Below are 72089 nucleotides of genomic sequence, written 5' to 3' on the forward strand. Positions count from 1 at the left end.
GCTTTGGCTGTATCCTGCAACAATTTCTAATGAGTGGTTAGATATCTTTGGCTGGTTCTTCTAATATCAGGGGCCAGTAGCTGATCCGAGATCAAAAGAGTCACAGCAATCTTCCCTTCTTTTATCTTAAAGTCAGTTTATTTGGCATAGGGTGCTTCCACAGAATATCTGCAGCTTGTCTTTCTGCCTTAGGGGAAAAGGACAATATCTAGGGTGCGTCGGCTTTTTGAAGTTGTCTCTTTAACCAGCATCCATTCATGACAGATTTCCATATCCCTGTGCAGGTCACTGTACTACTGAGTTTTAATGGTTGGGGATATACAGTGCTGTGTCTGTAGAGCCAAACAGACAACAATATCCCAAAGTTTCATAGCTAGCTGCAAAAGGGTAAGAGAGTTAGTGCTCCTATGCTAGTTGAACCACATTACTGTTGTGTTGTCTCCTGTAGTCTGGCTGAGGAATGACCTGAAGGCTTAAAGGACACTAAGGATAGCGGTCCCCTCCTTTATATTTATGTGCTTATTTCAAAATGCTCTAGACACATTCTCTGCAATTTTGGCTGGAGTACATCTGGAAGGGTTAATCTGAGGAGTTGTTCAGAAGCTTCAGATCTTGCTGAGAGAAGGAGATGTCCAGCCTGGTCTGTGTGTGTACTGCACAACAAAAGTTCAACTTTGCAGTGAAAATAAGGCAAAATCTCCTGTTCCATGGACTGTATGAGGTGCTCCCACCACCTTCTCAGGTATTGAAGGATCTTCCTCAAGTATTACCCTACAGAAGAATTCTGCTAGTTAAGACATTAGAAAAAAAATCATCAGCAAGACTTTGCCCAGGCAAGCAGATACTCTGTAAATCTCAGTAACCAAGACAGTGCCCAGACTACCTCTCAACTGTACAGATTTTTGCCTCCTATTTTTGGTCTGTTCCTCATAAAATGTATTATTTTCTGGATTTTTGTGGCAAGTCAGCGAGGATGAATTCACTAAATGACAGTCATTTGAGTTTCAGACGTCATATCCTTCAGAAAATGCATGGTGGTAACACAAGATCGTTGATTCTAGCAACTTTCTAAAGTTAAAAAACTATCTAAAACGTGTGTCTATTTTTGAGGCTTTATCCCTCCATTAGTTTTGGCTATGTCCAGATTTTTTGCGCTAACAGGTTGAGAGCTATGTGCCCAGTACATTTTTTTGTGAGAAGGCTTCTGTCTTTTGAATTTCTCCAATACTTTTGGGTTTCTAAAACTAGGAGAGAAATGGACCCCATTTCTAAGTGAAAGTATGATTAAACTTCAATATTGTTTATATCTTTGATGTTAGCAAAAAAGTGCTCCTAACAGCACCCGCAATGTGCCCATAATTGATGCCTCTTGCAATTCATACGGTGTTACATGTACTGGTATCATATCTAAATACGACTGTAAATTCTTTATGAAACTCATAGCTTCTACTACTATTGGAACTGTGTGGGTATCCTCCTTTCACACTGCCCTTGTTTCTGCCTGCATATCCTGATATTTTATGACTTTGTCCCTCTCTGTATACAAGACACTGTAATCACTGGGTGTAGCAATTTCAAAGTTCTATGCTACATTTGTCTTTTCCTGGACTACTATATCTGGTTTTCTAACATCTATTTTTTGAACGGTTAGTAAGGTAACAAGTGATCCCATATGATGTAGACCACCATTTTCTATAATGCTTTGTGGCTCAGGTTTCCAATACTTCTCAGCTACTTCAATATTATGTTTGCACAGTCCCCAATGCAATGGTCTTGCCACATTCCTATGTCTTTCAGTACACAGGCCTTCTGGCATTAGTGTATCACACCCAGCAACAAGATGTACGACTGTTTCCAATTCTGTTTTACAAAACCAGCATTTGTCAGTTTCTCCAACATATTCAATGGATTTTGTAAATAGTGTGCGCAAGTCCACTATCCTTAATCAGCAATATTAGCCTTTCGTCTTTTGGTTTAAATTCATCTCTCCTTAACCATTCATGCATTAAATCTTGATAGACATGAGGTTGTTCCAGGAGTTTTCTGTACTTATAACTATATTTATGCATTTTCCACATTTCTTTCCTTCTCATCTGATCCGTCACCTTATATTCTTTCTTTTGTTTTTTGGCATATTCGGTTGCTACCTGATTTTTAGCTACTTCTGGTTTGATTTCCATTCCCACTTGACATTGATGTGCTTCTGTTAAACTAAGCAGGGAAGTCATCTTACACTTGTTCTCCTCATGTTTTAAAACTTCCTCTAGGTTTGAATCTTGTGAGGTCAGCAAATATGTATGCAGTCCTACAAATGCAGATCTATACATGCAATCAATTTCGAGGAGGCCCATACCTCCTTCAGAACGGGGAATATATAATCTTGGTATATACCAATTTTTATAAATAATTTGATAAGCATGAAGCATTTTTTTTATTTTCCTGTCTAACTGGTCCAATGTCTTTTGGGGCCAGTCAATCACCACAAAACTGAAAGTTATCACAGGAAGAGCAAACGGGTTTATAGTCTGGACTTTGTTCTTAGGTGTCACAGCTGTTTTCAGTATTAGTCTTCTGAAATAGTCTTTGCCAAGTTTTATTTACATTTGTTCATGTTTTATTGATGATCCTTTATCAATTCCCAAATATTTAAACTCGCCCTCTTGATCAAGTTCTTTTACATCACATTCCTGTCTGAGACTGATTTTCTTGGTACTACAGCTTTCCTGCTTTAAAGGTTGCTTTTGCATATTTCAGCAGCAGCAGCCCCCTTTTTTCCTCATTTTTCTACATAGGGTTGGGGTTATTGTTTTAACCGTCACCATTTCTCTCAATTCAGTGCCAGACTTCTGCCTTACTGACACTCATGCCTGACTGTTACAGATCTTGTCTCTCACAATCCATCCACCTCTTTGGTGGACTTCCTCGTTTCCTCATACCGTCTTCCTGTCTGTCCCAAGTCATCTTAAATAGATTTTCTTCTGCTTTTCAGACATGCCCAAACCACCGTAGTCTGTTCTCTGATTTTTTCTGCAAATGGAGCTACTTTGGTTTCTGCTCCTATGTCTTCATCTCTCCCACATCCTATCACCCTTCTCAGGCACTTCATTTCCATCAGCTCTAGCTTCCTCATCTGCTGTACCTTCACTGACCAGGTTTCTGTACTGTCTTGTATACCTTACTTTTCAGCTTCTTTGGAATTCTTCTGTCATTCACTACACCTGAGACTCTATGCCAGTTGGCTGCAATCCCTCTGATTCTAGCTTTGACCTCTTCATTCAGACTTCCCTTCTCGTCAACCACTCCTCCCAGATACTTGAAGCTATTAACCTGCTCCACTATCTTCCCTTCTATCTCAATTCTCAGCTTCTTCTGAATTCCCCAATTTGCTGCCATTACCACAAACTTATATGTGCTTAGTTTCATCCCATGTGCCTTCAGTTTTGCATTCCATTCCCCTATCCTTTGCTGAAATTCTTGCTCAGAGTCTTCCTGTAATACAACATCATCTGCACACAGCAACTCTGTTGATCTGTTCCCTCCAACCTCTTTGCTAATGTACTCCATCATCAGTATGAAAAGCAGTGGGCTCAGGGCTGAACCTGGTGCACACCCACTCCAACTGGAAGCCCCTCTGTGAGACAGAACACCGTTTGTACTTAAGTCATTGCATCCTTGTACATAGCTTGCACTAACTGTGCTAATGTTTCTGGGACTTTGAACTACCACAGTACTGCCCAAACCAGCTTTTTTGAGACCATGTCATATGTTTTCTTCAAGTCTAGGAATGCCCAGTTGGACTCTTTCTTCATCTCTAGCTTCTTCTCAACTATCTGTCTTACTGCAAACACTGGGTCAGTTGTGCTGCATCCTGATCTGGATCCGAAATACTCATCTCCCATCTTATATTGTTGATGTCCCCTTTGCTCTTGTACACTGGCATGAGTATGATTATTCCCCTGTCATATGGGACAAGCCTCTCTCTACACTGCTATGAGTACCTGCAGGAGCCATTCTTCCACTATCTCACTCAGCATCTTTATATCTGCAGTGACCTCATCAGAGACAAATGCTTTTCCTGACCTCATTTTCCTTAGTACTGGTGTTACTACTACTTCTATGGTGGGATTCTCTTCTCTCAAAATAGGCTGTCTCTGGGACAGTACAAACTTCTGGGGGGTTTTCTCCATTCAGAAACTGCTAGAAATACTCCTTACATCTGCCCTTGATGTCCTGTGGACTGGTGAGTATGTTGTTGCTGGCATCCCTTATGAAGGGTGTCTATCTTCTTTATTTTTCTGTCTTTGTCTTGAAACCTGATATAGTTTCCTTGTGCCAACTACTGATTCACTTTCCAGAAGCTGGTGCAGTGCCTCTGATGCCCTATTCTTTGATACTGGAACTCCTTTCTTACATTTTTTGTAAGCCAGCCAGTATTCCTTCCTAGTCTGGTCAGTCTTTTCCATATCTTACTTTTTTTTTCCTGCACTCTTTTTTTTTTTTTTTTTTTTTTTTTGTTATGACATCTGCATTCCACCACCAGCTTTTGAGGCTCTGACAGTCTTCTTCAACTCTACCTATTTCCTCCTCTTTGGGTGCTAGAGCCTGGAATAATTCCTTGAACTATTGTACTTTCTCTCCAGACAACTTCCATGTCTTCAGCCTGGTTTCTGTTGACTTTACAACCTTCTCTGACCACCATTTGCAGCCGATTGTAATGATCAGTGGTTTATGCGGAGGGCTGACTGTTTCACTGAGGAAGCCCTTTCCTTACTAGGAGGACGCCTTCCACAGATGCAAGTTGGCCACTTTTGTATGTGATCTTGTGAGTGTCTCTCTGAACTATGTGTTTGGTACCATCAACCCATTTGCCACACAGAAGTCTAGAATGGCCTCAATCATTTCACTGGAGTCTGACTGCCAGGAATCTGTCAGTAATTCTGATGATATCCCTGTCTTCTGAAGCCTCTCACACCACAGTTCCCACACCATTTCTAGCTAACAGACTCTGGATTCCAGGCCAAGTGGCTTTGCTGCACTGCCCTTCCATCTTGTTTTTTGGATACACAGGATACCCAGCCTCCTCTGTGTCACCCACTTCCAAAGCTGCATCCTGTCAGTGAACCTACATTATATGTGTAGCAATTCTCAGTTCATGTTTGGCAGGTTGATTGGTTTTACATCCAGCTTTCGTTCAACAGAGCTATCCCAGGTAACCCAGGCTGGGCAACTAGACATTGGCCAGCCAGTAGCTTACTGACTCAGAGCTGCTGGGCTTTATGGCAGGCACACACTGTCCAACAAGGACAGATACATCCCTCCCACTGTTAGCATGAGTCCTTGGCGTAGCTTGGAGTAGGCCAGGTCCTCAACCCACTTAGATGGCAAATACCCATGCCAATTTTGGCAACATTAGTCAACATGACCGAATCACCTAGAGCCATATTTTACACCATCAAATAGTTAGCCCTGCCACAGCATGCACCCTGTGATGATCTGTGTTCTCCTATCTTGAGGATACGGAGTTCCACAGCAGATACCCAAAACAGCTGATCTGTACAACTCTTCCCATATATAAAGCACCATGGAGAGTCTGTGCTGCAGCCCACAGATCCATTCATTGGTGAGTTTTAGATGGAAACACTCAGCAAGTTTTTCAGAGAAGCCCCACATAGATACATGCAGAACACATGAACTCCAAACAGGCATTGGCTAGAGATCAGGATCGAACCTTGTGTACGAGGGGTGAAGACCTTAACAATTATGCCAATTGGTTTCTCTCCATTTATCAAGACCAAATGACATTTATATCACCTGAGAAAGTTTTGACCATTTGCTGTTGTACCCTCAGTTCCTCATTTGATGAGATATACAATTTTAAATCATCCACAAAGAGAAGATGAGAAGCTTTACACTTTTTTGTTTTCTGGGAGCCAAAGTGGAGCCATAACCTAATCTATTAAGTAGACAGCTTAATGGTCAAGGGCAAAACAAAAGAGCAGCGGTGACAGAGTCACCCTGGAATATCCCCCTTTGAATTTTTATACTTAGGATAATAATTTCTCCATTATCATGGCTTAGTTGCAAAGTGGTTTGCCACTGTTTCATGATCACCGTAATGTAGTAGATCACTGTAGGGTGTTTCTTATACAATTGTAAGCACTCTTATCCATGAATGTGGGATGCTATCAAATGCTTTTTTGTAGTCTATCTGTGCCATACTTGGGTTCTTCCCCTTTTTTAACAATTCTCCATTATAACTTTAACAAATGATCCTTTGTTCCATATGACTTTTGCCGCTCTCCTATCTAGAACACAATAGAAGAGTCTTTGTGGGTTCTGTTTAAGCAACTTTATTTTATACAAACACATCACTATAGAGGCTTACTGACTTTAACTTAAGTAACTTATATAAAAACTAATAACTGCGATCATGCATGCTCTCTCTGGCTGCTCCTTCAAAATGGCACTAGGGATTGCATGTGTCTGTAATTTATATGTTCACGTACAGCAGTCACACACTTGCCCTCTGAGCTACATCCTCCCTCTGAGAAATAGATCATACAGTTGTTATGAGACTATTTGGCATGTAGAAATCACAGGTAATCCTTAGTCATGCATTATACAATGCTAAATACACATGTATATACAATCAAGTCCACATTGCTGCATATTTCACACTAGGCTTAGATATTCATCCATATCGTGTGACACAAAACTGGGAATTAGATTTAGCAATTGGAATAGTTTCTGCAAAATGACTGACCTGTTGAATGTTAGAATCATTTTCTGGAATGGAATCAGAATTTTGAACACATTCTGGTCTGGAAACAGTGCCTCATTCACTCAGACTTAGGGCCTGTATCACAGAAACAATGTTGTGACTGCAATGATGATGAGGATGATTCTGGCACAGGAAGATGATGCCTGTGGTTCCTCCTACACACCACACTCTGGGAGTCTACCAAGTAGAATCTCAGCTCAGCACAGACACCTGTAATCTGTCCTAGTCAATCAAATCCTTTTGTTGTCTGAATTTGTATGGTTACTCCTTCCTTCAACAAAGTAATCTGCTTGATCTGTCATAACTAGATTTCTGGATATTACGATTCTTAAACAATTGAGCCTTGATGGTTTTATTGTTCTTAGGTTTAGGCTGCAACCAACTGGAAGAAATTCTAGTTTGCCTGGAAAGTAGTTTTTGAGGAGGTTAGCCCAGGATATGATCACGGGGTATGTTTCTGAGATTATGCAAATTGCAGAACACATTGTATTGTCATGCTTTCACCTTTCAAGTAATTGCTTTGCACTCTACACTGCACATTCAGCTAGACCACTGGACTGGAGGATATTCAGGACTACTACTGACATGTACAAAGTCCCACTCTTTTGTAAATTTCTGAAACAACTGGCTAGTGAATTGAGTGCTATTGTCAGAAAAAAAAGTTTGTGTAGACTACCATGAACCGAGAAATGACATTTCAGCTTAGTAAAAACACTACTGGATGTTAGGTTAGGTAGATCAATCCTAAACCAATTCGAATAAGAGTCTACCAAAACTGAGTAGTGTTGAATGTTGCTACAGTAGACCAAGGTAGTTCAGGAAATGCTGAAGTGGTTCTTTGCAAATGCAGTTTAGTACTACTGCATACTGAACAAGAAGAAAGTATGTAATCAATGTCTTTTGGTAATGAAGGCCAAAATACTAATTCTCTAGCTCTTCTCAGTGGATGTGGACCCTGGGTAACCACAATGCACAATCTGGATATATTCTTGTTGTAAGGAAGCAGGAACAACAATTTTAGGACCTTTGAAAATAATGCCATCTTCCATCAACAATTCATCTCTGTAAGGAAAATATGTTTGCACTTAGACTGCCTTGACGGCCATCCGACATTAATGTAGTGACTGAGCTTTTGTAAAATTGTATCAGTCCGAGTGTGATCTCTTAATTAAGTCTAGTGGTGGAAAAATTACGCACTAACATCACATCAAAGTCAACATTCTCTACATCAAGCTGTTCTGTTTTATTTCTGAGCAATCTGGATATGGTATCGGCCAGACAGCATTTGCCTTTTGTGTAGACCATTTTGAAATTGTACTTTTGCAATTTGAGCATAATTCTTTGTAAACTCGCTGGAGCGGAATGCATAAGCTTATTTAGAATAGTTACTAGAGGTTGGTGGTCAGTTTCAATCTGAATAACTCGACCATAAATATAATCATGAAACTTGGAACATGCAAATACTATTGCCAAAAGCTCCTTCTCAATTTGAGCATACTGCATCTCAGTTTGGGTTAGTGTTCTAGATGCACAGGACTGGTCTGCCCTTTTGAAATACAACTCGGCCTAGACCAAATTTTGAAGCATCACAGATGAGTAACTTGTTTAACCATATCATAGCGTCTTAACGTAGGTGGGGTAGCAATTTTCTGCTCGAGGTTTTAAAGTGCCTTCTGGTTCTGTTCCAACTATGACCATGCAACATTTTTGTGTGAATTCTCTTAAAGGCTCTGTCAACTCACTGAAGTCTGGTATAAATTTGCCTAAATTGTTGACCATGCCCAGGAAACACTGTAAAGCTTGTACATTATCTGGTGCTGACATCTCAAGAATAGCTGCTTGCTTGGTCGGTCTGGTCTCAAGCCTGTACTTGTAAATAAATGTCCTACATACGTAACTTCAAGTCTGAATTAGCATGCCAGAGGATTGAGCTTCAGGTTTACTTCACGTGCTCTGTCTACAACTTTCTTGAGGTCTCTGTCATGTTCTGTTTCATCATTGCTTCCAACCAATAGATTGTCTATTATGGCACAAGGATAACCCAAAAAAATTTGCTCCATTGCACGCTGACAGTCTTCACTTGCAGAATTTATTCCAAATGGCATCCTTAGGAATCTGTACCTGCCAAATTGAGTACCAAAAGTAGTTAGAAATGAGGATTTGCGATCCAGCATCACTTCCCAAAGTGATCGCTTTACATTAGAGCTGCAACTACTTTGACTGTGAGCACTGGATGATACAGTCACTTTAATGCTTTGTTCAAATCTCTTAGGTCAATGCATATTCTGACTTCAGAGCCTTTTTTTATGAGCGGCTACCATGGACGACACGCACTGTTTGTTCTGTGACTAGACAAATCACACCTTGCTGCACCATTTTATCCAAATGAGCCTTAACTTTATCTTGCATAGCTATCGGAACTCTTCTTGCTAGTCTGACTACTGAAGTGAACTTTGGGTCTAATTTCATGGAATACACAGCTGGAAGTTTGCCTAACTTGTCATCGAAAACATCAGCATACTCCGAGAAAATGGTTTCGGAGAAATTAGAACTTGGGAATGCACTTGCATGATGAAATTCCTTAGCAAAATAAAGCAGATTCACTCAAACTATCTCTGAGACCCAATAAAGATTGCACTGGTCTTTGGACTACATAGAACAACAAGTTGCAACAGTTCTTGGCCAAATAACATGAAAGCAGCATCACTGAGCCTTTGCTATGAATTTCTTCACCTCCATAAGCAACAAGTCTCGCACTACTGGTTACACAGAGTTGTTAGTTAGTTCTCACTCTAGCAAATGTGTTTGCTGATATAGCATTACACTTTGAACCAGTGTCTACTTTGAGCTCTGTGGATTTTCCATTAATCCGGACAGTACAAAATATTTCACTTCTTGTTAATAAGTTCATTGCATCAACTCTTTCACCAAGCACTGACAACATCTACACAGAAGGCTGACTGCTTGGGCTCTACTTGATCAACTTGCTTTTTTCTGGGACATTTCTTTACAACTGTGTGAGGCTTACTTGATTTGCAAAACTTTTGGAAATGGTTCCATTTTTTACACTTGTTACATTGCTGACCAAATGATAAACACTTCTCTCTTTTAGACTCATAATTTGCACCACAACTGCGACAGTTAAAGCTAGATTTGGGTTTTGCTGATTCATGCTTGTGCTGCACTGAGCTGGTGGAAGCTCCTTTCTTAGAACTTTCTGGAAACCCTGTAGCTGCCACATGCTTTGGCCTGCTCCTGTTTGCCACGTGTTGCATACTATCCACATATGTTCTGGAGCCAACCAAAACCACACTCGTCACTCGCAAGTGCACTTGAGTATTTATCAGTCACCTCATGGATTTGACAAATCTTTATGGCTTTGCTCACTGTTAAATCACTGTCATGAAGTAAAAGTTTTCTCACAGCAGTACTACTGATACCACACACAAGCCTGTCCTTTATCAGCTCATCCTTTAAATCACCAAACCGAAACATTTTAGCTCTGTTTCTCAAGTCAGTTATATAAGCTGATAAAAAAACACACAAGGCCGGTGGTAATCTCCAAAAAGTTTATGTAAGCGCTTCCATTGAACAAGTAATCCAACTTTTTCAGACACAGGACAACAGTTAAATATTCAATTTAAAATATTCCAAAAGGAAATGACATCAGCAATAATGTCAGCAGGAAATGACATCAGCAATAATGACAAACAATCCCATACTTATAAAAAATATATAAATAAAAATATGTTGTTTGTACAATACTGCTATGAATAAAGCTATGATATTAAACAAGAATAATTTATATACACCAGTTTGTAAAATAATGCCTCCCAAACAAAACTTATTCATCTTTGAAGTGCTTTTAACTTTAAAATACACTTCAAAGAGCAATACTCATTGAGACCTGGATAGGTAGAAGCAGTAAGTTTCAACTGCCAATACACTTCTCTACTTTCTAAAATTAATTGCCATGGGCCACCTCTCTTGTTTTTTGTTACCTGCTCAATAACCATGTATTCAAAGGAGTGACCCTCATGTTCCATATGTCTAGCCAAAGTACTGTTGCCATTACGCCTGCCAATACTGTATTGGTGTTCATAAATTCTCTCCTTAAGATGTCTCTCAGTCTTACCAATATAAAATGCAGCACAGTATTGGAATAAGCGATGTAGACAACCACAACACTTTCACAATTAAATCTGTCTTTCAGATAATGAATGGTGTCAGAAATGCAGAACCTATTTGACACCTTTATAAGATGGCAACTTCAACAGCACCCACATTTGAACATATCACATCTGGCACTGTAATAAACATTATTGGTTTCTAATAAATTCTTCAGATTAAGGCCATGTCTGAATATCATTCTGGGCCACCAGACAACCTCTTTTCTGACTGAAACATCTTCAGTTAGTAAACACCAGTTCTTAGTGAGTATAATCCTTAATCGTCTAGCGTCTAATGAATAAGGTGTGCGAAACTTCAGTGTATAATTTCACACCGTTGTCAACAGGTGTAGTCATCTCATCAGGGTCATGTATACGAATGCTGTCTGGGGTAATTGATGTCTTTAGTTTATTATTTGCAATAGTATATGATAGATCCTGGTCTGTTCTGATATTGTGCATTGCTTTTATCACACCTATATTTCTGAGTATTTTTGTTGATCTGTTCCCTCTTCTGTACTCTTCTAACAGAGACACTTCTTAATTCCTTTGTAGTTTTCTCTATTCAATACTTCCATGGTGGCATTTGATTTCTCCCCTTCCTTTCCATTACTGCCCTGTATTTTTGTGTTAAGACTTTATTAATTTAGCTGCACAGTAACATATCCTATTTACTTCTGTTATATCACATGAATATCTATGAACAGTCTTGATTACTGTGTTCCTTTGTTTTATCAAACTTCTAACATTTTGGATTAATTGACTTCCTGTCATCTATTTCTTTCACTGATCTTAATATGTCTATCCATCTCTATTAAATACAGCAATTCTTTCCCTAGATCATTTTCTTCTAAATTTAAGGGAACATTTTTCTTCTCCATTTCCTGTGGGTGTTCTACAGAAAGTTCCAGAAAATCTTCCTGTAACATATTCTCTTCAACTTCACCCTGTGTTATTCATTGCATATGAGAACTCACTGGCCTATTATTCCACAACACTGATTGCAGAGTTGACGCAGATTCCTGTTCCTTCCCTTGCTGTGCAACTCCAACTGAAATGTTGGTTTCCTAACAAAGGCTCCAAAGTATCTTCACATGGCAACTGATAAGATGCATCCTGCTCCACTGGTGTCTCCTTAATGTGAGGATTCATTATTCTACCATGGTGTGATGTTATCAGAGTTAGATTTTCTAGACTAAATCCTTCACTTTGCAGGTAATCCATAACTTCAGTTTCTATTCCTTTAACTTCTTCACTACTAATCCTCATTTCCACTTTCCCCTTTGTTTTCTTATTTTTGTATTATAAAATTTTCCATATCTAGATGCATTTGCCTATATTTCTCTTCAAATATCTTTGGTACTGCTTTCTTGTACCGATTAATTCTGCTTTCTCCCTTGCATAAATATTACACCATATTAAATCTCTTTCCCATGTCAATATTTCTTCTTCAGATAGCTCCCGTTCCTCATGATTCTCCTTACTTGGGGGGATCATTGCTCCATCATGCTGTGACATAAAAGACCTTTACACTAAATCCTTCCCTCACAGGTATTCACAATTTCATAACCTATTTTTCTAACGTCTACTTTACTGATCTGCTCAACATCCCCCTTTTTGATCTTATTTTTTATATTGTGAAATATCCATATCTGGGTGCCTTTGTCTGGATTTCTCTTTGAATATCTTTGACACTGCTTTTTTGTATTAATTAATTTGGCTTTCACCTTTGCTTAAATAGTGCACTATTTCAGATCTCTCATTCTTTCCTATGTCCATATTTCTTTTTTATACCCTTCAAAAATCTCTACATTTTCTTCTTTATATTTTTGCACTTCCTCAGTTGCTTCTATTTCCAAATAGCTGAAAGTTTCTTGGTCTATATGATGTTTGTCATGAAGCTGTTCTATTAATGAACACACATTTGCATTTGAAGCTTTTGATAGTTTTTCTTTGCAAGCAGTTTTCCTTCTAATTTCTCTCAATATTTTTGTATAACTTCTGTTTGCAAAGTCTTAGTTTCTTACGTGACAGTAACAATACACAACTTTCTTAATTTCAGTAGTCCACGCCATCATTTTATGGCTCTTTTTTTACCTATCACTTTTTGTGATTTTTGTGAACTACTATTTCCTTCTACAGCAGGAGGGCCATCCTCCCCCTGAGCCTGGCCTAACCTCATTGTAGAAATGTTTCCACATCTTGAGGATTCTACACTGTCATTTTTTCCAGTCCTGACACCATTGTGCCTACCAGGATTGGGCACTGTTATCCTGGGACTTGTGCACCCAGTTATTTTTTTTGTTTTTAAACTACTTTTGTCCATGATATATGCTACATAAAATATAGTCTATGTATCAGAGTCGTCTTAGTGAGAGTTTGTAAAAAAGATCCACCTCATTAAGCTACTCACCAAGACTTCAGGGTGAATTCAGTCCCAGCAATGCTACTCTTCTTTGCTGGCTGATTTTATCATCTCTCCAGTCAGACCCCCTTCAGCTGCATGGCATTACTTCTCTAGTTTCTCCAAATGTACTGCCTTTTCTCAAGCCATCTCTTCTGCTTACAATGGATCATCAAGTTGCATCTTATAAAAGGGCTTCAGAATGGACTTTTGGATGTGCAGGAACAGCCCTCATCTTAGGAAACACTGGATGATGTAGCTGGGGGCTCTTTATAACCAAATTTTCTTTGAAGCATACATGGATTTTGCAACAGTTCATATATGGATAAATGAGGATATCTTCTAAAATCAGGTGACCATGCACTTTGTGAATACTGGATGCAACAGAGGATAAAGGGAAAGGAAATGAACTGGAAACGCAAATTCACCACTCTGAATATGAAGTACTGCCTGTTACCCTTTTGAACAAGAAAATACAGGTAGGTGTGTCTCATGTTCATGGTGCTACGAAAGGCATTTTCCAAGATACAAAAGGACCATTTCTTCCTGAAGCCTCATGCAGCTCAATATTTTTGGGAAGGATGGGGAGAAATGCATCTGTGCAATGACTCCAACAGTAGCTGGAAATCTGCCACATGGTCTGCACCTCTGATGCATGGCATTACTTCTCTACTTTCTCCAAATGTACTGCCTTTTCTCAAGCTGTCTCTTCTGCTTATACTGGACCATCAAGATGCGACTTATAAAAGGGCCATGCTTTAGAATAACAAGTGAAGAACAGATGAAGACTGACATCAAACTGAATGTCTGCATGGTTAACCTTAACTTTAGAAAAGGTAAAACATACGGGCTCAGTCATCATTCAGGGGCAAATGCTGAACAAATTGACTGTAATATGCACATTAGTATGGTTAACTTTACCTTTATAATACACAATACCTGAGGGTGCAGCTGTCCTATTTTGAGGGTAAGGCTTCCTGTTTTGGAAAGTGTATGCAGATGTGTTTGCTGTGAGTAAATTTTTTTTTTTAATATACAGTCACTTTTTTTGTTACTTAAGTGCCTTTATTGAAGCAAAAAATCTTGGAAGTGTGACATGAGTGCAAAGAGAGATGAGAACACACAACTACATACAAGATCAGCCTGCCAATAGTGTGTGCACATCAGTTGCAATATGGAAACATACATTCAGAAGAACTGTCATAAATAATGTGTGAAACTGGATGAAAAGGACAGTGCCTTTAAATACTTTAGGAAAACACAGAAATAGAATGCAAGTTGTTATTGAATGCAGGAGCACACCTGTGACTTAGTAAAGCTATTTCCACTAAAGATAATGGAAAGCAGCAGGCTCAGATGATGTCACAGCAGATATGATAAGGATGCTGGGAACGATAGGGGAGAAATGGCTCCTAAGGATATTCATAGCAGTGTGGAGAGAAATGTGTATCCAAGATGACTGGAGAATAAGCATACTTGTGCCAGTGTACAAGAACAATGAGGACATCCAGAACTGTGGGCAGTACAGAGACATTAAACTCCCGTCACACTACATGACATTTCTGGAAAGGGTGACTAATAAACCAACACAAAAAGTAACAAAATACGATGGGAAATGAGCAGTTTAGATTTAGATCAGGATGCAGCACTACTGACCTGATGCTTGCAGTGAGACAGACAGTTGAGAAGAAGCTACAGATGAGGAAAGGGTCCAACTGGGAATTCTTAGACTTGGAGAAAGCATAGGACAAGTTCACAAGAAGGCAGATAAGCAGTAGTTCGAAGTCTCAGAAACATTGGTAGAATTAGTGCAGGCTATGTACAAGGACCCAGCGGCTCAAGTACAAACAGTGTGCAGTCTCACAGATGGGTTCCCAGTGGAAGTGGGTGTGCAGCACCAGGATTCAGCTCTGAGCCCACTGCTGTTCATACTGGTGATGGCCTTGCATTAGCAAACAGGTCAGAGGGGACAGATCAACAAAGTTGCTGTATACAGATAATGTGGCATTACAGGCAGACACTGAGCAAGAACTTCAGCAAAGGATATGGAAATGGAATGCAAATCTGAAGACACACAGGATGAAACTAAGCACAGATAAGACATTGGTAATGGCAACACATTGGGGAAATCAGAAGAAGCTGAGAATTTAGGCAGGAGGGAAGATAGTGGAACAGGTTAACAGATTCAAGTATCTGGGAGGGGTGATGGTGGTGAAGGTAAGTCTGAATGAAGAAGTCAAAGCTAGAATCAGAGGGGATGCAACCAACTGGCACAGAGTCTCAGGTGTAATGAATGACAGAAGAATGCAAAGAAGCTGAAAAGTAAAGTGTACAAGACAGTGTTGTGCCTAGTATTACTGTATGGTACAGGAACCAGGGCAGTAAAGACAGATCAGATGAGGAAGCTAAAGGTGATGGAAATTAAGTGCCCGAGAAGAGTGGTTGGATGCACACTGTGGGACAAACAAAGAAACAAGCACATAAGACCAGAATCCAAAGTAGCTCCAATTGCAAAAAAGCAGAACATATTTGGGCTTAGGTTTTTGTTGTGTTAAAAATGTATTTTAAACCTTATTCACCATGTTTTTACTACTTCTATGACCTTTATTGTTTTAAAATTTTGATTTTTAGTGATATGTCTAACTAGTTAAACTAGTTAGTATCTTGCATTAATTGTATGAAGAATGTGATTGGTTGTTTATTCCACCTAGCTGTTATGCTTGGCTTTTTTTACAACTCTGATGATGTCAATGGAATCCAAGGTGAAAGCACTTAGTTGTTGGTCGATGTGCTACTCGTTATTAAGAGAGTTTTCAGTTTCCAGCGAAGTGTTGCAACTGTTTTTCTTCATTTTTTACAAGTTTGCTGCTTGTTAACACTTGGTTTGTGTATCAGTTTTGGGTCGTTCTTCATTTGGTGACTTTGAGCCTGTTTATATGCTATGGAGGCGCTGGTCAGTGAATTAGTATCATCTGTTTAGAAGCTTTCGGCTCTTCTAATTCAGGGAAGAGCAGAAAATCAAGGGAACATTTCAATTTCGAGTTCCCAGGCTGAACTTTTTACTTTACACTCTCCTGTACTGAGGGAGAACCCTAATGTCTCCACGGCAACCGGCCGGGGTGGAAACACTGGAAATGACATCACGAACTGGCTTCAGGTTCCTTTAGTGAATTTCCTGGATGGTGGCGAGGTGAGAGGTGAATCACCTACCTTAAAAAATCAGATACTTGATGTTGAGAAGACCTGTAGAAAATGCAGGTCTTTACAACGTCTTTTTTTCTAAATCTATGGCACTTAAACAGGTGCTGAAGGGCCTGAGATTGTGAAAAATGCCAGCTGGTATTGAAGAAGGGACTACAGTGTTTTGTGAGCTTATAAGCCTCGTTTGACAAGGTGGGACTAGAAATGCTTGATATTATTATTAGGAACAATGAAAGTAAGTTAAATGTCTTGCAGAAAGAAATTACTGTTTAAAATCACAACATTGTTAGTGATCTACTGTTTTCACAACATAAGTCTGATCAGAAAGTTTTGCGTGACTTGGATGATTTTGTTAAAAAAAAGTGTTGCGACAAAAATTAAACGGACACTAATGAATACAAAAATAACCAGGCTTACCCACTCAGTAAAGACAATAGCAGAAATGTAGTCAAAGCAGCTGTGAATTATGGTGGAACTAATACCAATAATTTTGCATCTAATGATGAAAACACCATTGATGGTGGGTTGGATGAGGACGATGGTGTTTAGAGGCAGAACCCCAATTAAGGATTGGAGCGTCTAAGGAATCAGACTTCCACAGGTTCCAGGAACAAACAGAACAATGGTCATTACTACAAGAGACAATGGGGAGGGGGAGAAAGCGGTACAACTAACATTCTTTGACTGCTTTGAATGCGATTTGGAAACGAGCATTGATTCTGCTTTAACAACTGATGTTCAAGGACATAATGACTTTAGTGACAACAATGTTGAAACTTGTGAAATAATTACTAAGCATGGTTTTATAGTGTATAACTTTAGTGCACTGAATATTGGCGATGTGCATTTTGAACTTTTTAAAAGAGGTTTCTCATTTGTTCCTGACTTCAGATAGGACATTGCTGACGAGTTGATTAGTTTAAACCTTTTTGTGAGAAAATTAAATTTGAGATCATTATACAAAGGTCAAATATTGATTTTAATCAGGACTCTTTGGTGAGAAAAAGTACTTTTATGCCCCCAAACAATTCTGAGACTAATATTTGAAAGAATATGTGAATGTGAAATAAGTTTTGGCAACTATTAGCCACAAATGTGAAAAATTGACTCATGAGGAAAGAAATATTCTTACCAGCTTAGCTAGAGATAAAAATTTGAGATTTATGAAGCCCAACAAAGGCGGTGGGCTGGTTGTAATGACAGATAGATTATGTCTCCAAAATGTTTAATACACTGAAAGATAGCTGCACATATTCAAGGGCGTCTAGAAATGAGTTAAATAGAGCATATGAGAATTGACTATTTTCTTTCTGATGCTCTATTTCAAGGAACTGTAGATCAAACTGTATTTGGTTATTTAAGTGTGGACAATCCACAGTTACCTACAGTGTTCGGAATTCCCAAGATTCAAAAAAATCTGTATGATCCACCATTTAGGCCCATAGTTTCAGCTCGAGGATCCAAGCTGGAACCTCTGGCAGCATTAGTTAACAAATGGGCCAGTGTTGTGGTCAGGGAAAATGATCACATCTTGAAGGACTCCTGGCACTGTTCAGAAAGACTTAAAACTATAAAACATGTAGGGAACTATTCATTCTTGACTACTGATGTCATTAATTTATTTTCTGTAATCCCAACACTGAAGGTTTTGAGATGTTTCAGGAGAGTTTGTACAAGAGTTCACAGATAAAAGCTGATAAAATAGTGTTCCTTACTGATGTCATGGAACTTGTTCTGAAGAACAATTTTTTGATGTTTGAGGGTGGAATTTATCACCAGGTATCAGGTGTGGCTATGGGGGCCAAGTGTGCCCCCATATTTGCCAACCTTGTACTCCTAGACTGGGAGAGGAAATTTGTGTTTAGGTCACACTTCTATGACAAAACTTTGTTATACAATCGTTTTTTGGATGATTTACTCATCCTATGGCAAGGGACTGAAGATGAAGCTGATGAATTTGTAGAATATTTAAATTCTACAACTGATTTTTTTAGGTTTACTAGTACATGGAAACCTGATTAAATTGATTACTTGGACATTCAATTGTTCAAGAATGAAATAAATCAAGAATTATGCAGCACTGTCTTCAGAAAAAAAGACCTATTCCAATAACTTGTTGCACTTCAGGAGTTGCCACCTGCCACACCAGTTGAAAAGCATAATAAAGGGCCAAATGGTGAGAATATCACTCTTAATAAGCGATGATGTGAATTTTACCAATGAACTGTATGTTTTAATAGGGATGTTCATTGAGAGGGGATATCCATGGAGAATGTTGATTAAAATTAAGAAAGAAATTTTGGTAAAAAGAAAAGTACAGTTTTGTACCTACCATAAATGTAGATGTTCGAGGATCTACATTGCTGCAGTCATAACCTGTGGGTAGTCCGCTGTCCTCGGTCGGCCCGAATACCAAAGAGCTGGGCTGGCGTCGGTCATTGTCGCCTAGAGCTGACGTCAGTACGTCGTAGTACTTAAGCGCATGACCGACGCCATATCCTCGGTCTTTCTTGTCCCAGATGTCAGAAGGCCTAAGCCAAAACAGTAAACACCCAACAACCACCAGTGTGGAAATAAAGATAATCCTAAAAGAAAAAACCACAGCAACCACAAAAAATATATATATATATATATATATATATATATATATATAGAGGGGAAGGAGGGAGGGAGGGATAATTGGACTGCAGCAATGTAGATCCTCGAACATCTACATTTATGGTAGGTACAAAACTGTACTATGTTCTTTGTCTCACATTGCTGCAGTCATAACCTGTGGGTAGAATCCCAAAGCAAAGGAAAAGGGATTCTGGCAAACTAAACAGTATTAGGAGCTGCTAACATGCCCTGTAAAAAGTACAGTTTTATACCTACCATAAATGTAGATGTTCGAAGATCTACATTGCTGCAGTCCTTACACTTGGGTAGTCCGCTGTCCTCGGTCGGCCCGAATATCAAAGTATAAGGCTGACGTCGGTCAAGGCGCATTAGACTGACATCAGGACGTCAGGGTACAAATGCGCATGACCGACGTCATATCCTCAGTCTTTTCTTGCCCCAGATGTCAGAAGACCCTAAAAGGAAAGGTCAAAACCAAAAGACAACAACAACAAACAACCAACCACCCGTGCACTAAGCATATGTACACTATATACAATATGTACAGTAGTCACAACCCAAACCACACAACTGCCTCTAACTGTAGAGGGAAGGAGGAGGGAATTGGACTGCAGCAATGTAGATCTTGAACATCTACATTTATGGTAGGTACAAAACTGTACTATGTTCTTCATCTCACATTGCTGCAGTCCTTACACTTGGGTAGAATCCCAAAGCAGAGAGAAGGGAGGATGGCAAAGCTATAGAGCAGGAGGAGCTGTCAAAATGCCCTGTAAAATTGCAGTGGCAAAACCAGCCCTGGATTTAGAGTAAAGTGGAAGGTGGTAATGCTTAGAAAAGGTATGCACTGAACTCCAAGTAGCTGCCTCCAAAATATCTTTAGTCGCCACCCCCCTTAAAAAAGCTGTAGAAGTGGCAGTAGCCCTAGTGGAATGAGGTCTAATCCCAGCTGGAATCTCCTTACCATGATGGGAATAACAGAAAGCAATACAAAACCCAATCCACTTAGAAATAGTTTGTTTTGACACAGGCTTGCCCTGAGAACCCAAAGCAAATGAAACAAATAACTGCTGAGACTGTCTGAACCCTTTAGTTCTGCTCAAATAATAACGCAACTGCCTGTGTATATCCAAAGTGTGCAAAATCTTTTCTCCTTTATTTTGGGGGTTTGCATAAAAAGTAGGTAAATGAATAGTTTGGTTTAAAGCCACACTAGAAACCACTTTAGGCATAAAGGAAGGATTAGTACGCAAAGATACCCTATCCTTATGGAAAATTAAGAAAGGCTCAACTGCCATAAGGGCCTGCAATTCAGAAACCCTTCTCGCAGAGGTAATGGCCAACAAAAAAGCAGTCTTCCAAGATAAATACTTTAACTCAGCAGTAGCTGCAGGCTCAAAAGGTTGTAGAGTAAGTTTCTCCAACACAAAATTGAGATCCCAAGCAGGAGTAGGAGCTCTACGTGGGGGTCTTAAATTCTTTGCCCCTCTAAGGAACTGCTTAAACAAAGGATGAGAAAACAAAGGAGGGTCACAGTCATAATGTGCAGAAATCGCTGCAGCATGAACCTTAATAGAAGAGAAGGACAAACCTTTGTCCAGTAACTCAGCAAGATATTGAAGGGCCACACTTACATTAGGTTTAGAAACATCAAATTCCTTTGCTGTACTCCAAAATAAAAATCTCTTCCATTTATCTGCGTACACTTTCCTTGTACTAGGCCTTCTGGCCTCCAAAATAACATTCAAAACTTGCTGTGGAAGCTGAAACCCTCCAGGGTTTAAAACTGAATATGCCAGGCCGTTAGATGAAGAGAGTGGAGTTTGACATTGAGTAAATGGCTGTCCTCCTGAGACAGTAGATGTGGAATCGAAGGCAAAGGCCATGGAGGTTCCTGTACCAGACTTCTCAGTAATGGGTACCAGTGCTGTCGAGGCCAATCTGGAGCTATTAGAATCATCTTTGGCTTGTCCTGTCTGACCTTTAGGAGTACCTTTGGGAGGAGAGGCAGAGGTAGAAAGGCATACACATGAAGCTTGCTCCAATTGAATGAAAGAGCATCCACTTTCCAAGCTGTGGGATGAAACCGTTTTGTGCAAAACTTTGGCAGCTGGTGGTTCAGTGGAGAAGCGAACAGATCTATGTCTGGAGTTCCCCATAACACTGTCAATTGCTGAAAAACATGAGGATCCAATTTCCACTCGTGGGGATCCATAATTCGTCTGCTTAACACATCTGCTAAGGAGTTCTGTGCTCCCGGCAGAAACCTTGCCTGAAGATTCAGCTGTAAACTGAGAGCAGTCTCCCACAAAATCATTGCTTGTCTGCATAGAGGGTAAGAATGAGTCCCCCCTTGCTTGTTGATGTACCACATGACAGTTGTGTTGTCTGTTAGAATCAACACCTGCCCTGGAATAAGGAAATCCTTGAAAGCTATCAATGCAAATTGGACTGCTAACATCTCCTTCAAGTTGATATGTAAATGTTGAAGTCTGGCAGGCCACGTGTCTTGTACCCATTTTCCATTTAGATGAGCTCCCCAAGCTATGTCCGAGGCATCTGTCGTTAGAATCTGACTCGCCTCTGGCCGGGTCACAGAGAGTCCCTTGTTTAGGTGACATTCCTGAGCCCACCACAAAAATTCTTTTTGAATGCAAGGTATTATCTGAATGACAGTGTCCATATCTTGGCAGTGCTGTGTTCATACATTTTTGAGATACCATTGTAGCTTCCTCATATGCAGTTTGGCATTGGGAAGCACCAGAATACAAGATGCCATGAACCCCAAGGCTTGAACGACTGTCTTTGCAGTCAGCCTGGACTGATGAGACAAGTGACGGAAGTACAGAGAAAGATTCTTTTGTTTGTCCGGGGTCAAAAAGGCCATCTGGGATGCTGTATTCAGTCTCTCACCCAGAAAGCACATGTCCTGAGAGGGTACTAGACTGGACTTTATTTCGTTCACAGAATACCCCAGGCATCTTAGCACTGCTGTCACATACTGTAAATGATGAAGAAGTTCGTCCCTTTCTTGGGCCAGAATCAGGCAATCGTCCAAATAAGGATAAATCTGTATACCTCTTAGCCTGAAGAAAGCTATCACTGGAGCCAGAACTTTCGTGAACACTCTGGGCGCAGTAGATAAGCCAAAGGGCAATGCAGAGAATTGATAATGAGAAGTCCCAGCTCGGAAACGCAGATACTTCCTGCAACATTGCCTGATAGGAACATGAAGGTAAGCTTCCTTGAGATCCAGAGTCACCATCCAGTGATCTTTGCCCAGCAGAGGTAAAAGCTGTTGTAGTGTCAACATTTTGAACTTGGGAATGTCCAGATAAGTGTTGAGGATAGATAAATCTAAAATTGGTCTCCACGTGTTTCCCTTTTTTGGTACTAGGAACAGGCGAGAATAAAATCCTAGGCCCACTTCTGGCAGAGGGACCGGTTGTATGGCTCCTATTTGAAGCAACAGAGAAATTTGTTTGTGAGCCTCTAGTCTTTGCTGAGGAGGAACGTCCGGCATGCCTTTGAAAGGAGGCAAAGTATGGAAATAAAACCTGTAACCTTGGTGCATGATATCCAATACCCATCTGTCTTGGGTAACCAGATTCCAATTTTCCTTGAAGAGTGCCAACCTTCCTCCCAAAGGAGCTGCCAGGCAAGAAGGCTCTGGCAGCTGAAAAGGTAGGTCATTGGGCCTGTTTACGAAAGGACTGGCCCCTGCCCTCACCCGAAGATTGTGCAGGTGAACTCCCCGCTCTAGGCCTGAAGGAGCTCTGAGCTCTGCCTCTACCACGTCTAGATCTACCCCTAGACTGATCATAAGAAGGGTACGTCCACCCCTTAGCAGGCCAATTCCTACTAAATTTTGGAGGCTGAACTTGCAAAAAATCTTTAACAGTCTGCATAGACTTAGCCTTATCTTCCATTTTCTTCAAGACTGACTCCACAGGTGCACCAAACAACACATCAGACTGTAAAGGAGCATCCAAAATCCTTGCTTTAACATGTTCAGATAAATTCTGATCCCTCAGCCAGGCGTGCCTGCGAAGAACTGACCCAGTGGCAGCCACCCTAGACGAGGCCTGCACAGCATCAAAACCACATTGTAAAGAATGCTTGCCCACCTGTTCAGAGACATGCACCAAATCTTGTAATTCTTTACACTCAATGCCTTCCGCCAGAGCATCTACCTTAAACTTCAATTGAGAAAGAAGATAATTCTGATATTTCAACATGTGAAACTGGCAATTCAAAGCCCTCATAGCTAAGGTAGAAGAAGTATAAATTTTCTTTCCCCATCTATCCAAAGCTCTGGCCTCTTTATCTGGAGGGACCGGATTTTTAACCACAGAGGCCTTAACCCCCTTAGGTCCCTGACTAACTGTTTCTGGGTCCGCCCTAGGACTCTTATAAAGAAATTTATGAGCCTCAGGAACCCTGTAATACCTGTCCGGCTTAACAGGAGCAGGAGGCAAAGAATCAGGATTAAGTGAAGCCTCTGCAAACACATCTTCCACAACATCCAGAACAGGTGGTATAGCTAAAGGCCTATGCTGGGGCAAAAGCAAAAATTCCCTAAGTCTTTTCCTAGCATCAGAGAAGTCCTGACCTTCCCACTTAAAATGCTCCCTCATAGAATGAAGGGTCTCTGAAAATGAAAAATCCTCTGGAGGAGAAGCAGAAGGAGTAGAATCATCCACATCAGAATCAGAATAAGGAGAATACTCCTGCAAGTCTTCAGCCGAAGACTCTGACACATCCGAAGCTTGATCAAAACTCCCCAACTCTGGTTCAACCCTAGGCCTCTTATCAGGAGGGGGCAAAGAACCTCTAATCAAAGTAATTAAGTCTTCTGCCATTTTAAGCATTTGCTTCTTGGGCACAGAACCTGAATAGCTAGGAGTGACCCCAACTGAAGCTAAACCTGGCCTGCCTCTGGGAGAAGCCTTAGAAACAGAAGGAGAGGGCCTAACCACCCTAGGAAGTGAGGGGAGTACAGTAACCTGAGAAGCCCCTTCAGCATGACCTGCCTCCTGAGAGGCCACATCCTGCAAAATCAAGGTTTCCCCCTGAGATTCCTGAGAAGCCTCCGGTGGAACCCCCGGTTCCACTGACGCCTCTAAAGAACCAGCGTCCGGTTCGGACGACTCTTCTAGCCTAGATTTAGCTGCCTTGTCTTTGCGCTTCTTAGAAGAAGCGGGCGTCGGAGCATCCGACGGCATATTGTAATTGCAACGCTTCCCAAAGACCAACCTGGCACAATCTAACCTTCGCTTAATAGTGCGTTTATTGAACCTAGCACAAAAGCGACATCCAACAACGTCGTGCTCAGGTCCCAAACAAGGAATACACAAATTATGATAATCTCTATGCGGTATCTGTTTCCCACAAGAAATACAGTTATTCACTTTTTCTGACATCCGGTAAACCACTGAGGCAAGAAAAAACTAAAATATTCCCAACGGGTACTTAGCCAACTTTGACTCGGTCTGAAACTCCGACGAACAATTTCAGAACGCCAACGGCACTTGCAACGCTGCTTCTGCATCGGACCATGCGGCAAAAAAGACTGAGGATATGACGTCGGTCATGCGCATTTGTACCCTGACGTCCTGATGTCAGTCTAATGCGCCTTGACCGACGTCAGCCTTATACTTTGATATTCGGGCCGACCGAGGACAGCGGACTACCCAATCTGCAGCAATGTGAGATGAAGAACATCTGCAGTGGCAAACCCAGCCCTGGACTTGGAATAAAGAGGGAGATGGTAATGTCTAGTAAAAGTATGTACTGAACTCCAAATAGCTGCCTCCAAAATATCTTTAGTAGCTACACCCCTCAAAAAAGCAGTAGATGTGGCAGTAGCCCTAGTAGAATGAGGTCTGATACCTGCAGGAACATCCTTTCCATGATGAGAATAACAAAAAGCAATACATTGACCAATCCACTTTGAAATAGTCTGCTTTGAAACCGCTTTCCCTTGTGAACCCAAAGCAAAAGAAACAAATAACTGTTGAGTCTGTCTGAACTCCTTAGTTCTGCTCAAATAGTAACGTAACTGCCTGTGGATATCCAAAGAATGCAAGACTTTTTCCCCCTTATTTTGGGGATCAGCATAAAAGTAGGCAAATGAATAGACTGGTTCAAGGCCACATTAGAAATCACTTTAGGCATAAAAGTAGGGTTAGTTCGCAAAGAAACTCTATCCTTATGAAATATCAGAAAGGGTTCAACTGCCATGAGTGCCTGCAATTCAGATACCCTCCTAGCAGAAGTAATGGCCAACAAAAAAGCAGTCTTCCAAGACAAAAACTTCAAATCAGACGTAGCTGCAGGTTCAAAAGGAGGTAAAGTAAGCTTCTCCAACACAAAATTGAGATCCCAGGAAGGAGTAGGAGCTCATGGGGGTCTTATATTCTTTGCCCCTCTAAGAAATTGTTTGAACAAAGGGTGAGAAAATAAAGGAGGGTCACAATCATAGTGAGCAGAAATAGCTGCAGCATGAACCTTCACAGAAGAGAATGACAAACCCTTGCCCAATAATTCAGTAAGATACTGTAGTGCAAAACTCAAATTAGGCACTGAAACATCAAAACCCTTTGCTGCACTCCAAAGAAAAAATCTCTTCCATTTATCAGCATAAACTTTTCTAGTACTAGGCCGCCTGGCTTCCAAAATGACATCTAAAACCTGTTGAGGAAGCTGAGACCCCACCGGCTCCATCACCGAATACGCCAGGCTGTCAGATGTAGGGACTGCACCCGAACGTTGAGAAAATGATTGTTTGACTGGGATAACAAATGAGGAACCTGTGGCAGAAGCCAAGGAGGCTCCTGAATTAAACTCCTCAGCAGAGGGTACCAATGCTGACGTGGCCAATCTGGTGCTATTAGAATCATGCAAGGCTTGTCCCGCCTGGCTTTCAAGAGTACCTTGGGAAGAAGAGGCAGAGGGGGGAAAAGCATAAATCTGAAGGTTGTTCCAACTGAAAGATAGAGCATCCACTTTCCAAGCATTTGGGTGGAACATCTTTGTGCAAAATTTTGGCAGTTGAAAATTCAGTGGAGAAGCGAACAGATCTATGTCTGGAGTTCCCCAAGCCACGGTCAATTGTTTGAATACCTGAGGATCCAGTTTCCACTCGTGAGGATCCACCATCTGCCTGCTCAATACATCTGCTAGGGAGTTCTGTGCTCCTGGCAGAAACCGTGCTTGAAGATTGATTTGCAAACGCAGAGCAGTTTCCCACAAAATCATTGCTTGTCTGCAAAGAGGGTAGGAATGGGTCCCCCCCTGCTTGTTGATGTACCACATGACTGTTGTGTTGTCTGTTTGAATCAACACCTGTCCCGGCTGAAGTAGATCCTTGAAGGCCATCAAAGCAAATTGGACTGCTAACATCTCCTTCATGTTGATATGCAAATGTAGTAGTTTGGGAGGCCACATGTCTTGTATCCATTTCCCATTGAAGTGTGCTCCCCAAGCCAAGTCCGAGGCATCCGTCGTTAAGATCTGATTCGCCTCTGGTCGGATCACAGAGAGTCCCTTGTTTAGGTGACATTCCTGAGCCCACCACAAGAATTCCTTCTGGATGCAAGGTATAATCCGAATGACAGTGTCCAAATCGTGGCAGTGGAGTCCACACACTTTTGAGATACCATTGTAGCTTCCTCATATGCAGTTTGGCATTGGGAAGTACTAGAATGCAAGATGCCATGAACCCCAAGGCCTGAAGGACTGTCCTTGCAGTCAGCCTGGACATTACTGATAACTGTTGAAAATATAGCTGAAGAGTTCTTTGTTTGTCCGGGGTCAGAAAAGCCATCTGAGAAGCTGTATTCAGTCTCACACCCAGAAAGCACATGTCTTGTGAGGGTACTAGACTGGACTTTATTTCGTTCACAGAATACCCTAGGCACCTGAAAACTGTCATTACATACTGGAGGTGTTGTAGTAACTTGTCTTTGTTTTGAGCAAGAATCAGGCAATCGTCCAGATAAGGATAAATTTGTATACCTCTCTGTCTGAAAAAAGCAATTACAGGGGCCAGAACTTTTGTGAATACTCTGGGCACAGTAGATAAGCCAAAGGGCAATGCAGAGAACTGATAATGAGAAGTACCAGCCCGAAATCTCAGAAATCTCCTGCAGCTGAGCCTGATAGGAATATGAAGATAGGCCTCTGAGATCCAGGGTTACCATCCAGTGATCTTTGCCCAGCATAGGCAGAAGTTGTTGTAATGTTAACATTTTGAACTTTGGAATGTCTAGGTAGGTATTGAGAATGGACAAATCCAGTATTGGTCTCCAAGTGTTTCCTTTTTTTGGCACTAGGAAGAGACTGGAATAAAAACCTAGGCCTACTTCTGACGGGGGTCCACCTGAATTGCCCCCATCTGTAAAAGTAAAGAAATTTGTACCTGAGCCTCCATCCTTTGCTGAGGAGGCACATCTGGCATGCCTTTGAAAGGAGGAAAAGTGTGAAAATAAAACTTGTAGCCGTGATTTATTATATCCAACACCCATTTGTCCTGGGTGACCAAATGCCAGTTTTGCTTGAAAAGACCCAACTTTCCTCCTAGAGGAGCTGCCAGTAGAGAAGGAGCTGGCAGTGGAAGATACCGGTCATTGGGACTGTTTACGAAAAGGCTGACCCCTGCCCTCACCAGAAGACTGTGCAGGAGAACTCCAAGTCCTAGGTCTGAAAGAACCCTGAGCGTGAGCTCTGCCTCTACCACGCCTAGACCTGCCCTTAGACTGATAATCCGAAGAAGGAAAAGACCATCCTCTAGCAGGCCAATTCCTACTAAACTTAGGGGGCTGCACCTGCATAAAATCTTTGACCGTCTGCATAGACTTAGCCTTATCTTCCATCTTTTTCAAAACAGATTCCACAGAAGGACCAAAAAGAACTTCGGATTGAAGAGGAGCATCCAAAATCCGAGCCTTAACACGCTCTGACAAATTTTGATCCCTAAGCCAGGCATGTCTACGAATAACTGAACCTGTAGCAGCCACCCTGGATGCAGCCTGAAGAGCATCGAAACCACACTGCAAAGAATGCTTGCCAACTTGATCTGATGCATGAACCAACTCCTGAAGCTCTTTACACTCTATACCCTCAGATAAAGCATCCACCTTAGACTGCAATTGGCTTAACAAAAAATTCTGATACTTCAGCATATGAAATTGGCAATTCAAAGCCCTCATAGCTAACGTAGAGGAGGTGTACACTTTTTCCCCCATCTATCCAAAGCCCTAGAATCTTTATCCAAAGGAACAGGATTCTTAGCCACCGAAGCCTTAATACCCTTTGGACCTTGAGTAATAGTTTCCGGATCAGCTCTAGGAATCTTCTACAAATACTTATGTGCTTCAGGAACTCTATAATATCTGTCTGGCTTAACAGGGGCAGGAGGTAAAGAATCAGGATTAAGGGAAGATTCAGAAAAAACATCCTGAACAACATCTAAGACAGGAGGAATAGCCAAGGGCCTATGCTGTGGCAGAAACAAAAATTCCCTGAGCCGCTTCCGAGAATCAGAAAAATCCTGACCTTCCCACTTGAAATGCTCCCTCATGGAATGTAAAGTCTCAGAAAAAGAAAAATCCTCTGGAGGAGAAGCAGAAAGAGAGGAATCCTCTGCATCTGAATCCAAATAAGAAGGGTATTCATGAATTTCCTCAACTGAGGAATCAGAATAATCCGGGGAATGATCCATCTCTTCTAAATGTGCCTCTACCCTAGATCTCTTTTCCGGGGGGGCATAGAACCCCTTATCAAAGTAATCAAGTCCTCAGCCATTTTTAACATATGCTTTTTAGGAACAGGGGCTGGAGAGCTAGAACCATGACCTGGGCCAGCAAGACAAGGTTTGGCCTTAGCATGAACTTTAGCCACCGAAATAGAAGGCCTAATAACCTTCTGTAAAGATGGAACTACAGACACCTGTGAAGCACCCTCAGCCGGGCCTAACTCCTGAGAGGCCAACTCCTGTAAAATTAAATGTTCCTCATGGGATTCAACCGAACCCCCAGCAGGATCCACCGGTGCAACCGGAGGCTCCAAAGAACCGGCGTCCGCAACGGACGACTCATCCTGCTTAGACTTTAAAGATTTATCCTTACGCTTTTTAGCGGTAGCGGGCGTCGGAGGATCCGACGGCATGTTATAGTTACACCTTTTACCAAAAACAAGCCTGGCACAGTCTAATCTCCGTTTAATGGTGCGCTTGTTAAATCTAGCACAAAAGCGACACCCAACCACGTCGTGCTCAGGCCCTAAGCAAGGAATACACAAAGAATGAAAATCCTTACGCGGTATCTGTTTCCCACAAGAAATGCAATTAACTTTTTCTGACATCCGGATAACTGAGGCAAGAAAAGACAAAGATTTCCCCAACGGGGTACTTAGCCCAACTTGGTCTTCGGTCTGAAACTTGATAAATGAAAATTTCAGGACGCCGAACGGCACTTGCAAACGCTGCTTCTGCTTCGGACCACGCGGCAAGAAAGACTGAGGATATGGCGTTGGTCATGCGCTTAAGTACTACGACGTACTGAAGTCAGCTCTAGGCGACAATGACCGACGCCAGCCCAGCTCTTTGGTATTCGGGCCGACCGAGGACAGCGGACTACCCACAGGTTATGACTGCAGCAATGTGAGACGAAGAACATCATCCTTTATCCCCATATTGAACACCACAGTTGCCCAGACGCAAACCAGACCTAGAGATATTACTACAGATGTGATGGTTTTGTGTTACATTACAGATTCCCATAATATATGTTCGATTGTCAATAGATGTTGGGACACTTGTTTCTGTGAAGTGACCAAGGAACTTCTTGGTAATAAACCCCGAATAGTTTACAGTAGGGGTAGAAATGTTAAGAACATTTTAGAGGGGAATTTTAAAACCAACTCAAAACCTGGGTATCATTCTCTTATGATGAAATGCGGTGTCTGGAAATTTTGTAAGTTTATTAATGACGGGCCATATGTCATGGTAGGGAATTATGATTATTCTATTAGATGCCTGGGGAAATGTAACTGCAACATGACCATGGTAGTCTATCTGGCTGTGTCTCTTGTACATCTTTTTATGTTGGAAAAATTGTGAGCAGGTTAAGACATAGAATTAGTGAACATTTAAGGGCAGTGAAGAATAGGGATTCACATAATGCTCTTTTTGTTCACAGTAATAAGTGTGTGAACGTTAAAAGGTTCATCTTTTTTGCGATTGACAAGGTTCAACAAAATGAGAGAGGCGGTGACATTAAATTAGAAGTAGCAGCAGCAAGGGAAAGTAAATGGCAGATGAGGTTAAATGCCAATGTTTCACCAGGACTTAATGACAGTATATCACTGGCCCCTATTTTGAAACAAAGGGCTTGTTTAATTTGAATTAATCGGTGTTTTTTTATGTTCCACTTTTGGAATTATAAATTTTGATAGGTAATTGTTTTTATATTTGGGCTTAGGCTTTTGTTGCGTTAAAAATGTATTATAAACCGTATTCACCATGCTTTTTACTATTTCTATGACAGTTATTGTTTTAAAATTTTGATTTTTAGTGATATGTCTTTAGCTAGTAAAAGTAGTTAGTGTCTTGCATTAATTGTATGAAGAATGTGACTGGCTGTTTGTCACTTATGAGGGTACTTAAACTGTTATGCTTGGCTTTTTGTACAACTCTGATGATGCCAGTGGAATCCAACGTGAAAGCACTTAGTTGTTGGTCAACTTGCTACTCTGTCATTAAAACAGTTTTCAGTTTCCAGCGAAGTGTTGCAACTGTTTTTCTTCATTTTTTTATCGGGGGGGGGTGGGGGGTGGTGAAGGGAAGTCTGAATGAAGAGGTCAAAGCTAGAATCAGAGGGGCTGCAGCCAACTGGCACAGAGTCTCAGGTGTAGTAAATGACAGAAGAATGCAAAGAAGCTGAAAAGTAAAGTGTACAAGACAGTGTTATGACTAGTACTACTGTATGGTACAGAAACCAGGCAGTAAAGGCAGATCAGATGAGGAAGCTACAGGTGATGGAAATTAAGTGCCTGAGAAGGATAGTAGGATGCACACTGTGGGACAAATGAAGAAACAAGGATACAAGACCAGAATCCAAAGTAGCTCCAATTGCAGAATAGCTCAAGCAGAACAGATTACTGTGGTTCGGACACATGTGCAGAAAAGCAAAAGACAATCTAGTGAAGATGATTTGGGATAAACAGGAAGAAGGTAAGAGGAATTAAGAATGTACAGCAAAGAGGTGGATGGACTGTGTGACAGAAGATCTGCCACAGTCAGGCATGAGTGACGAAGAAGGCAAATCGACAGATGGCAACAGTTTACACGATACCTCGAGCTTATGTAGAAAATGGGAAAAAGGGGATAGATGATGATGATCTATTACAATTATAGGCACCCAAGAGGAAGATGGCTTTGTTAATCAGCCACACTGCACTGGGACCGTTTTATTTACAGTGGATATAAAAAGTCTACACACCCCTGTTAAAATGCCAGGATTTTGTGATATAAGAAAATGAGACCACAATAAATCAACAAAAGAATGGCTTCACCAGAAGAAAATTAATGTTTTAGAATGGCCTAGCTAGAGTCCAGATTTAAATCCAATAGAAAATCTGGGGGGTGACCTGAAGAGGGCTGTGCATGCAATCTGACAATTTGGAGCGCTTTTGCAAGAAAGAGTGGGCAAATACTGCCAAGTCAAGATGTGCCATGCTGATAGACACCTACCCAAGAAGACTGAATGTTGTAATTAAATCAAAAGGTGCTTCAACAAAGTATTAGATTAAGGGTGTGCACACTTATGCAACCAGCGTATTCTACGTTTTTTATTTTTTATATTTTTCCCCTAACAGATTTGTTTTTCAATTGAATTGTACATGTTATAGATCCCATTAAAGGTGGAAAAAGTTTTGAAATTATTTATTGTGGTCTCTTTTTTTATCACAAAAACCTGGCATTTTAACAGGGGTGTGTACACTTTTTATATCCACTGTATGGGATGCTTTCTGACAATATTTAAAAAGTGGCTGTTTTCAGTCTGTCATTGTTCTGAAGTTGTCTTTAGACATCAAAGTGCTTGATAATTTTTCTTTGGTCAAGAGTGATGGAAATGGTCAAGATTATTTCTTCCCAGTTCACTGGGGAGCCACTTAACGTTTTGTGATATTTAAGTGACAGATTATATGGACTATGACAAAGTTCAAAAGAAGCATTATTAGTTTAAGTTGGTGTTACCTCTGAAACTAGATCTCTGAAGTTTCATACCTAGATATTTTCTCCTAATGGAAAGGTCTCAGTTATGTGAACTGAAACATACAATTATGTTATGGGTAGGTCATGACAGTCAGCATTCTAAATGTAAAATGACAGAAATGCTAGAATAGATTAAAAACTCTGCTTACTATTTTATGAAAGTCTGCCAAGCACTGAGGAATAAGGTTATGAAATGTAAAGAAGTTGCTTCCTATAGTCCAGAATCTGAGTCCTTCAGCTTCCATTTGCTTCTGTGCGATTCTGAGAGAACAACTAACTGGTACAAATGGGAAAATTGGGTAAGACTCTGCTAAGGTCTCCTGGACCACGTCTAGTTACTACCTATGAACCTATAAAGCGTGTTTCAAATTGACTCCAAGGATGCTGAAAATGCTACTGTATTAGTGGAAAGATTAAGTAACAAAATAATGTTCAAAGCTGAGCAGGCAAAACCCGCTGTACACCATGTGTCTGATTCTGGTAATAGTATCAACTACATAATTGCTCATATTTAAACATGAGGTGCTACCACAGGTAGAGTTTGCCTCTAGTAATAATAACATTACAGCACCATGAAAACTGCAAACAGAAAAATGCTTACTACTAAGGATGCTACACCAATGGAATATGATGAAACATCTGCTGCTGTGCTGCAGCCAATTAAATAGAATGTCTTCAGTGATGGCAGAGTTGCAAGCATTACTAGAGTCAGCTAGTATGATCATACTTGACCCTTACTCAAAAAGAACAAAACAGTTTGCATATAGAGAGACTAACAAACAGCATTCCATTACTCAAGTGCAAATACAAATTGTGTTTGGGAAATTAAAGATGTGCAGCAGGTAAGGGTGATGAAGGATAATGAGGGAAATGTACTCACAAGTGAGGAGAGTGTGTTGAGCAGATGGAAAGAGTACTTTGAGGGGCTGATGAATGAAGAGAATGAGAGGGAGAGAAGGTTGGATGATGTGCGGATAGCGAATCATGAAGTGCAGTGGATTAGCAAGGAGGAAGTAAGGATAGCTATGAAGAGGATGAAGAATGGAAAGGCTGTTGGTCCAGATGACATACCTGTGGAAGCATGGAGGTGTTTAGGTGAAATGGCAGTGGAGTTTTTAACTAGATTGTTCAATGAAATCTTGGAAAGTAAGAGGATGCCTGAGGAATGGAGAAAAAGTGTTTTGGTACCGATTTGTAAGAATAAGGGTGATGTGCAGAGCTGTAGTAACTACATAGGGATTAGATTGATCAGTCACAGCATGAAGTTATGGGAAAGAGTAGTGGAAGCTAGGTTAAGAAGGGAGGTGATGATTAGTGATCAGTAGTATGGATTCATGCCAAGAGAGAGCACTACAGATGCGATGTTTGCTCTGAGAGTGTTGATGGAGAAGTACAGAGAAGGTCAGAAGGAGTCGCATTGTGTCTTTGTGGACTTAGAGAAAGCATATGACAGGGTGCCTAGAGAGGAGTTGTGGTATTGTATGAGGAAGTCAGGAGTGTCAGAGAAGTATGCAAGAGTGGCACAGGATATGTACGAGGGTAGTGTGACATTGGTGAGGTCTACGGTGGGAGTGACTGATGCATTTAAGGTGGAGGTGGGATTACATCAAGGCTCTGAGCCCTTTCTTATTTGCAATGGTGATGAACAGGTTGACAGACAAGATCAGACAGGGGTCCCCGTGGACTATGATGTTTGCAGATGACATTGTGATCTGCAGTGAGATTAGGGAACAAGTGGAGACCCTGGAGAGGTGGAGATATGCTCTAGAGAGAAGAGGTATGAAGGTCAGCAAGACTAAGACAGAATATATGTGTGTGAATGAGAGGGAGGATAGAGGAATGGTGAGGATGCAGGGAGTTGAGGTGGTGAAAGTGGATGAGTTTAAATACTTGGGATCAACAGTTCAGAGTAATGGTGAGTGTGGAAGAGAGTTGAAGAAGAGAGTACAGGCAGGATGGAGTGGGTGGAGAAGAGTGTCAGGAGTGATTTGTGACAGAAGAGTACCAGTAAGAGTGAAAGGGAAGGTCTACAAGAGGGTAGTGAGACCAGCTATGTTATATGGGTTGGAGACGGTGGCTATGACAAAAAGGCAGGAATCAGAGCTGGATGTGGCAGAGTTAAAGATGTTAAGATTTGCACTGGGTGTGACGACGGTGGACAGGATTAGGAATAAGTATATTAAAGGGTCAGCCCAGGGTGGAAGGTTTGGAGACAAAGCCAGAGAGGCAAGATTACGTTGGTTTGGACATGTGCTGAGGAGGGATGCAGAGTATATTTGGAAAAAGATGCCAAGGATGAAGCTGCCAGGTAACAGGAAAAGAGAAAGGCCTAAGATAAGGTTTATGGATGTGGTGAGAGAGGACATGCAGGTGGTTGGTGCAACAGAGCAAGATGCAGAGGACAGGAAGAAATGGAAATAGATGTTCCGCTGTGGCAACCCCTAACGGGAGCAGCCAAAAGAAGTAGTTCCCAATTTAAAATATGACAAAAAGAAAATATTTTCTTAGTTTTAAGGACTTACAGAGTCAGTGGGAAGAGTGTACTCCATTAGATGTACTATCATTTTGTGTGAAGGGAAATGGCAAATATGCCCACAGGTACACCACAGCCCACCTTGGAAAAAGGCAAGCAGAGTAAAGTACAGGTATTAGGAACTTAACATAAATGTATACGTTTCAGTGGATTCACTGTTTCTGTACTCTCATCTTGGATATCCTGTGCATTTAGCCTAGCCTCCATAATTTTAGCCTCCTCCATGGCTTTGGCCGATGCCCTCATACCAAGGTATTAAGGATGTTGGTGGTTATAAAGGGTGAAACTGCCAGTTCCACAGTCAAATTATTCTTGTCCCTCACAATATCTAGAAAAAAGACATTGGTACTATAGCACTAGTGGACCAAATGGCACATTCCCAACTTCTCCTGGTCCAACACAAAGAACTCCAAATCTCATCTCCAAACAGAAGACAAACAAGGGGTGAGGACTACATAAGGAAGTGAATGGGAAGGTATCTGATGGAAATTAGAGAGCCACCCAAATCCAATGAGAAGAAAAAGAAAAGGGAGGAGAAAGGAGAGTACCTGAACTGCAACAGCAAGTCTCCTTGAACATCTACACCTATGGTAAGCTCCTAACATAACTGTGCTAGGTTTACTGTACTACTCACTTCTGCAGTCCTCACATATGTGAATATTCCCAAAGCACAATGTTTCAGGAAGGAGGAGGATGAAGGTAACTTTGATACAAAGTCTTGCAGGATAGCAGACTCAAACCCTGCCCTGGTCCTACAGTCTCACTCTAGATAGTATTCAGAGAAAGTGTGCACAGATGGCCATGTATCTGACTCCAGAATAATCTGGATAATAAAACTCTAAAAGAAGCATGTGGTGGCAGCAATGCATCTAGTGGACCATGCCCTAATCTTTCCTGGGATAGGTTTGCCATGGTTTGAATAACAAAAGGAAACACAATCATCCAAGCATTTTTGAAAGTTTAACAGGTTTACCCTCTTTCCCTTTGGTATAACAGACAAACAGCTGATCAGACTTCCTGAATTCCTTAGTTCTGTGCAAGTACAATTTCAGGTGTCTCAAAATACATTTGGTTGGAAGAAAATGCAGGGTTCTTTCTTTTGAATTCTGTGGCTTTATTTAGAAAACCAGTAGACAACTGACCTGACTGAGGGTTATTTCAGAGGCCATTTTAGGAGTGAAAATGAACCTGGGATGCAGAGATACCTTGTCCTGCTGACCAGGACAGATTCTTTGAACTTCAGGCTTGGAGCTCAAAAATCCATCTGGCAGAGGTAACAGCTGTCAAAACCAGTGTCCTCCAAGAAATACGTGCTTGGGAGGCTGAACTAAATTGTTTAAAAGGGCAAGGGGTAAATGTTGTCAATGGACAGTTCATATCCCATGCTGCAACTCTTTCTTTGATTGCCTAAGGTGAATGACCCACTTGAGAAGTTGTTTACCCAAAGGTCTGGAATACAAAGGGCCAGTCATAGGCAAGCAGGCTAAAATAACAAAAGTAGCACACTTGTATATAGGTATTCCAGGTCAAGATCCCTGGATTGGGACTAGAGCGAGAATCTTTTCCATTTAGCTTGGTATTATTTTCTTGTGTTATATATTTGTGCCTACCTAGAATCAAGGTATGATCATCCAAGCTATCACCCTCAAGACTGGACAGGTTTGGGTACAGCAGGGAATCTCAGTTTTGAGTCAAGAGATGCTAAGACAACACTTTGTATTTTCCTCTAGTCACATTGCTCAGGAGAAATAACCTGTGTTGTTTTGCAGTAAAGTGGTATTATCCAAATATTTCTCTCACACACACACACACACACACACACACACACACACACACACACACACACACACACACACACACACACACACACACACACACACACACACACACACACACACACGACTGCATTGTTTTTTATGCATATCTTAGCCTGCATTTTGTACATATTTTCTTCTCAATACACTGACTGGATCTTTTAATGTTAGCCTATTTGCATTTAATCTTAGTATGTTCTGCATTTTGCCATTTACTTGTTTTGTATACAGTACTGTTGACTGAAAGACCATGGTAAATTTCTTTGAATTCTTTGAAATTTCTGAACTCTGAGCTCAGGTTGAACTGAAATGGTTCAATAGACCAATCCATTTTTCCAGTGAAGAAATAGTTAATGAATAAATAAATTATAATTACTCTGGGTCTTCTCTCTTATTTTGAGTAGCACCTTGGGAGATCAAGGGGAACTGGAGTAAAACCCATAAAGGAAAACCCAAGTTCACTTCATGGTGAAGGCATCTATTTTCAAGGCTTTCAGAATTATCTTGCTAAACTACTTTCTCACCTGCTAGTTCAGTTGTGAGGCAAACAGGTCTACTACTGGTACACTACACATCCTGATTGTATCCAGAAAGACATCCCTGTTTAGCAACCATTGGGTCTGTTGGGACTTGCAAGCCTGTCTGATAATATATTTTGCCGAACAGAGACTACAGTAAAAGTCATACCTGTTTCAAGGTTATCTCCCAGGTTTGTACATACAGCCTGCAGTGCAGGTATGAAAAGCGTCTATCCTTCTTTGTTGGTACATCACTTGACAGTGGTAGTCGGTCTTTACTTGAACTTCTTTGCTTTAGGGCAGGAGTGAAAGCTTTCAGGACAAGGTGGATTACCATAATTTCTTTTATGTTTATATGTTTCTTGCTCATTTCGTGTTCCCAAGTATTGCTGGAGGTGAAAGGGCTTCCACATGACCCACTCGAGGATGTCTAAGGAATATGTGGTCAGTCATTCTAGGGAGAAGTGCCCTAAAGGGCTTTCACTAATTTAGGGCAAACTGTTGAATCCACCATGAGATCTCCCTTCTGAAGCAAGCAAGAAGAGAGGTTTTTGTTTCTAAGGAATGGGTATGCTGAAACTGGTTCTTGTGTACCACTGAGCTTCCTTGTGTGCAGCTGAACTAGGGGCACCGTTATAATGCAAAATGTCATAAAACCGTATAACTTAATGAACTACCCTCTGCAGCAATTTCAGTCTCCTGCAAATGTTTCTGTAATACCACGTCAAACGGGCCTCCTTGTTTTGTGGAAAAAAGGCTCTGCTCAGGGTGGTATGTCTCAAAGAAGATTATCTTCGACTTTTCTTTGCTGACTGCTAGTCCCAGGTTTCTGTAGCAACTCGGAGTGAAGTCCAAAGCCTTGCGAATGCTCTCTTGGGACTCTCTCTGGATACTGCACTCATCCAGGAAAAGTTAAATTTGGACACCCTTTGTCATACAAAAGGCAGTGACTGGAGGTAGACATTTTATAAATAATCTGGGTGCAGCAGACAATCCAAAGGGTAAAGATGTGAACTACAAATGATCACCTTGCTGCAAATCTGAAGAATTTCCCCATGTTTGTTGGCATCTTTCAGACACATCGTGACCATGAGTGCATGGGAAGGAAGTAGTGGCAATAGGCGTTGAATGGTTACTATTCTAAACTTGGATACCCAGAAGAATTTGTTTCGACAGGAAAAGTTAAAAATGGGTATCCATGAATGCTGTTTCTTTGGCAGTAGGAAGAAGTTTGAGTACAACACAGACAGACAGAGACAGAGACGCGCACACACAGAGACGCGCACACACAGAGACGCGCACACACAGAGACGCGCACACACAGAGACGCGCACACACAGACACACACACAGACACACACACAGACACACACACAGACACACACAGACACACACAGACACACAGACACACACACATGTCCTTTCTTCCCTAAAGGAGCCCTTCTATGGCACTGGACCGCATCATTTCAAAGCAAGTTGGTCCTTGTGGATTGGTGGAATGTCTCTGAATTTTATAATGCCCTTGAACTGTAACTTGCAACAGCTTTGGATATTTAGCATCCACTGGTCTTGGATAACTTCTTCCTAATGTCTTACAAAAACTTGATATTAATCCTTCAAATTTTTCTGAGAAACAGAGTTGGTGGGGAAAGGGGAATGGGGTGGGATTAAAGAAGTCACATAAGGGGCAGCTTGGCTGAGTCATAACTGACCTCCTCAGATGTTTTGGCCCCCCAAGTTTGTCTCTGGGTCTACTTTGCCATTTTTTCCTAAATCTTCCATTCTTCCCCTTGCCAGGCACAGTGCTGTCCTGTTTAGAGTAAGACATCCAATTTCTGCTGAGAAACCTCTCTTGTATTTAGGACCTTGATCCTTAACTCCTTACAGTCAGATGATGTCTGTACTTGTTTCTGCAGTTACATTCTACTGATGCTACTATACATTAAATATTGCTTGTTCATATTTGCATTAATAATTTCAAGACTATGTAAGATAAAAAGTATTAAAAGATTTCATCTCAAAGATTACATAGTGGCAAATACAACTGTGTTGATATCTGACCTATGTTTAGTGCAGGTAGAGAGATATTAATTGTTATCTGTATATTTATTTTTATCGTTAAAAGAACTAGCATCCCTAAACATATCCAAACTAGCTCTATACTGGTTTCAGTTACTTAACTGACTGCCAACAAGCAGTTAAGTGGCAAAATGAACTCTCTTCCCTGCTACCCATCTCAGTAGGCATACCACAAGGCTCAATCCTTGGTCCATTGCTCTTCACCATTTTTACAAACGCCACTCTACCACCCAACTAGCAACAATCATACAACACAGATTATTCTACCTTCTTATGCTCAGCTCCATCCCTTCCAGAACTCCTAGAAAGAACCCAACAATCCTTCACAGACACAGAAAATTATCTCACAATCTACCAACTTAGTCTCCGCCCAAACAAATCTAAGCTGTCTTTCTCAACCTCCAAAACACATAGATACCACCCCTTTTATTATCATCATAAATGTTACTCTTTTATAAATATCTCAACAGCCAAGTATCACAGACAGAACTGCTTAGCCTCACAGGAATGCTCTCAGTGGGATGAATAAAATGGTACTATAATAGTATGTGGGTAACATGAACGGTTGCTGAGATACTGAAAGTTAAATACAAAATATTACAAACTGTTACTGTGTTTACTTTGACTTATAAAAATCAGTTTAAAACATAGAACCTAAAGAATACTACCACTGTAAAATAGTTTGTGCTGAAGAATTTGCTACTTACACTTCGTTAATAACCCTATGGTTCCAGAGATATGTACATTTGTTTGAAATGTGAGGACATAATTTGATTCTATCAAAAACATTAGGCTCTGCCCATTTTTCATTTACAGTGCAAACTTCCCCAGCTCCATTGGAGGGAATGAGTTAAATAATTGCCTCAAAGACTAGGTAGTATTTCCCTTCTCATCCAGTTTTTCTGTAAAGTTCCAGAGCTGGAGATCCAAAGAGGAGATTCTTACTTAGAGCACCATTTAAGATCTATGTCTTTACATTCTCTGGCAGGGGGCATGGTCCTCAGCCAGGCATATCTCTGCATCACAAAACCTGTAGCTGCTGCCCCATATGATGTGGCCACAACATCATAGCCACAGTTCTTTGAGCTCCTGGCAGCCTTGAAAGAGACGTCAAGTAGGATCCAGCACCACAATTCAGATCCTTAACTTGGATCCTCGCCCTAATCTTCTCCACAGAAATTGCTAGCAGGAAAGCATGTGGGATAAGTAGCTTCAGGTTCAGAAGGAAAGGGTAGCAGGGGTGTGTATTTCTCCCCCAGTATCGGTGAAGTACACTGCTATCCTTTTCAGTAGGAAAAATATTCCTGACTGAAGCCAATGTTGTTCCTTTGCTGGGATCCAGGGGCACTACATCTGGATCAGCCAAAGGGTTCTTTTAAAGGTATTTGCATGAATCTTTAACTCTGTAGAAATGGTTGGATTCAAAGGATCGGGGGAAGAGTGCCTTCATAGATGTATTGCTTAACACACTTACCAGTATATCTATCATTGGAACAACAAGAAGTCTAGGTTCAGCTATGCATACAAGGTCTATATATTTGCCAGGGTACAGTCTACTCATGTTTCTAAAAGAGAAAATCGTCATCATATGAAGTGAGTCTCCAAAGAAAAAATACTCTTGTGGAGAAGCAGAGAATAGGGCATCTTCGATATCCAAGTCATAGTCTTCAGAAGATGGAATTGGACTTATCTACTTCTCATTTATAGCAATCAGAGTTCACAGTCCTACAGTGTTGCCCATCCTTCTCTTTTTGAAAGAGCCACAAACACCTCATGAATGTCCAAGTCTAGCCTTTCAGTATTCAAAAATAACATGAAGTATGCAAGTCAGTTGAACTAGGAAATCAGAAGCAACCCAGGAATAACATGCAAAGTGGCACTACTCATCCAAGGACAAGACAAGTTGGCAGGAATGTGTTTGTGCTTTGGCATTTGTGCCTAGTGGTTTCAGAAACAGCTGTCCTCGGAGATCATGAGTGGGGTACCAAAATCTCAATACAGTCACTGGGCGTCTCCTCACAAAATAGGATGATGTGGATCTTGCCTTCCCCTTCTGATACCATATTAGGAGACCCAAAGCAGAGAGTCTCAAGATAAATATTGGATACAATGGTCTGATAAGACTGCATGGAAACCTACACAGCTGTTGTGCTAGACTCCTTGGGTGGGAGCTGCAAAAGTGCTTTTTTTGCATGCAGGGTCACCAGACCCAGGAAAGTACTAGTAATCTAAAACGTTCTTTGTCTCTTGATGCTTCTCCCTCTTATACACGTGTTTTTCCTGTGCATGACAAATCCTGGAGAAACTGATACTTTCTTTGGATTGTCCTTAGGGTGAAAGCACAGTGTGGGCAAGAGTCTACATTGTGACCTGGGCAAAGACAGGAAAAAAAAATGCATTATGTAAATCCACGAAAATACGCAACTCACCTTGATAGATGAAGGACTACAAAGTACACAGAGTAAATGCAAATACAGAGAAACCAGACGTCCATCGTTCATAAACTTATTTAATAAAACATATACCAAACAACAAACAAAGCTTTTGAGTAAAACTCATCAGTGTGTAAACATAAAAACATTCCAGCATTTTATACAATACACAGCCAAGCAGCTCATATTTACAATTAACATTTATACTTTATTTACAGTGCCATCCGCAGTGGTGGTACTGCGGTAGTGTTGTCGCCGCACAGTAAGACGCTGTCCAGTTCGATTCTCAGGTAGAGCGTCTTCTGCATGGAGGCATGCATAAATGGGCATACCTTCATTGAAGGTTGTGCGTCAGGGCTGGCACCTCAACACGTAAAAATCAGCTGCCAATCATTAGCGGACCGGAGTTCCGCTGTGGCGACCCCCAACCGGGAAAAGCCGAAAGACACAACAACTTCATTTACAGTGCCCAACTACATAAAACAATAAATAAATGCATTACATATAAGCTATATATATGCTTATAAAATCGTGAAAAAAAAACAACTGCGTTATATCATGCCTATCTAATATGTTTTATTAAATAAGTTTGTGAATGGTGGGCTCCTGGTTTCTTTGTATTTGCATTTATTCTGTGTAGCCCTTCAGCTATCAAGGTGAATTGTGCATTTTCGTGAATTGGTGCGTCTCCTTGAAGCACAGCCAGAACGCAATTTTATTGCTGCTTCTATGGTACATGCTGCCCAATGTACCGTAAACAGGAGATAATATATGAGGACTTTTAACGGTTGGTAACAACCCGCTTCTAAATATTTGTGCTACTTCCTTTGAAATTCATTCCTCTGCCTCAGCTCCTATTTCGACTAATGCTGAGATAATCTATCTACAACAAGCTTTAAAGACTTTGCAGTTTAAAGTTGAGCAGTACAAAAACCTGCAATGGCAGAGGCTAAGCTTTAATGTTCATCTTCAGCTTGGTATTGTTCCTAGGGGCTTGAGAGTTACCAAAATCCCTACCTTGGGGAATAAATATGAGGAGCTGCTACTTAAGTGGCAAGAACTCAACTTACGGTTTAGTGCAGATTATATGAAATTAATGAATAACTTCTTTTTAAAACATGAAATGGAATTAAGTCGCAGAGATCGAGGCTCTAGAAGATAAGGTAATAAATGCCACCAAGTTCACTATGATTTCAAAAGACTATGACAGTTTATTAGCTCAGATGTTTTGAGAATAGATTAACTGCCACTAAAAAAAGGAAACTAGTATGGGACATTAATGACTTTAAAAGTAAAAATATACTTTTCTGGCTTAAAACAATCTCTCCAATGACAGAACGGACCTCTAGTATGGTCCACCAATCATGTGATAGATCTGAAATTGCCCTGCCTATCTTTCCTAAACCAGCAAAGTGTGGGGAAGCAGTTTCCGATTTGGAAGGCTTTACAGAGGTATCTAAACAGTCTTTGGAAGTTGAGACAGTTACTGAAAGAGCAGTTACATTTCGTACCCATCACCGCTCTAACCTTAGACAACTAGGCTGGCTAGAACTACAAAATCAAATACTACTTACAGCAACTAACCATCACACACAAAATCTTCTATCAGCCTTCTAATACTACTATACTTAGTTCCCTTATTACTCCTTATAAAAACATCTCTTCCTTACACTCTGCCACCAAGCTTCTAGCAGACTACTATAAATTCAACAACAAAGCTGGGGACAGTCTGCTCTCCATCTGTACTGCACCTATCTGAAACAAGCTTCCAAGGAAACTTACTGCAATTACCTCTTTACCTACTTTCAAGAAGCATCTAAAACTTTGCTTTATTCCCAATGGCTCTGCCCTTGCACTAACCCTGACTAAACTTTTTTCTCCGCTACCTTTTCCTAGACTTTCTAATCTTTACTAGCTTTCTATAGTACTTTTGTTTTTCTATTCTCTAATTATCAATTCCACTGAGATGGACAAAAAAAGGCACCTATTTGAATTTCTTGATTTTGCTTATGAAATAATTATATACTACTTTCCATTTGTAAATATTTCCTTTTGTATAACAAGTGTTGTATCTACTGTCTTTTTGTGGAGCTTTTCTCCCCGGGCCTCTACTAAAAATGGACATGTATCCAGCTAGACTAGCCCAGTCAATAAATGTAAAATAAAATAAATAATAAATAAATACATCTACTAATTCTTAGAATACAATTGTTGATCTGGGATTACCTGTTCCATCTGTTTCTGGAGATGGAAATGTGAATGAGACTTTTATAGTGCAGACTTGCTTTCATTTGCAACAGCCGATAGCAGTGAAAGAATCAGAGGGAAAGCATTAGCCGAAAATGTGTGAAACAAGGAAGACAAGCAAAAACTACAGAAACATTCCAATAAAGTAGGCCAGGAAATAAAAATTCAAAAGAATGAAGACTTAACTGTGAAGGACAGTAATGTACTTAATTTGTCTGGATCTATTTTAAGCCCATTTGAATTACAGATACTAGTAAAAGGGCCAACATTTATTCCATCTGCTGCTGGCAATTTGACTGACTTGCTAACAGAACTGAGACTACTTGTTAGATCATTGGACTTAAAAATATAAAAATAATGCTGAATATGATGGTTTAACTCTGAAACGGACAAGTACTTTTGTACCACATAGTTCTCCTACAGTGAAAGCTTTTTTAAACGTTTGAACAGGAACAGGAGATTTATGAGGCTTTTTTTTTTTCAAAAACAAAAAGGAGATAAATTCTATAACCTTGGTCATGAAGAACAGAGTGCATTAACTTCTTTGAGTTCTAATAATGACAATTATTAAGCCTGCAGGAACAGCCCTAAGTCGACTGGTGCCCTAGGCAAAAGGGCTCCATGGCGCCCCCCACCACACTACCTGGTGCCCCCATCCTGGTCTACCTACACCAAATAAATACTGGAAAAAGCGCCCCTGCTAGACCAGCGCCCTAGGCGGCTGCCTAGTTGGCCTATGCCTAAGGCCGGCTATGCCTGCAGACAAAGGTGGGATTATTGCAGTAATGAGTAATACTCAGTACAATAATTGGATGGGCGGATTTCTGTCTGATGTACACACCTTTAACAAAAGTTTTGTGAATAAGATCATAAAGGTTTTGTGAATAAGATCATTACAAAAGTAAAAGGTTTTCTTTATGATTTATTAATTAAAGGTATGGTAACTCCTGAAAAGTACAGTTTTGTACCTACCATAAATGTAGATGTTCGAAGATCCACATTGCTGCAGTCCTTACTTATGGGGTAGTCCGCTGTCCTCGGTCGGCCCGAATACCAAAGTATTAGGGTGACGTCGGTCATGGGCGCCTAGATCTGACATCAGAGCGTCAGGGTATAAAGGCGCATGACCGACGTCATATCCTCAGTCTTTTCTTGCCCCAGATGTCAGAAGGCCAAACCAGAAAGGCCACAGCCAAAAACAGAATACCTCCCAAAAACATGCCCAACAACCACCATCACCTAAAGCATAGCACCAAGTCAAACTACAGAGGGGATGGAGGGAGGGTAAATTGGACTGCAGCAATGTGGATCTTCGAACATCTACATTTATGGTAGGTACAAAACTGTACTATGTTCTTCATCTCACATTGCTGCAGTCCTTACTTATGGGTAGAATCCCAAAGCAACGGGAAAGGGAGGATGGTAAAAATCATAAAGCATTAGGGGCCGCTAAAATGCCCTGTAAAATTGCAGTGACAAATCCAGCCCTAGACTTAGAATAAAGAGGAAGGTGGTAATGTTTAGAAAAGGTATGCACTGAACTCCAAGTAGCTGCCTCCAAAATGTCTTTTGTAGCTACCCCCCTTATAAAGGCCGTAGAAGTAGCAGTAGACCTAGTGGAATGAGGCCTGATTCCAGCAAGAATCTCCTTACCATGATGGGAATAACAGAAAGAAATACAAAACCCAATCCATTTAGAAATAGTTTGTTTTGAAACAGGTTTACCCTGTGAACCCAAAGCAAAAGAAACAAACAATTGCTGAGACTGTCTGAACTCCTTGGTTCTGCTCAAATAATAACGCAACTGCCTGTGAATATCCAAAGTATGCAAAATTTTCTCCCCTTTATTTTGGGGGTTTGCATAAAAAAGTAGGCAAATGAATAGTTTGATTTAAGGCCACACTAGAAACCACTTTAGGCATAAAGGAAGGATTAGTACGCAAAGATACCCTATCCTTATGAAAAATCAGGAAAGGCTCCACTGCCATGAGGGCCTGTAATTCAGAAACCCTTCTTGCAGAGGTAATGGCCAACAAAAAAGCAGTTTTCCATGATAAATACTTTAACTCGGCAGTAGCTGCAGACTCAAAAGGTTGTAGAGTAAGCTTTTCCAACACAAAATTGAGATCCCAAGCAGGAGTAGGAGCTCTACGTGGGGGTCTTATATTCTTTGTCCCTCTAAGAAATTGCTTAAACCAAGGATGAGAGAATAAAGGAGGGTCACAATCATAGTGAGCAGAAATGGCTGCAGCATGGACCTTTATTGAGGAGAAAGACAAACCCTTGTCCAATAACTCAGTAAGATATTGAAGAGCAACACTTAAATCAGGTTTGGAGACATCAAAGTCCTTTCCTTTGCTCCAAATAAAAATCTCCTCCATTTATCAGCGTAAACTTTCCTGGTACTAGGCCTCCTGGCCTCCAAAATAACATTCAAAACTTGTGGAAGCTGAGACCCTCCAGAGTCTAAAACAGAATATGCCAGGCTGTTAGATGCAGAGACTGAATCTTGACATTGAGGAAGTGACTGTCCTCTTGTGACAAAAGGTGCGGAATCAAAGGCAGAGGCCATGGAGGTTCTCGTACTAAACTCCTCAGTAGTGGGTACCAGTGTTGTCGAGGCCAATCCGGTGCTATCAAAATCATGGTTGGCTTGTCTTGTCTGGCCTTCAAAAGTACCTTGGGAAGAAGAGGCAGAGGTGGAAAGGCATATACATGCAGATTGTTCCAACTGAAAGATAGAGCGTCCACCTTCCAAGCTGTGTGATGAAACATTTTTGTGCAAAACTTTGGCAACTGGTAATTTAGTGGAGAAGCGAACAGATCTATGTCTGGAGTTCCCCATAACACTGTCAACTGTTGAAATACATGAGGATCCAATTTCCACTCGTGAGGATCCACTATTTGTCTGCTCAATACATCTGCTAAGGAGTTCTGTGCTCCTGGTAGAAACCTTGCCTGAAGATTGAGGTGTAGATTGAGAGCAGTTTCCCACAGAATCATTGCTTGCCTGCAAAGAGGGTAAGAATGGGTTCCCCTGCTTGTTGATGTACCACATGACAGTAGTGTTGTCTGTTTGAATCAACACCTGCCCTGGACGAAGTAAATCTTTGAAAGCCATCAATGCAAACTGGACTGCTACCATTTCCTTCAAGTTGATATGCAAATGTTGGAGTTTGACAGGCCACGTGTTTTGCACCCATTTTCCATTGAGGTGTGCTCCCCAAGCCTTGTCCGAGGCATCTGTCGTTAGAATCTGACTCGCCTCTGGCCGGGTCACAGAGAGTCCCTTGTTTAGGTGACATTCCTGAGCCCACCACAAAAACTCATTCTGAATGCAAGGTATTATCTGAATGACAGTGTCTAGATCTTGGCAGTGCTGTGTCCACACATTTTTGAGATACCATTGAAGCTTCCTCATATGCAATTTGGCATTGGGAAGCACCAGAATACAAGATGCCATGAACCCCAAGGCTTGTAGGACTGTCCTTGCAGTCAGCCTGGACCGTAGAGACATTTGCTGGAAATAAAGAGAAAGGCTTCTTTGTTTGTCCGGGGTCAAAAAAGCCATCTGGGAAGCTGTATTCAGTCTCACACCCAGAAAGCACATGTCCTGAGAGGGTACTAGACTGGACTTTGTTTCGTTCACAGAATACCCTAGGCATCTTAACACTGCCATCACATACTGTAGATGATGAAGAAGTTCGTCCTTTTCTTGTGCAATAATCAGACAGTCGTCCAAATAAGGATAAATCTGTATTCCTCTTAGTCTGAAAAATGCTATCACTGGAGCCAGAACCTTTGTGAACACTCTGGGCAGTAGATAAGCCAAAGGGCAATGCAGAGAACTGATAATGTAAATTTCCAGCCAAAACGCAGGTACCTCCTGCAACTGGGCCTGATAGGAACATGAAGGTAAGCCTCTTTGAGATCCAGAGTAACCATCCAGTGATCTTTTCCCAACAGAGGTAAAAGCTGTTGTAAAGTCAGCATCTTGAACTTTGGAATGTCCAGGTAAGTGTTGAGGATAGATAAATCCAAAATTGGTCTCCACGTGTTTCCTTTCTTTGGAACTAGAAACAGGCAAGAATAAAATCCTAGGCCCACTTCTGACAGAGGAACTGGCTGTATAGCTCCTATTTGAAGAAGTAAAGAAATTTGTCTGTGAGCCTCTATCCTTTGCGAGGAGGGACGTCTGGCATGCCTTTGAAAGGAGGCATGGTATGGAAATAGAACTTGTAACCTCGGTTTATAATGTCCAATACCCATTTGTCCTGGGTGACTAAATGCCAATTTTGCTTGAAAAGAGCCAACTTTCCTCCCAAAGGAGCTGCCAGGCAAGAGGAATCTGGCAGCTGAAAATGCAGGTCATTGGGCCTGTTTACGAAAGGACTGGCCCCTGCCCTCACCAGCAGATTGAGCAGGCGAACTCCATTGTCTCGGCCTGAAGGTACTCTGAGCTCTGCCCCTACCACGCCTAGATCTACCTCTAGACTGAGAATCAGAAGAAGGGTACGTCCACCCCTTAGTAGGCCAATTTCTACTAAACTTTGGAGGTTGTACCTGCAAAAATCTTTAACAGTCTGCATAGACTTAGCCTTGTCTTCCATTTTCTTTAAGACTGACTCCACAGGAGGACCAAACAAAACTTCAGCCTGCAAAGGGGCATCCAGAATTCTAGACTTAACATGCTCAGACAAATTCTGATCCTTAAGCCAGGCGTGCCTACGAATAACTGAACCAGTGGCAGCCACCCTAGAAGAAGCCTGTAAAGCATCAAAACCACATTGCAAAGAGTGCTTACCCACCTGTTCAGAAACATGCACTAAATCCTGCAATTCTTTACACTCTATGCCCTCTGCCAAAGCATCCACTTTAGATCTTAGCTGAGAAAGGAGGAAATTCTGATACTTCAACATATGAAACTGGCAGTTCAAAGCTCTCATTGCTAAAGTAGAAGAGGTATACACCTTCTTACCCCATCTATCCAAAGCTCTAGCTTCCTTATCCAGAGGAACCGGATTCTTAACAACAGAGGCTCTAACACCCTTAGGCCCCTGACTAATAGTTTCTGGGTCCGCCCTAGGACTCTTATACAGATATTTATGAGCCTCAGGCACCCTGTAATACCTGTCCGGTTTAACTGGGGCAGGAGGCACAGAATCTGGATTAAGGGAAGCTTCCGAGAAAACATCTGAAACAACATCCAAAACCGGAGGTATAGCTAAGGGTCTATGCTGTGGTAAAAACAAGAACTCCCTAAGCCTCTTCCGGGAATCAGAGTAATCCTGTCCCTCCCACTTAAAATGCTCCCGCATGGAATGCAGAGTTTCTGAAAATGAAAAATTCTCTGGAGGAGAAGCAGAAGGAGTGGAATCCTCTGCATCAGAATCAGAATAAGGAGGGAAATCTTGAATGTCCTCAGTAGAAGACTCTGAATCATCTGAGGCCTGCTCCAAACTTTCCAACTCTGGCTCCATCCTGGGCCTCTTATCAGGAGGGGGCATAGAACCTCTAATTAAAGTAATCAAATCCTCTGCCATTTTAAGCATGTGCTTTTAGGCACAGACCCTGAAGAACCAGAACTGACACCAGAGGAAGGCAAAACAGACCTGCCCTTAGAAGGAGCCTTAGAAACAGTAGCAGAAGGCCTAACCACCTTAGGCATAGAAGGGAGAATAGTAACCTGAGAGGCCCCTTCAGCCTGACCTGCCTCCTGAGAGGCCACATCTTGTAAAATCAAAGTTTCCCCCTGGGACTCAACAGAAACTTCAGCCGGATCCACCTGTTCAGCTGTAGCTTCTAAAGGTCCGGCGTCCGAAATGGACGAATCATCCTGCCTAGGCTTTAAAGATTTGTCTTTGCGCTTCTTAGTAGAAGCAGGCGCCGGAACATCCGACGGCATATTATAATTACACCTCTTGCCAAAGACTAACCTAGCGCAATCTAACCTCCGTTTATAGTGCGCTTATTAAACCTAGCACAAAACCGACACCCACGCCGTGCTCCGGTCCCAAACAAGGAATACAAAGCGGTGGTAATCCCTATGCGGTATCGGTTTCCCACAAGAAATACAATTATTCACTTTTTCTGACATCCGGTAAGTAACTGAGGCAAGAAAAAACAAAAATATTCCCCAACGGGTACTTAGCCAACTTGGTATCGGTCTGAAACTCCAGCGAAAAATTTCAGAGCGAACGGCACTTGCAACGCTGCTTCTGCATCGGACCATGCGGCAAAAAAGACTGAGGATATGACGTCGGTCATGCGCCTTTATACCCTGATGCTCTATTGTCAGATCTAGGCGCCCATGACCGACGTCACCCTAATACTTTGGTATTCGGGCCGACCGAGGACAGCGGACTACCCCATAAGTAAGGACTGCAGCAACGTGAGATGAAGAACATCATATAATTATTTGTATTTAGCAAATCTGGTCACTCCGTTCATCTCCTGACTTCCTAAAATTCATAAATGTTTATTAGCGCCTCCTATGAGACCTATATTATCTGGCAAAAGATGGGTTACTAAAGCAATTTCCAAATATTTAGATAAGCAATTAGTACCTATATTGAAATATTGTAACAGCTTAATTAAGAATACTCGTGATTTCTTATTATGCTCAACAACATACTTGGAGATACTTTGTTAGTGATGATGGACACTATGTCTTTGCTTACTGTCACATCAGGAATGCATATGGAATTGAAGCAAAAATGGAATTCTTAAATATACATGGCCACTACTGTACAACTAAGCGGGAGCTGTTATATGTTCTATGTTGGAGTGTGTTTTAGATAATGTCTTTACCTTTAATACCAACCAATACCATCAACGATTAGGTGTAGCGATGGGTACGCCCGTCGTGAATACCTATGCTAACCTTGTATTAGCAAGGTGGGAGGAATGATTTATTTTTGCCAAACATGGCAGGTCATTTAGGAATGACAATATATTGTCCTTTAAATGGTTTGTGGATGACATATTCCTTTTATGGAAAGGTAACTAGTGAGTTAGGTAAATTTACTGACCATCTTCATTCTTCAACTGATTTTTTATTCTCTGATGTTAAATCAGGTGTTAGCATTAATTTCCTGGATATTACTATTTCTAAACAGGACAATGTCTTTAATACTGTGATACATAGGAAGAATGTACAAGCTGTGAAATATCTGCATTCAGAGAGTATGCACCCTAAACCTATTTTAAAGGAGTTATAAAAAGTCAATTTATGAGAGCAAACAGGTTGAGTACAAAAGACAGGATTGTTCATAAATGAAATGGAAGGTATGGCATTGGACTTTAGAAGTAGAGGTTATAACAACAGCCTTTTTGAAGATGCAAAAAAATGCAGTAAGCCAATTGAGAAAGAATGTGGCTAAATAATTTTTATCAGGAGTAAGCAGTGATGCACAAAACGTCCCTATGGTTAAAAATACGAATAAGAGCAGAATTAGTTATATAATGAAATATACCAGGCATACTAAGATAGTGCAGTAAATTAACAGGAAAAACTTGACCATTTTGACATCTAATCAAGAAACCATTGAGGTAGTGGGGGTAAAACCTTGGTTTGTGTATAAAAGAGAAAAAAATTAAAGCAGTACTTATGTTATAAAGATATAAAGAAACGGAAAGTGGAAAATAATCATAACAGAAAGCCGTGTTCTATCCCTTGTCATAATTGTACCTATTGTAAGGATATTAATACTGATTTCTCTTTTATGTACCCCATTAGTCAGGAAGTGTTTAAGTTTAATGCATCAAGCACATGTACTACAGAAAATGTTTATATATTTTGCTAACTGTGTCCAATGCCAATGTTTCTATAGTGGCAAAACTAATAAAAAAAATGAAGGCAAGAATAAGTGCACACAAGTCTGATATTTGGAGGAATCCTACTAATGTTCTAGCAAAACATGCATCTATTAATGGGGTAGAGCGCAAGTTTAAATTTAGAATATTACAAGTCATATATGTAAAACAGTATTGGGGGGGGGGTATAGTGAACAGAACCGGAATGACTGAATACAAGTAGATCAATTACTTTAGGGCAGATTGTTTACCAGGGCTTAACAGTAGTAGCAGTATTAAACCAATTTTAAAAGATAGGCATGATACAATGTAACTGATTTTTCCTGTTTTTATAGCTATATGTATAGCTTTTATACAATGTATTTATTTATTGTTTTATGTAGTTGGGCACTTTAAATGAAGTATAAATGTTAATTGTAAGTATGAGCTGACTGGCTGTGTATTGTATAAAATGTTGGTACGTTTTTATGTTTTCCACACTGATGAAGAGTTTTACTCAAAAGTGTTGTCTGTTATTTATATTTCTTTGTATTTGTATTACATAAATCCCTGTGGGAGATTTGGTTTCCACATACCACCCAATTCTTTTTAACTTTCACAAAATATACTTCTTCAGAACTGGACTTAGAATTAGACACAAGTCAAGTAATCTAACAGATTACAAAATAATAAAAAATCCTCTATGGAGTGCTCAACTGGCTGTTGGAAGTAGGTCAAATGCTGGACTGAGTGCTGCAAAAACACATGACTATGCACAATGCACGGCAAGGAAGATCTGAAGCTGGTGTTAGCCGACGCCACCATTACACCCCCAAAGTCCTTACACCTTGGTGGAAGGGCACTAACAAAAGCCCTAAGGGAAGGTAAAGCTCTAAATTTGGCCCAGACACAGGTTACTTGTGCACTGGATATCCCAAATCAGAGAACTGCAGCTGTGAGTGCTACAATAAGCATAACCTACTCCCCACCCCCCAAACAAAAAAAATACAGGGCTTGACTTTTGGCTACAAATAAGGAATACGTAAGTTAAGAGTGATGAGTCTAAAAGAGCAAACAAGAGAGAGAGAGATACCATAAAGTAGAATTAGCCAAGGAAGAGGGTGTAATGTATTACTATGAACACATTACAATGCAGGATGTACAGTCAACTGAAAAAAATGGAGAAAAATCCCTCAAAAGTTCAAAGTAAATCCAAAAGTTCAAAGTCCAAAGAAATTAAGCTAGGAAAACTAAAACATACACAACATAAGAAGAATTCTAGACTTTCAGTCAAGCTAAAACAAAATGGCCAAAAAGGGTAAATAATAAGTAGTGAATACTCACAGGGAGAACGTTAACTAAAGACTAGTGTAGCAAGAGAGATAATTCAGTCACTCATTTCAGTCAGTGTAACACAAAAAAACAATTAAAGGAAGACTAGGCAAAAAGGTGTCTGTGTGCTAAGGAAAAAATAACCTTGAAGACAAATGCTGTTCCAAGGCATTATTCACAGAAAGAAAGACAAAAAAAAGAAAGGGTGAAGGTATTATACACTTAGACAAGAGAAACAGTAACATGCACTGGGACTATAACCAAAAGGAACAAGAAATAATAAAGGAAGCATCATTCAACAATAAAAAGTAATTGGAATAAAATGCCACTCTCTGGAAAAGAGTCAGGCACCAAGACCCAAAATCCAGACACTACTGCAAGGGAAAAGTTATAGGATAAAAGATGAAAAAAATTTTCCCACTTCCTAATCCTACCCAGACTTCAAATTACAACATGGACTGCTGTACAGACTAAACAAACAGAAAGAGGAAGTACTGTATCACGTATTGATGCCCAACCCTTAGTACAAAGGACTTCTAAGCCGGTGATGAACCAAGTATTAGCTTTGGTCCCTCCTACACAAACAACTTTGAGCTAAGCAGAGTCCACATGAAATAGGACAATTAAATGACAAACTACCTGATTAAACAGACTGGTAAAAGAAAAGCAGAAGAGATTTATTACATCAACATTGTGAAACCATGGTAATAAACGCACTGCTCTGCAGGTAGCTCAATGCAGTGGCGGCTGGTGACTTAAAATTAAAGAGGGGGCTGCAGGAGACAGCTGAATGGGTAGGGCTAATGGGAAGGCATGCAGCCAACTAGAAAGGGGTGATGCTATGCTTAAAACCACAACTGGAACTTTAATTAAATACGCTGTCCTGGGTGCCAAACCATCATTACGAGAGTTCAATCAAAACAAAATGAAATGTAGAAGAAAAAAATATTTCAATGCATTGGCTGCTTACTTAATATCTAGACAGAAATGCAAGGGATGTGAGGCATGAAAAAATAAACTACTTTTTAAATACATTATTTTGACAGGCATTCCAGTAAAGTATAAAAAAAACAAGCAGCACTCAACTCAAACCACTTCTCCTTGCACTGCAGTTCTAATTATAACTAATACTCAGCTTTATAAAATTACCAAGTAACATGCTGAAAGTACCAATCTCTGTGATACCCCCACTTGTAAAATTTTTTCTTATCCAAAAAAGACCTGCTGCCTGACAACAACTATCTACTTGTTTCATGGGGAAGACATAATCAAAGTAAAAAATGAACAGCAAACAAGAAAGAAGCTCAAGATAAATTGCTTAAAGGATTAATGCATAAGTTATAGACCACACATGATTTGCAGTTTAGTTTATGAGTAAAACCTGCAAAGATGACTGCAAGTCTCCAACAAATGTAATGAGCTTCTGAAAATACTGTAATCCTGTCCTTTATTACAAATACTGTCATATGCATGTCAATACCCAAGGCTTATCCATTATCTAGTTATGTAAATATTCTCTGCATGGCAACAACAAAAATGCTTTCAATGTTGGTAATTACTTAACAGTATGCTTATTAAAGCTTACTTGGCATGTTACAATCTCTGACAAGCTTACCTGCTGGTCATTAAAGCATTGCTACTTAAACACAGAGCAACAGGGCACTGTGACAGCATGCATTTTCTAAATAATAAGAAGCATAAGTCAACAGTATAAAAATATGGCAGAAAACCAGAACATTCTGCAAAATCAAGGACAGATGAAAAGCCACTGTCATACTTGTGTCTACCTTGGATGGGGAATACGCTGCACACTTGCACTTGGATACATCCAGATTCACTACATGGGGAAGTAGGGTGCAACAAGTATGTCACAATTTGCAATGTCTCTGGCTGACGATGATGGCTCTGACACTCATACCGCTCAACCTCAGAGCAGGAAATCTGGACAAAACCATACATAAAAGTGGGACACAGGCCCAAAAATAAGGACAACTGTTAAATATTGCTCTTAGAAAGATAATGGAGTACTACTAGTTCTTGCATTACTATGAATTTTCTGAAGGGTATGAAATCTGAAACTCAAATGTCTGCCATTATTTTCTAACTTCTGTCTTTAATGATTTGCCTCTAATTTGCCAGGAAATCCCAATTTTATGAAAAACAGACCAACAATGTGATGCAAAAATATAAAATTGCCTCAAAATACAGCTGGCACCTGCCAAAGAAGGGACACCTTTTTAATATTAGTACTGTTAACTTGAGTAGCTGACAAAATAAGAGAATATAAATGCATTTCTGAAATAAACTCCATGCTTTCTTCCAAAATTGCCATTTTGCGAAGGGATTATTAGGGGGAGAGTAACATTTTGATCCAAAATTGGGGACAGTTGAGAGGTTTGGATATTCCTAATTCTATAAAGCAATTTATTTGCACATAACCCCTCACTTCCTCAATCTCTATATAAATAATGGAGTGCCTAATGTTTAAAAGCTATGCTCATTCTCTGAGACTATCATTAATAAGGTGTTTTCTAAATGTTAATGCATACATTCATATGTTTTTCTTTCCTCTTATGTACTAATTATCAAAAGAAGTGATATGTAGTCTGTTTAATATGAATGTAACTTACTGTCAATATGGAGCTTTTCTCCCCGGGCCTCCGCTGAAAATGGACATGCATCCAGTCGGACTATCCCGGTCAACAAATGTAAAACAAATAAATAAATAAATAACTCTCAACCTCTTAATGCAGGAAATCTGGACAAAGCCAAATATATTGGGGGAACTTACCAACAGTACTAAAAAATTGCTCTTGTATAAATTTAAGACAGTTGATAGAACAGGTCTTGCTTTAGCATGATGCACTGTTCTGAATATTATGACGTCAGAAACTCAATGTCTGTTATTTAGTGCCTTCATTCCTAAATGATTTGCCAGAAAACCACAAATTTTATGAGGAACAAACCAAAAATAAGCAAAAATCTATTCATTCTGCAAAAATCTGGACAGTTGAGAGGTATAGTTTCAGCTGGGGCTGTCTGTGATTTTGCTGCCCTTCCCCCCCCCTCAAAAACATGGTCGAATGGAGCCTCCCCCCTGCAGCCATTCCAATGTCCCATTCCTTGGTTATTTCACCCCATTTACCATAAACACTGTAATGTGCATACTGCTTTACTTCTGCAAAGATTTGGATTTCATTTGAATTTTTTTTGTATTTTACAGCACAAACACTAATAGATATCTGCTAAACAAAGCAATGTAGTCTCACAATGAAAATAGACTTAGCATTAAAACTTCTCTGCCCTTGAAACTCGCATTCATTGAAACCCACATTCAAAGAAAATACATTTTGCCAGTAGCAGATGAAGATGAACTTTGGGCTGTTTTCAAATAATAGGTCCCTTGCACACAAAACATACACGTGCTCTTTGATACACCTTCCTGATTGTATTAAATTATATTACTTGTACAATACAGTACAGTTAGAGGGCATTTTAAATTTGTTTTGAACATTTTTCCAATAAACAATGAAACAAAATGTATGCACCAATAATGACAAAACTACCCAATTCAGAACATTTCCATCATAAAAGTCTACTCAAACTTCTACAGTCCACCAGTATCAGTAAATAAGCACAATCTCTGAAGAAGTAAAAGTCATCAAAATAATTCCACATTAAAGAGATCTGTAACTAATGAAGAGGTTGCTGCTAGCAAACAACGTTATATTTCATTGTTTCATCTACAAATAAAGTCCATGCTGCCCTTGAGGAATAAATTGCTAGTAATATTGCAATAGAGAATGGATGGCAAACTGATAATAGGTTCAAAGTTAATAGGTATCTTCGCCAAAAAGGACTGCAGCATCCATCCTCTTTACAACACAGTACAGTATCAGCAATGCATCTACCAACTGTGGGAGTAGAACCCACAGCCCTCTGCATCAAAAGCAAGTACAATACCTGCTGTGCTATTAACAATGCAAGCAGACTCAGCATAAGCAGCACTAAAAAAGAAGTTATGTACTCACCATAACGTTCCATCTGAGTAGGTACTTCATTTGTCTGCAACCTGTGGGTATCGGATCCGATCTCGGATCCGAGCTGGCAGCTTTCCAAGCTACAAAATCCGAGCTCCTAGCTCCTCCCCTCTACCCATAATCCCCTATGTGCTACATTACCTCAGATCGAATTTTTTGCCCATTACACAACTCCTACCTTTGATAGAGGAAGCAACACCAGATAAACTGTCCTAAGGCAGAACAAGATCTCTTTGGTGATCAGAAATCCCGAAAGGTTCGGGGGATGGCAGGGGGGGGTCGGTTGCAGACAAATGAAGTACCTACTCAGATGGAACGTTATGGTGAGTACATAACTTCTTTATCTGAAGTAGTTACTTCATTTGCTCTGCAACCTGTGGGACAGAGTCCCCAGCTACCTAGGGAGAAACCCTGGGTGGCCTATGGAAGGATATTCCGAAGCACCGCAGAGCCAAAGGAAGCCCCACCTCTCGATACCATATCCAACTTATAATGAGAAATAAACGTATGTGAAGAGGACCAGGTAGCTGCAGAGCATATGTCATCCAAGGGATCCTAGACCAGAAGGCTGCAGAGGTAGCCACAGCCCTCGTAGAGTGAGCAATTCCGTAGGGAACGGTTTGCCTGCAGATAAATACCCGTGGACTATGCATTGACAAATCCAATTTGCTATAGTCACTTTGGAAATGGCCTTACCCATGGCTGATTTAGCAAAAGACACGAACAACTGGTACGATTTGAAAATCCTTAGTCCTGTGCAGGTAGAAATGCAGTTGTCTGTGCACATCCAATTTATGCAATGTGTATTCTCCTTTATTCTGAAAGTTTGGGAAGAACACGGTAAGTTTATTGATTGATTGATATTCGACTCGAAGCCACCTTAGGTAAGAAACGACGGATTAGTCCTGAGGAACACTCTATCCTTATGAAAAATGAGATAAGGATGCTTCATACATAAGGCTTGAAGTTCTGATACCCTTTTGGCTGAAGTAATGGCAACCAAAAGGCTGTTTTCCAGGACAAGAACTTTAATGGAACGAAACCGGTTCAAAGGGTGGGCCTGTCAAGGCTTGTAAGACTAAGGCCAAATCCCATGGAGGCACCACCACTTTCACCGGAGGCTTCAAGAGGAAAACGCCTCGTAAGAAGGTTTTACATAATTTTGTAGAAGCCAAAGATCCTAGTCCGTCTCCCACATGGAAATGGGAGATGGCTGCCAATTGCACCTTAACTGTTGAGGCACTTGCTCCTTGTCTGAATATCAGAGACAGGAAGTCTAGAATAGTAGGAATAGGAACTGTAAATGGATCCAGGCCTCTATCTTTGGCCCAGACAGAGAGGAGTTTCCATTTACTGTAGTAGATCTTCCTAGTAGTCGGCTTATGTGCTGCGACTAGAATGGCCTTAACAGGAGATGAGATACCGGGAGTCCTAGCCATCAGTGGAAATGGAGCAACCAAGCCGCAAGCTTGAGGTTCACCAGGTTCGGGGTTTGTAATCCCGCCGGATATAAAATCAGGTCTGGAATGGGATCCAGTATCCATGGCGGAGATATACTGCGAGACCGCAGGTATGGGAACCAGATCTGGCGAGGCTAGAATGGGGCTATGAGGATAACTCTGCTCCCCAACAGACAGGCTTTCTGTATGAACTTGGTTATGAGCGGAAGGGGTGGATAGGCATACAGTAGACCGGATGGCCAAGCATGGACTAGAGCATCTCTGGGATTCTCCCATTCGGGGGGAAGTATTGCGAAGTACTCGCTGCATTTTGTGTTTAAGGGAGAAGCAAAAAGATTGCAGCAAGGCCAACCCCATTTGCAGAAGATCTGCTTCGCAACTGATGGATTGAGAGACCACTCGTATGGAGTGAGAATCACTCTGCTCAGTTTGTCCGCCAAAATGTTGGATCGACCTGGAATGTGCGTTGCTACCAGAAAGCGGTTGGTGGATATCGCCCATTCCCACACTCCCATAGCCTCCCTGCAAAGTGGGTAGGATCTGGTTCCTCCTTGCTTGTTTATGTACCAGACCACTGACATGTTGTCTGTCTGGATTGCAATAGTCCCCAGAGGTAGAAGGTTGTGGAGGAGTTTGCAACGCTAGAAGCACCGCCCTCATCTCTAGGACATTGATATGCAAAGCAGTCTCCAGGGAGTCCACGTACCTTGGATGGTTCTGCCCGAACAATGCCCCTCCCACCCGAGGCGAGAAGCGTCCATGGTCAGCGTGGCTTGGGGGGGAGGGACAACAAAAGGCCTCCCTTCCTTTAGCTCTGGGGCGTGGAGCCACCAAAGAAGGGAGTGCCTGCAAACTCTGCTTAGGGGAATTGAAGTACTCAACGGATGGAGTAGCAGGGACCACTGAACTTGAAGGGTCCACTGCAGAATCCTCATTCGCAGACGCACGTGAAGGGCGAGAGTGATCACTGCTGCCAAAGATCCTAGTGTCCTCAGAACTAATTCCGCCTTTGGGGCCGGGCATTGAAGAAGAATTAACACCTGACACAACAAGCTGTTTATCCTGTCCGCAGTTAGCATTGCTCGAGAAATGCGGGTATCTAACTTGGCCCCTATGAACTCCAGGACCTGTACGGGGCAAAGAGAGGATTTCTGGAGGTTTACAGAGATGCCTAAGCTCTGGGCAAGGGTCAGAGCATAATCTCTTGCCAGGCAGAGCTGATGCCTGTTGGTGGCGGTAAGGAGCCAGTCGTCTAGGTACGGGAAGACCTGAATGCCCTGAAGTCTCAGGTGGGCTGCAACCACTGCCATGACCTTGATGAACACCCTGGGGGCTGAGGTGAGGCCGAACAGGAGAACCCTGAACTGGTAATGACGGCTCCGGAAGCGGAGAAACCTTCTGTATCGTCTGTCCATCAAGATGTGGTAGTACGCATCCTTGAGGTCTATCGAGCACATCCAGTCATTCTGCCGCAGAAGGGGGAGAATAGATTGGAGGGTGACCATCCGGAACTTTTCTTTGGGAATGAACAGGTTCAAGGCGGAGAGGTCTAGAATGGGTCTGAGGTCCCCCATCTTTTTTGGCACTAAAAAGAAAGTACAGTTTTGTACCTACCATAAATGTAGATGTCCGATAGGCATGCATCTGCAGTCCTTACAAATGGGTTGTCCTGTCGTCAGGCAGCCCTTCGGTCGGACGGATTCCAAATTCTGGGTCTGGCCTCGGCTGGTGTCGCACTTCACCCGACGTCATAGCTGCAGTTCTTCGGGTATAAAGGCATCAGCCGACGCCATTTTCCTCAGTGTTTCTTGCCCCAGATGCCAGGTGCCCTCTAGGAAGGCTAAATTTGGATAAATGCAAATGGTTCCAAATAGTAGAGAGCAAACAACAAATAAGCATGTATGTACATATATACAAACAAATACACCATAATAGATTCCCCCAGCTAGCTACAAGATGGGCAAATACCCTAGGAGTACCATAGAGGGGAAGGAGGGTGGGTAATCCTGACTGCAGATGCATGCCTATCGGACATCTACATTTATGGTAGGTACAAAACTGTACTATGTCCTTCAAGGATGCATCTGCAGTCCTTACAAATGGGTAGAATACCATAGCCAAACTGGGGGAGGGGGAGAAATAAGATTATGGTGTAGTTAAGATCCCTTGCAAAACAGCAGTGGCAAAACCTGCTCGGGATCTGGAGTATAAAGGTAAATTATAATGCTTGGCAAATGTATGCACGGAGCTCCAAGTAGCAGCCTCTAAAATGTCTTTGGTAGCCACTCCTCGTAAAAAAGCTGTGGTAGTGGCTGTAGCCCTTGTAGAGTGAGGCCTGATGTTTTCTGGAGTTTTCTTCCCATGGTAGGAGTAACAAAATCTAATGCAATTTCCTATCCACTTAGAGATTGTCTGTTTTGAAATTGCTTTTCCTTCCATTCCTGTTGCATATGCTACCAGTAGCTGGTCAGTTTTTCTGTTGCTCTTGGTCCTGTCCAGGTAGTAGCGTAATTGTCTATGTACATCCAAGGTATGTAACAGTCTTTCTCCCCTGTTCTGTGGGTTGGGGAAGAATGTAGGTAGGTGAATAGCTTGATTTAAAGATACCCTGGAGACCACCTTTGGCATAAAAGTAGGATTAGTTCTCATGGACACTCTATCTTGATGGAAGATCAGGAAGGGCTGTACTGCCATTAATGCCTGTAGCTCAGAGACCCTTCTTGCTGAAGTGATTGCAAGCAGGAAAGCAGTTTTCCATGATAAGTATTGTAAGTCTGCTGTTACTGCTGGTTCGAAAGGAGGTAGTGTCATTTTTTCTAGCACAAAGTTCAAGTCCCATGCTGGCAATGGTGGCTTCCTAGGTGGTTTTACATTTTTAATTCCTCTCAGAAACTGCCTGAGCAGAGGATGTGAGAATACTGGAGGATCCAAGTTGTATTCTGCTGAAATGGCTGATGCATGAATCTTAATGGAAGAATAGGACAGGCCATTGTGGAAGAGCTCTGCCAAGTATTCCAGGATGTTAGCTATGTTTACCAGTGACACACTCTCTCCTTTTGCTGTACTCCAAATGAGATATCTTTTCCATTTTGCTGAATAATTTTTTCTTGTTGAGGGTCTGCGAGCCTCCAAGATAATGTCTTTAACCCTTTGAGATAAATCTGGGTTATTTGGTCTTATGCAATGTTCCAGGCAGCCAGTTGCAGTGTTTTCAGGCTTGGATGCATGGTTTTGAAGTTGTTCTGTGTTAACAGCAAGGGAACTAGGGGCAGAGGCCATATTTGTTCCCGAGACATACTCCTCAGTAATGGGTACCAATGTTGCCTTGGCCAGACTGGAGCTATCAGGATGATCCTTGGACTGTCTTCTTTGATCTTCAATAGCACCTTGTGCATCAAAGGAAGAGGTGGGAATGCATATGCTGTCAGGTTTTTCCAACTGAAAGATAGGGAGTCCACTTTCCAAGCAAGTGGGTGGTACGTCCTTGTGCAGAATTTTTTTCAGTTGGTGAGTGTGTGGGGATGCAAATAAGTCTATTTCTGGTAGTCCCCATTTCCTTGTAATGGTTTTGAAGATGTCCGGATGCAGCATCCATTCGTGGGCATCCGTGGCAGTTCTGCTTAGGATGTCTGCTAGTATATTTTCTTTTCCTGGCACAAAAATTGCTTGTAACTGAATGTTGAAGCTCAGTGCCACATTCCAGAGGTCCATTGCCATCCGGCATAGAGGGTATGAATGTGTGCCTCCCTGCTTGTTGATGTGCCACATAACTGTGGTGTTGTCCGTCCTTATCAGCAGTTGACCCTGTCGAAGAAATGGTCTGAATGCCTGAATTGCCAGTTTTACTGCCAGCATTTCCTTTTGATTTATGTGTAGGTGCAGCTGGTCTTGAGTCCATAAGCCTCGTATGCACTTGTCCAGCATGTGTGACCCCCAACCGAGGTCTGAAGCGTCTGTTGTGATGGTCTGGCTTGGTTGAGTGCTGTGGAAGGGCAGTCCCTTGTTTGTTTGACAGGCCTGAGCCCACCATTGGAATTCTTGCTTCAGGCATGGAATTATTGAAATTTGGGTTTCTAGGCTGTGCTTGTGCTGAGACCATAAATTCCTTAGGTACCACTGTAACTTTCTCATATGTAGTCTGGCATGTGGAATCAATATTATGCAGGATGCCATGTAACCGAGAGCTTGCAGGACTTTTCTTGCTGTTAGCTGGTTCTGCTTTGTTAATGCCATGAAGTAGAAAGGAGTTGCTCCTGTTTTCTACTGTCAGGAATGCCATTTGTTTTGATGTGTCCAGATCTGCACCCAAGAAGGTTATCCTTAGGGATGGTATCAGCCTTGACTTTTTTATATTGACTGTGTATCCCAGGGCTTGTAGTAGATGAATGACCCTTTGCAAATCTTTTGTTAATTTGTTTTTGTTGTCCGCTTGTAACAGGCAGTCGTCCAGGTAAGGGTAAATTTGAATTCCCTGAAGCCTGCAATGAGCAATTACTGATGCCAGGCATTTCGTGAATACTCTGGGCGGAGTAGATAAGCCAAAGGGCAATGCTGAGAATTGATAATGCTCTGATCCTGCAAGAAATCTGAGGTATCTTCTGCAATTTGGTCGTATGGGGACGTGCAGGTATGCCTCCTTGAGATCTAGAGTTACCAGCCAAGACTCCTTGCCCAGCATGGGAAGAAGCTGCTGTAGGGTCAGCATTTTGAATTTTGGAACAATGAGGTATGTGTTTAAAGCGGACAGGTCGAGAATAGGCCTCCATTGGTTTTCTTTTCTTGGTACCAGGAACAGTCTGGAGTAAAATCCTTGCCCTTGTTCCATAGATGGTACCCTTTCTACAGCTCTCATCCTTAGTAAGTGAGTTATTTGTTCTAGAGCTTCTGTCTTCTGATTTGGAGGTAGGTTTGCATTCCTCTCTTCCTTGGTAGAGTATGGAAGTGAAACCTGTAACCTTGGTCTATTGTCTGTAAAATCCATTTGTCTCCTGTGATGTAATGCCAGTTTACTGAAAATAAGGCTAGCTTCCCGCCTAAGGGTGCCTCTAGTTGTTCCCTGGTAGGCGGTGCCAGAGCCAAGTCACTGTGGTTGTCCTGTGGAAGTGGTGGTGGTGGTTGGATCTGTGGCTGTACCTCGCTGGTTGTTACCCTGCCACTGACGTCCCCTGTAGGCACCTCTGGATTGACCCCTGCCTCTTGAGCATCTATTCCTGCCTCTCGGAGCTCTGGAGGTGTCTGGAAAGGACCAATTCTTGGAAGGCCAGTTCCTGCTAAACCTTGGAGGCTGGACCTGCAAGAAATCCTTGACTGTCTGGACAGATTTTGCTTTCTCTTCCACCTTCTTCAGCACTTGCTGTGCAGGGGAGCCAAACAAATTGAGCTTATCCATGGGAGCATCTGGGAGCTTTGATTTAACATGGTCTGGTAAGGACTGCTCTTTTAACCATGCATGTCTTCTGATCACTGTGCCAGTCATGGCTGATCTAAAGGAAGCCTCCAGTGCATCATAGCCGCATTTTAAGGAATGATTACTGACCTGCTGAATGTTATGTACCATTTCCTGTACAGATTTTTTGTCTAATGGTTCATCCAAGGACAGTTTTTTAGTTAACTGGTCTAACATAAATTCCTGATACTGAATCATGTGGAATTGACAGTTCAAGGCCCTAGCTGAAAGAGTAGCAGAAGTGTAAACTTTTTTACCCCATCTCTCTAAGGCCCTAGATTCCCTTTCAGAGGGGAGGGGGTTTTTGGTAGAGGTAGCTGCTACAGCCTTGGGTCCCTGGGGCCTTATACAAATGATAATGTGTGTCCGGAACCCTGTAGTACCTATCGGGCTTAGCAGGGGCCGGAGGAAGAGAATCAGGAGCAGTACAAGCATCATTAAAAGCATCATCCACAACAGTAAGTACTGGAGGAATGGCTAAAGGCCTATGCTGTGGCAAATGCAAAAAGGTTCTAAGCCTTTTTCTAGAGTCTGAAAAATCCTGGCCCTGCCATTGAAATTGTTCCCTTATAGCATGCAAGGTTTCCCGAAAAGAAAATTCCTCAGGCGGAGAGGCAGAAGGAATGGACTCTTCTGCATCAGAGTCCTCATAAGGAGAAAAAGGGGCCTCTGGAGGGTCTGAATTATCTGATTCATCAGAGGAGCCATCTGAAGAAACTGGCTCAGGGGGCTCTACTCTAGTCCTCTTCTCTGGAGGTGGGTGAGAGGCCCTGTCTGGATGTGGTTGGGATCCCCGGATCAAAGAAATGAGATCCTCTGCTAGACTAAGCATTTGAGAACTAAAACTGGGCCTGTGAGAGGGGGTCTTAGCAGGCACAGTTTTGGAAGTTTTTGCTGCTTTAGCCCTGGCAAAGGCCTTAATCGACATGGATGCAGGAGGCCTAGCAGCTCCATGTGCAGGGGTAGAAATATCCAAAGGGATAGTATCTGATAAATCCTGTGAACCTGCAGGAGCAGGTGGGATTTCAGTAGCAGATTCAGCCAAGCTAGATGAGGCCTCGGTAAGTGGCAAGTTTTCGGCCTTAGGAAGAACCGTGGACTCTATTTCAGCCGAAACCGAGACACTCGCGGTTGGCTTAACCGCGGTTTCGGCCGAAATGTCGGTCCTTTTCCTTGCGTTTTTTTAGAAATTTGCGTAGTCGGAGTATCCGACGGCATAATGTAAGCAAAAGCGGTGCCGAAAAACTCTTCAGCAAATTCAGACAGACATCTAAGCGTTCGTCGGTTGAAAGAAGCACAGGCTGGACAAGCTGCTACGTCGTGGTCTGGGCCTAAGCAAGGTAAGCAGTAAGAGTGGAAATCTTTATGAGGTATTTGTTTCCCACAATTTAAACAGTTATTCACTTTTTCTGACATCGGCTGAGGCAAGAAAGAGTCCCCAACGGGGTACTTAGCTTTTTAGAAGTCTTCGGTACTTGTAGTAGTAATCTCTGGTTCTGACCGACCGGCACTTGCGAACAGCTTCTGCTTCGGGCGCCACGCAGCAAGAAAGACTGAGGAAAATGGCGTCGGCTGATGCCTTTATACCCGAAGAACTGCAGCTATGACGTCGGGTGAAGTGCGACACCAGCCGAGGCCAGACCCAGACTTTGGAATCCGGCCGACCGAAGGGCTGCCTGACGACAGGACAACCCATTTGTAAGGACTGCAGATGCATCCTTGAAGGACATCCTGGATTAATAACCCGATCCGGACTGGTCTGGGGGGACGGGCTGGATGGCTCTTTTTTCTAGCAACTTCGGGATTTCTGAAGTTGCTGCCTCCCTTCGATCGGGTGGAACATCGGGGAGGTGTCTGGTCGAGGGAGGGTGGTTTATGAAGGGGATGGAATAACCTCTGGTTATGATGCGGAGCACCCATCGATCTGTCGTAATGGACTCCCAGTTTGACAGGTGCTCTGACAACCGCGCTCCGACAACCGCCCCCCGACTGCCTCCAGAGAGGGACAGCCGGGCAAGCCCTCAGGGCTGCTGCACAGGTCTATCCGGGAAAGGTTCCCTGGACCCGAAGTTAAGCGGTCCCCCTCTGCCTCTGGGCCGGCATCCTCCTTGTCCTCCTCTGCCTCTAGAGGATGAGGGGTCCGAAGCCGGATGGGATTGCTGGGACTTACGGAACCACAGCTTCTTTTGTCCCCTCTGATTCCTAGAAAAGGATTGTTGGGGATTAGAGAAGCGGACCCCTATGGCAGACAGTCTTCCCATCCTTCTTGCTTTGGACCAGCATCTCGCGAATGGTCTTGCCGAAGAGCGAAGATCCGTCAAAGGGTGCATTCACGAAGGACGCCTTGAAGGGATCCGAGAAATCGCAAAGACGGAGCCAGGAGTGATGTCGCAAGATGACCCTGGCTCCGCTGGCCCTAGCGGCTCCCTCCTTGGCATGGGAGAGTAGATGCATGGACGTGTTAGAGATGGACTTTAGAGTGGCCATACGAGTCGAGAAAACTTTTTTGTCCTCGACCGACATGGACTCCGGGGGGGCTGCAGCGTATTCCTTAATTAAATCTCGTTGCAGCCTAATGGTATGTGCCATGTAGTTAAGCGCCCTTATGGAAAAGGTCGCTGAACTAAACATCCGCTTCCCAATGCGGTCCAGTGCTCGAGATTCCTTATCTGGCGGGTGAACCGAAGAGCTCTCCTGTGCGAGTTCTCTCTTGGTGGCAGCCGCCACCAGCATGGCATCCACTGGTGTTCCCTTGGCCCAAGACAATCTATCCACTGGGGGGCTAAGGATCTTGTCGGGTCGCTTCGGGATAGGCTCCACAGTGTCGGGCTCCTTCCAAGCCCTGGTAGTAATGAGGTCTACCAGGGGGTCAGCCGGGGGGGACACCCAGGAGATAGAAGGGCCTGCCTCAAACATCCAGGAACACGGATTCATCTGCAGAAGGTTTTTGGGCAGACCACCCCCCTCTAATACGCAACATTTCCATGATGTCTCCGAAGGAGACATCCTCGGGGGGTGACCTTGGGGAACCTTCCCCTTCATCTAAATCCGTGTCGGTTGTGACGGACTCGGGGGAGTCCAGGTGCCTCCTCTTGCACTGACGTTTTCGAGGAACCTCCTCGGTGGGACTGTCCGAAGAGGGCTCGTCAATGGGGTCCTGTTCCTCTAAGGGAACCAACTGGAGGACTTGGGCAGGCTGTCCCGATGGTTGGATGATGGAGGATAGACCCACATGCAGCAGGGTGCAGGAGGATCCGGCCTTGGACTGGGGACCTGGAGGTCCTAGACAGTACCCTCTCCACAACCTCAAAAGCCGAAGGAGAGCTACTCTCGCCAGGCTCCGAGAGCAATCTCCTCGGCTCCGAGGTAGGGATCGGGGTCGGAGCCGATGCAGCTGGAGCCGAGAGAGAGGTGTGCTTTGAACCCAACGGAGCCAAAGACACACCAGCTCCACCGGATTCGATGCTCAGCCCTCGGCCCCGAGAGCTCAGATCCGACAGACTCGAAGGTACAGTCGGCGAAGCGATCGGAGCTATCGGCGCCGACGAATCCCCAGTTCCGAAAGGGCCCAGATCCGATAACTCCAAGACCCGAAAACGGGTCGGAGAAGGAGTAATCGGAGCAAATATGGGGGCCGTGCTCCCCCCAGAGGGGGGGTGCAAGAGCACCCCCATCTGCATTTGGGTCTGGATGAATCGGCACATCATCCGATCCATATCTGCTTCAGTGAGGCTTCTTGTTGATCTTGAAGAAGTCATCGAGGCGGGCTGGGAGGGTCGCCTCGACGACCTTGAGGGAGACTGATCCTCCTCCTCCAGCTCTGGAGAAAAATGAGGTAAACGGAGCCGAGAGGGGGAGGATCCGTAGCCCCTCGAGGGAGACTTAGTCAGCTTAGACGGCGGGGCTGAGGGTTGAGTCTCAGCCCGCCTTTTGTGGGACTTATGTCCCTTGTCTTTATGCCTTTTTTCCACCGTAGTGGAGGTACCTGAATCCCCCGAACTCAAACCCAAAGAGGGAGGTTGAGTCCCAGGTTGAGTCGGGGGCCCAGAAGGCACGAGGGCTGTGGAGACAGCCTGTGCCTGAGATGGAGAGGAAGAAGAAGCTGTTTCCTGAGGCAACAAGCCCGCCAGGATCAGCTTGTTCTTCCTGTCCCTAATAGCTCGGGGATTAAAGGCCGCACAGATTGTGCAGGCCGATGACAAATGGGCCGCCCCCAAGCATAAAACGCACTGAGTGTGGCCATCCCCCAGCGAAAGCTTATGGCCACACTCAGAACATTTTAAGAACACCGCCTTAGGCCCTTCAGCCATAACACCACTCACACCAAAAAACACACCCAAACACTAAGAGGGGGGAGGGTGAAAGGCGGGAACTAACAGAAACAAACTAGTTAGAAAAGGGGGGAACAAAGGTACCTAACTAACTACACTTTCGCTAACTAACCCAAGAAAACTAAATACTCACACAAGAAAAGATTTTTTTTTTTTTTTTTTTTTACAAAGAAGAAAAAGGTTCAATCTCACCAAAAAGCCAAGGAGCTCTTCAAAAGTCGCTGCTTCAGCCGCGGCAAAAAATGATCTGAGGTAATGTAGCACATAACAGGGGATTATGGGTAGGGGGGAGGAGCTAGGAGCTCGGCTCTTGTAGCTTGTAAACCTGCCGGCTCGGATCCGAGATCGGATCCGATACCCACAGGTTGCAGAGCAAATGAAGTAACTACTTCAGATCTTTTGTTCCCCTGCAGCTCTCAGCTCCTTGTAAAATATACTCGGCATTCAGCTATATCGCTGAACTTTGCAGCACAAGAAATCTGGAAAAAGCTAACATTTATTGGGGGGAGGGGGAAACGGAACAAAAGCCACAAAACCAGGGACACATTTTAAACATTGCTTGTATAATGTTGGAAAGTTGCTAGAATAAAAGTCAGAGTAACATACCACTATGCCAAATCAGCTGTTTTGTGAAAGAGGAAGACTGAATTCAGTTCTCACCATAGCTGTCAACCTCTTAGCACAAAACACCTGAACAAAGCCAATAATCATAGGTAGGTACTAGGCTATCGGCCCAAGTGCCTACGTAATCCTAGTCAACAAGGTTCCCTGGCTTACACCACCCAAGAAAGTTATTTTTCTGTGCCACTGTCGAGCAGACACACAGAAGTGATCCCCGGGGTGTATTTCCTATTTCCCATCCACTCAAGATTTTTCTTGAAGAGTCGTAATGAAGAACTTTGCTTGACATAGATGGATAGCCTGTTCCAGAGTATGGGAAGTCTCTGGGACAGGAATCTATATCTCCATCATGACCTGTTTATTGTGGTGACAAGATTTAGGTCCCTAGAGCGTGTAGCTCGGAGGGATTGGGATTTCTTTAGGTGTAGCATGTCCAACAGCTCTGGGTTTGGTATAGCTTTATATGTCAGGCAGAGATCACCTTGGAGTAGGCGATATGCTACGGAGTAAAGCTGGAGTTTTTTGAGATGGTCAGTGTAGGGCATCTGTTTGAGGCCAGTAATCGTCTTTGTGAGGTACTTCTGTGGCCTTTCCAGCTGCTGCAGATGTCTTGTGAGGTACATTCCAAGACTGGCATTGTACTCTATAATGGGTCTAACGAGTGTCGAGTAGAGGGGAACAAAGACCTCTTTTTTCCTAGATGAGAACCCTTTTATGATGAGGTGTGCCCACGTACATGGACTTCCTGACTACTGTAGTGATGTGACTATCAAAGGACAGATTACTGTCCACCTGGGTCCCAAGATCTCTTATCATACATTCGGTGTTAAGTAGACTGTTGTCTATGTAGTAGTTCATGGGCACAGAGTTTTTACCAAAGGGGATGACAATGCACTTTTTGACAATGAGTTTGAAGCCATGGCTCTGATTCCAGGCATCTGTCTCAGTGAGGCCCTTCTATAGGAGTTCCACATCATTTGGAGACTTGACTATGGCTCCTAGTTTGCAGTCATCTGCGAACTGCGTTAACCAGAGGCCTTCTGTGTTTGTTATCTACTTCTCTGAAGTACAGGCTAACAGGAGAGGTCCCAGGACTGAACCCTGTGGTATTCCACTCAGGACTGAACCCTGTGGTATTCCACTTGTCACTGGTTTGAGGTCAGATTTGGAGTGTGCAACTTTTACAGTGTGGGTTTGGTCAGTGAGCCAGTTGGCAACCCATCTTGTGACGTACGGATTTATATCTAGTTTAGTGAGTTTGGCTATAATTCCAGAATGGGGGATGGTGTCGAAAGCCGTGGCGAGGTCATGATAGGCTGTGTGAACCATCTTACCCTCATCAAAGGCTTTGGTGACTGCCTCAAAGAAGTTGATCAGGTTCAGGAGGCATGATCTGCCTTTCACAAACCCGAACTGGGTGGGATACAGAGTTTGGAGGTTACCAATGTCTTTAGTTCCATGGCCTTGCAGACCAGGCTCATCAGGCTAATAGGGCGATAGTTCCCAGGATCAGAGGTGGCGCCCCCTTTGCGGAGTGGGATAACTGTTGCTGTACGCCATTCAGTGGGCACAGTCTGATGTGAGGATATGATTGAACATGGTGCTTAGGTGGGGAGCCAGTTCATTCTGAAGTTTGTGTAAAATGCAGCCTGGGATGTTGTCCGGTCCTATGGATGCTGTGTTTTTGGCTTTAGAGAGTGCAGCTTTTACATGCGTAGTTGTGATTACAGGGTCTCTGCATTCTTCCTGTATAGATTTGGGCCCTTTAGCGGGTGGGGGGGGGGGGTAAAGTTAGCACTGAACCTATCTGCCAGGATGTTGGCAATATCAGTTGGTTCTGTAATTTTCGTGCCGTTGTGCTGTAACTCAGAGCAGATTTGGGTGTTGCCATTGAGATTCTTGACATAGCTATAGAATGCTTTGTGGTTGTCCTTAGAATCAGTGGCGGTTTTCGCAGTTAGCTTTGGAGGATCTTATAAGGGATCTCAGCTTCTTACGGAGGCTGACCAGGGAGTTACTCCACTCATGGGATTTTACACTCTTTTGCAATTTCTTCCTTCTGTTGTACAGTTTGTTTATAGCAGGGGACCACCAGATTGGCTTCCTTTTTTGGAGGATAGCATCTTGGTTCTGTTTGGGATAGCACGATCCATGCACTCGTGTAAGTGCTTATAGAGTGCATTTGTGTAGGATTCAGCAGTCATAACTGTATTGTCCATCTGCATGGGTGTCAGGAAGTTCACCACTTCTATCTTAAGAAGCATGAAGTTGGCTTTGGAGAAATGTTTTACCGTGGTTTCCAAAATGGGGGTGGGGGCGGGATGTGGATATCAAGGGTGATTAGCTTATGGTCGGATCGGACCAACGAGGAGTTGACTTCAGGTGTGAACACCAGTACCAGTCACTCATGTTGGTAATGACTAGGTCTAGGATATTGTTGCCCCTGGTGGGGGTGTGGATAAGTTGATCCAGGGCACTGGAGTTTATGAATTCCAGAAAGCGTTGTGTGAAGGAGTTAGTACACGAGTAGTTTTCCCAGTTAATGGTGGGGTAGTTGAAATCGCCCATTATTAGGGTGTTTGGTTGAATCCTAATATTTTCCAGTACATCAAGAAAAGAGAAGTGGGAACCCTGGGGCATTGTGGGGGATCTATCTCAAGCTAAAATTTGGATTGCAGTTTTGCCCAGAGTTAGTTGCACTTGGATAACCTCAGATGCATTATGCTGAGCAACTAGTCTGGAGGTGTGGATATCCTTAATGAATATGGACACACCTCTGCCTTTTGGTGTTCCGGTCCGGGTTACATGGCCGAAAAGTATGGTATGAGTTATAGTCTGGTAGTGCAGGGGTGCTCTCTGGAGCCTTGAACCAGGTTCTCAGTCACTGCACAGATATCGATGTTCTCCATTTTAAGGAGTGCTTTGAGTGAGTGCATAATGGGGGAATACAGCCCCCAAACATATTCAGTGAATTCAGTTCTCACCATAGG

Source organism: Protopterus annectens, chromosome 11.part0 (genome assembly GCF_019279795.1).
Source record: "Protopterus annectens isolate FY-2018-M chromosome 11.part0, PAN1.0, whole genome shotgun sequence".
NCBI lineage: Eukaryota > Metazoa > Chordata > Ceratodontiformes > Protopteridae > Protopterus > Protopterus annectens.